Below are 60,948 nucleotides of genomic sequence, written 5' to 3' on the forward strand. Positions count from 1 at the left end.
GCACTTCACTACAAAATTCAACTATTTAGCACATCACTTGGCAATATCGTTTATTCATTGAGTTAAATTTTTTTAGATAAAAAATGACAAAAAGTAAAAAATGAAATAAATTAAATTAAATAGTTATATAAATTAATTAGCATAATCTTTGTCTATCAACTCCTCCCAAAACAATTTTTAACCTATGCATGGTGTGCATTTTGTGACATGTTCAAGTCTTGAAGTTGGTTGAGAACCATCCTCTCAAACTGAGAATATGCAGGTCCAGTGTTCTTAGAAGGTTGATAGATCTCAATGGCCATGGGTTATGGATCAAAGGCATCATCTTCTTCTTGGTTTGCTCTACTAGTTTCAGCCTCATGATCATTGGCTCCAACTTCAATGTTTGTAGCTTCTTCTCCTTCAACCAGCCATGTGTTACGTATTTTTGTGAAACCCATCTTGTGCATATTGAGTGTGGAAACATGGTTCAACAATCGACTCCTCAATCTTTCCTTCCACATCAACACCAAAATGTTCAATGAACTTGGAGATGAGAACCACATATGGTAACTTGAAATTAGTGAGTGTCTTTGCTTTCAACATGTGACCACGAATGGTGTATGTCCAATCAACCATTTTGGATGCAATACATCACCACCAAGTCATATTCATTCAAGGTTGAATGATTGCTCCCCCAAGGCATGATAATTTTAGTCACCACCATGGCTAGCAACCTTTCCTCCAAGCGAAGCCTTCCCACATGAAAATTACGAGTTTGATCACCTTGATTGTGCACACATTAGTTGAAATATTGGACTTTGTTGAATTCATCCATAGTAGTTATTTCACCCTTGTGAACTTGCACAGCTATTTGCCTTAGGCAAGCAACATCTTTCAATGTTTACCTAGTGATCTCCATGTCAACACCCTTAACCATTGATTTCAGGATGCCATTGCTAAACTTGAGGTTCACATAGAAGACCTTTGCCAAGTCCGAATAGATCTAGCCTAAAAGTTCAACAAAAGCCTTAATTTTTTAGACTTGAAGTGTTGTTCTAGAGTCCCAAAGTTCTTTACCCTCAACCATGATAGACACAACACCTTAGGAATGATCATTTGCTTCCTAGTGATCTTAATCAAGAAGGTTTGGATCCTATCTTCATGCCCTTTGAACCAAACTTCAAGCCTTTCATGATTCAAGGCAATGAGAAAGGATAAAGTAGGTGGGATGGAGTTTTCTTCATCTAACGGGGTTGTTCTTTGTCTATGAGACATGGTAAATTTAGGTTTGGCTCTTACTAGCAGATATGAGTGCAATGCATGATGTTTTTGCATGTATTTATAGAATCAACGTGTGGATTATTAAAATCAGTCAATTAATTTGCACAAATATTGTGGATTCAATGTAGTACAAGGAATCACAACCAATTAAATGTACTGAAATCAATATCAGAGCATAAAGTAAGATGCTTCCCATGCATTTTATGTGCTATCAACTCAAAACAGTTCACAATAGATGCATGCACATTGGCAATCATGTAATTAAAGTTCTTTATGGTCAATTCAATATTAAATATAGGTTTTTAGTTCATGCACTAGTTGTTATTGCAGCTACTATAGTCCAAACAATGTCATATGATGAGTAATTTTACTGGGTCTATCAATTGAATGCAGTTCGAGCAAATCCACATCAACATAAGTGAAATCAACACATAAAAATTTAGAGTCAGTTGAGTAAAAATGCACCAGGTCATATAATTTGAGTGCAGTGACAATTTTAAGTGAAATTTATGTGTTATTTTTGCAAATTTAATAGACTAAAAATTTCTGATCACATGAAATTCATGTTGTGACAGTTTACGTGAAATCTATGTGTTGTTTTGTGAAAAATAATAGATTAAAAACATGTCAGATCACACATTATGCAGATTTTGACAGATTAAGTGAAATCTATGTGTTGTTTTTGTAAACTCAATATACTGAAATACAAACAGTTCACATATTACACAGAATTTATCACTTTAAATGCAACACCTAATTCAGTTCTAAGCTTATTGAATCTATCATGTACAAGTGGTTTAGTGAACAAGTCAACCAATTGGTTTTCAGTTTTCACAAACTTGATTTCAATTTCACCTTTTTGAACATGGTCCTTTATGAAATGATGCATGATTTCAATGTGTTTAGTTTTAGAATGTTGAATTGGATTCTTAGTTAGGTTTACTGCACTACTATTATCACAATACAAAGGTACCTTCTCTAGCTTTACATTATAATCCATGAGTTGATTCTTTAGCCAAATTATTTGCACACATCCATGTCCAACTGCTATGTACTCAGCTTCAACAGTACAAAGTGCTACACATTCTTACTTCTTGCTATTCCATGAGATTATGCTTGATCTAAGTAGATTGCATGTACCATTTGTGCTTTTCCTATCCAATTTGCACCTTGCATAGTCAGAATCTGAAAAACCACTAAGAACAATGTTAGAATGACTAGGATACCATAATCCAACATTAGTTTTCTCTTTCAGATACTTGAGAATCCTTTTTGCACCTTAAACTGAATGTCTGACCTACTTGTTGTAAGATAAAGCAAAGAACCAATCAACCCTCTATATTTGGTTGAATCAACTTGTTGTCCAGTCTCGTCTGCATCTATAAGACAATTTATGGTAGTTGGAGTGGTAGCCTCTTTGCAATCCTCTAATTTGAACTTTTTCAGTAGGTCTAAATAGAATTTTAACTGGCTTTAAAATGTCCCATACTACTTAGTAGGTTAGCTCACCTATCATAGACATTTCAAATTCACCCTGCATAGTTGCAACAAACTCTTCACACCTGGAGTTATTATTTGATCCAAAGATTATATCCTCAACATACACTTGAACAAATATAACATCACTTGCATGTTTTCTAATAAAGAGTGTTTTATCAATAACACCTCTACAATAACCTTTTTATAAAATAAAATTGCTTACCCTCTCATACCACTATTGTGGTGCTTGTTTCAAACCATACAAAGCCTTTTTCAATTTGAAAACATGATTAGGATAGAGGGATCTTCAAAGTTAGGAGATTGTGACACATACACTTCTTCATTTAAGAAACCATTCAAGAATTCACTTTTCACATCCATTTGAGAAAGTTTGAAATTACACATGAAACATATACCAATAATAATATCACAACTTCTAACCTAGCTACAAGTGCATATGTTTCATCAAACTAAATAACTTTCTCTTGATTATACCCTTTAGAAACTAGCCTATCTTTGTTCCTAAATATGTTACCATCTTCATCCATTTTATTTCTAAACACCCATTTAGTTCTTTTCCAAGGTGTGGAATGTCTCATTTATAGTAAAGAACACCTCCTAAAATGAAAATGAAATGTAAGACTAAAAGGAATGCAAATGTAAGGTGGCCATGTGAAACACATGTGTCTAGATCTATATATAGATCTAAGATTCATAAAAAGTGGATCACATGCCATGTGGCATATCACACATTCCTTATTTAACACATGTGCTAAATGTGCAACTCATGGCTAAGGCTATATGCAAACTTGGTCTAGACTTTTGTAATTGGGCTTGAATGAACCCAATTGCAAAAGCTAGATGTATTATGACCCAAAGCTACTAGTAATTTTCAATTTATTTTCAAAGCATGGCCTAAACAATTGGCCCAAATATAAATCTATTTTAATGGACTTTTGGGAAGTTTGATCTCTTCCTTGGCCCATGGGAGAAGCATTTGGAGTTCTTTAGGCCCATTGTGGTCTTGAAGCTATTAGGCCCAAGAAAGAAGCATCATGATTGGCCTTTGATTGGGCCTATCGCTAGGCCCAAGTCATCACAAACCTAGCTCTCTCCTTTTTCCACAAACAAATTGAACCCGAGAGAAACACAACGGACATCTGACCTAGTTGGGATCCTTGCTACATGCATACCATCAAGCCACTTTTCACTCTCCTCTTTGTGGTCTAGCAACCTCGTGCCTTAATCATGCATAACTTGCCCTATTCTCGCGAACCATCGTGTGGCCTTCATCACACACCAGTTTTGCCCTCTTCTCAAACCATGTTCAACAATTATGTAATTCCCTTCAAGAAAGTTTAGCTATGTCACAACGAGCTATGTTCCCAATTTTGCCCGTAACACTTAAGTGAAACCATGTATTTTGACCACCAACAATTGAGTTCACTAGGGACACCTCTCCAATAAAAGAGAAGTTAGATCAAGGGGTTAAATCTAATTAAGCACAATTAAAAGGTTTCTTGGCAAAGCTACTTTCTTAAAAGAGAAGACTTTAAAAGAACACAATTTTATTTGCAACAAAAGACTACTAAAAGAAATATTTTTACCACATTTTTAAGAAAACTCTATTTTTCTACACAAAGAATAAAAACTATTTAATTCAAGACAAACAAATATTTATTTAAAATTAAAACTATTTTTAGAAAGGAAAATAAAAAAAAAGGGAGTTGTCCCATAACAAGTTTTCTCCAACACTTGCCCAATTGCATTAAACACACCATCCAATGTCAAATTATCACCTCCAAGAAACAATGTAACACTAGTACAGGGAAGAATTTCAATCGTAGTTATTTTGACCTTTTGTTTCGGTTTTACACCCGAACCATAGGCTATTGAGGTAAAAAAAGAGAGTTGTTTATACCTTGGTTATAAATAAAAAAAATGAAATGTACTTTTTGTCTTGGGTCTACTCCAACCGAGGCAAAAATGGAAGTGTATTGCCTTAGTTATGATCCAATCGAGGCATAATATGTATTAAAAATAAAACAAAATTAAATCTGAAATAACCTTTTGTCTTGATTTTGGTTACAACCAAGGCATAAATGTGTCATTTTTTTTAAACACACATTTTGTTCTTTTCATATCGAACATATTAAATCCGCAAATATTCAACCAGAAAACCAGAACAAACTAAAAACAGAACATTATACTATTCAAACAAAACATTTGGCAAAATAATTAAATATTATTCATATTAATGTACTAATCATTACAAGAGCATATCCTACACTAAATAGATGTACTAAATACTATTGTACATTTAGATAATGTACTTTGCACAAGTTATCCTTAAATATGTAATGGACTTGGTGGAGATTGGTGTAGTGGTATAGAATTTCCACACACAAGACAATAATTTCAATTAGTATATCAACTAAGAAAATATTGTAGATAATTATTTGATATAGTGAAGTTATTATTGTTTCCCAATTACATGTGATACGTGCACAAACAATAGTTGACATCCATTGCATTACATAGTGACCACATTCATATGATTTAGATTGTAAATTACACTACAATGAATGCACAAGTTTATAAATAACCGAGAAATATAATAAATCGAACATTTACAATATTGTAGACCAAAATATCAGACCCGGAGGGCCAACCATCCTAGCCTTTTTTTCTTAGCAGTTGATTTCCCTAACAACATACTATGTCCAGCAATTGAACTATGAAAAAAAGGTCATGTTCTAAGATACAATTATATAAGAAAGAAAGTTCATAAAATTGAGATTCTTACCAATTTATTACTTGTTAGAGATGGTCAGGGGGAGGCCTATGCAAGGAACAAAGCCACACATCACTATTTTCCTTCATGGAAACCACAAGTAGCTACCAACGATGCCTGAATTCAAAACAAAATTCATTGTTGTACCTCGTCCAAAGCATTGGGTGACGTATGCTTGAATGTCATCAAACTTATTGCCTTCATGAGTGGGTTGGGGGTCTATGAACCCATATACATCACTCAACCCCATATTGTTACTAACACCAAACATATACATGGACAAAAGCATTTATTTAATATAAGTAACTATACAAATCAGTTAAACATAAAGAATGGTTTAGATGCTTACATAATTCATAACTAAATAAATTTAATATTCAGTTCTTCTCTCCTTGACACAAGCTCTAAGACATCTTGCTTATGAAGGTACAATGGGATGCCACTATCTCTCCCAAATACATCAGAATCCCATTGGAAATACCATCGCCTTATCACTTATGATGTCAGCAACCTGGTGTAATGCACCAGAGGATCGTCCAAAGATAATGGAATCTTTATAGGTTCAGGACTTTCCACTTCATCCGATTGTTATTACATTGGAAAAAACAATTTCATTGTGAACATAAATAATACGTAAACTTAAAAACTAAGTATTGTAAGTTGGGTTTAGGAGTTCGTATTGGGGGGTTGAAAGTAGAACCAATAAAATCTTTAGACTAGGCAGGAAAGACTAAAATGCTTATGCCATAATATATACCTCATTTGTTAGCACAAGAACTAAAGCATTTGGTACAAGAACTTCTTCTACCGTGACCTTAACCTCATATATATAAAAAATTTATTCAAAAATTTTGAAGACAGTAAATCATTTTTGTATTGAATCTTAAACAAGAAACTAGGGCTAACTCAAAGCAATAATAATTTCAAATCAAACAAAATAAATCAATATAAAAAATTACTTAACAAACATACAAAAAATAATTATATCATTCAAAATAAATTTTAAAGATAAAAATAGGAACTTGGGAGCATGAAACACGAGCAACAACAGAGAATGCAATCATAGGTACTTTGAAAAACTACACAATCTCAACCCATGCAATCTCAGCCAATGCAACAATACCTAGATATCGATGCAACAATACCCTATATCAATGGCAACAAAAATATCCAAATTTTAACAATAACAACAAGGAACCCAAGGAAAGAGAAACTCAATCAAAATCGCAACAAAAAAAATTAATTATAAACACTAATTGAAATCCTAACAATAAGGGAACATGAGAAACTCATCCAAAATCAAGAAATGCAAAAAAAACACTAAGAAATGGTGGTTTCGTGCAAAACTACACAGCCTCCCTCCTCCCACCACACTAACAGTAGCGACAAAGGTGGAGACGTGATGAATGGCAACAACGGTGGTGGTGGACGCGCACAACAACTAGGGATGGCAACGGGGCGGGACGGGTTTCGCTGTCTTATACCCATCCCCGTAAAAAAATTTTATCCCCATAACCATACCCAAACCCAATGGGTAACAGGTATAATCTCGTACCTATACCCGTACCCATTTCCTTAATACTTTATATTAATTTTAATTATTTTTTATAAAATAATAAAAAATTACGATAAAGAAAACATAAAGGAATCAAATATTCAATATTATGAGGATGATTATTTCTTCGATGTCAAATATTTTGAAATAAATTATAATTGTTTACATTTTAGATTAGAATACCAAATAAAATTTCATGAGAACCAAAACATGATTAAATTTGCAAACATTGGTAAAACCTAGTTGGTAAAGTTTAAAAATATTTTTAAAAAAATATAAAAGGAAAAAAAATTCAAATTAAAATATATTTTAAATGTTTGTTTACTTCAATTTTTTAAATTATAATGAATCTTTTTTTTATACAATAATAAAAGTTATAATACATCACTTGATCAAAATGACGCAAAAAACAAATAATAAATATAATAATAAAATTTTAACATAGATCTTGTATCTTTTGAACTCCAATATACGTTGAATGGTGATAAAAAAACATATTCATGACAATTACATTAAATTTTTATATTGTAGTAAATAAAAATTATTTATACAATTATAGTAAAAAAATTAAAGTATTATTGTCATGAGTTAGAAAATAAAAAATAATTAGATAACATTTATTGAAATAGTATTCTACACGATGAAAATAAACAAAAATACAAATATTAAAAACACAACAAATATGTCTCTTATAAACAATTTGGAGACTATTGAAAGGACTCGCACAAAAGGAAAACAAATGTATAATTAAGGGTATGATAACATGAAAAATATCTTAGAGATCTAAGAAAACTTTTCAAATATCAACATATATACTCAATGGTTGAGAAATAACAAAAATTGTTTTAGCGAAACAAAAAAGTTCTTCAAATGAAACAAAAAATAATAATAATAAGTAAATAAGTTTTTTTTTTATATTACCTAGTAAATGAAAGGTTTATGCTATTAAACACTTAAATTGAGAGTATTAAACATTCTCATGTGAAAGGAAAATATACAATAAATAAAAATTAAAAAATAATAGAAATATTCAAATGTTAGACATAAATTTTTTTTAATCGACATACATCATTTTAACATAATTACATAAAGGTCATGATAAGATAAAAAATAAATTAGAGATGCGAATGAGTTTCATGACAAACCAAATAATTAGAAGAAATAAAAAATAGAAAGTATATATATATATATATATATATATATATATATATATGGTTACTTAATTAATTGTGAATATTTTAATAGTTTAAACAAGGATGGAGATATGGTGGGGACATGTATTATGGCGGGGATATGTATATCTTCATCCTCATCCCCATCCCCACACCTAATTGAAAAAATAGGGGATTCCTCATACCCAATCAATGCGAGGATTCTCCGTCAAAACAGAGACAGGTTTGAGCAATATCCACGGAAGCGGGTTTATTTGTCATCTCTAACAATAACGATGGCAACAAGAGCAATGTGGCTCGCGAAAAGGTCAGAATAACAGTGTGCAGAGGTGGGGGAATGGCTCGTGGAAAAACATGAAAAAGATTATCTATTTTTCCAAGTTTAAGCCCTAGACAAACTCTTTTGCCTCGGTTCGATCAAAACCCGAGTTATTAAACAAACATTATGGCTCACTTGAAAAAGGAATCGGGGCATAAAACCCCCTTTTAATATTCTGCCTCAGGTGAATAGCCAATTGAGGCATAAACAAGCACAAAATTGATTATTCATTTTTAATTTTATGATTTAAATGACTATATTTGCTTCAGGTACGTTTTAACTGAAGCCATAAGCCTCTTTGTTCAGCTTAAGAACGTTAACAGAATGGGAAATTTGATATTTTGAATAGACATTATAGTTCGGTTGGCCTTGAATCGAGATATATAAGTTCGTTTGAATTTAAAAAATGTCACCACACTTTTATATGTCTTATTTCCATAGGAACCGAGACATAATGGTGAGTTAAAAAGGAAAGTTTGCAATAGTGAAACTTCATTGTTTGGAATATGAATAAAAATAATTAAATTATTTAATTTATGAGTAAAACTTTAATTAACAACGGAAACAATATATATAGAATTATAAGTTTATATATTAAAACAATTGCATCCATGTTCCATAAAAATATTAGATATAATTCGTTTTATATAATGCACAAATTTGACATGTCTTTTGTTATTTATAGATATATTTATCTATTTATAAAAGGAGAGAAATGAAAAATAAATGTCGTCGAATCTAATTAATGATGTGATAATTTTTTTATGAAAACTTATTTTATAATTAAAGATATTAACTTCTTTATAAAATTATATATAAAATAAAATATGCAAATGAATAATATATATATATATATATATATATGAAAGCAAATGATTTAAAATAATATTGATATTTATTTTCTATTTTTATTTTAATAGTTTTTTCTGAAAAAAGTGTATTAAATATTTAATAACAAATCAAATTTCAGAACATGTTATATAATTTAAATTATATATTTTAAAAAGGTAGTTTATAAAAAATTATTTAGAAAAAATAATAATTATAAAATATCATTTATAATATAATACAAATAGATTTTTAATAATTATTAAAATTAGTCTAAATTTAATTTCTTTATTTAAATTAATTATATTATTGTGTAAAAAAGTATATTTTATTAAAAAGTATAAATATAAATAATTTAAATACAAATCAAAACTAAAAGTAATAAAATATTATTATTTAATTTTACAACATAAAATATTAATATTATTTTTTATTATATTTTAATAAATATAATAATCTACTATCTATCTATCTATATATATATATATATATATATATATATATATATATATATATATATATATATATATATATATTGAAATTATAATAAGCCACTCAGCACATATTTTTATAATTTGATTATTATTGAAATTATAATTATTAGTAAAATTATAAAACTAATATATAATATATAACATAATATATATATATATATATATATTTCAAACTTATTATATTTAATTAATTCTTAAATTTATTCATCATACTAATAAACAAAAAAAATAAATTTATGAGATAAAGAATATTATTCATTAAACTAATATTTCACTGGTGAGACAAAAGAGAATTACTCTTCTATCTTCAATAATGAAATCAAATACATGAGAAATATAAAAAGAATGAGCTTGTGTCCAACTTCCTATTTTCTCCATAAACAAACATGTGAGGGTGAGGATATGTGTGAGAATATGTTAATATTACTCATGTATTTATATCTATATGTATATCTGTTTAAAAGAATTCAACATCAGTTTCATGTTCTATTTATTCTGTACATAATATACATACATTTTACTCTAACAACTACTCATACACATCTCATTTTAATATAATATATAACTCAAAATTCATTGAAAATTTTAATCATACAACATCATTACTCAATTAATGTCAAAATTATAATTTAAAATAAATCATATATAAATATTATTTTTTAATCTTATTATTATTATGATAGATATTATTGTAATTGCTATTATTTTAGTAATACAATCAATTATTATTATTAGTAATGCAATAATATTTATTTTTAATTATTTTTTATAAAAAATAATGATAATTAGTTATTTTATATTTTTATATTATCAAATTTATTATTTAAATATTATGTGTAATTTTACATTATTATAATCTTAAAATATAATTATATAAATAAATTATTTATTTAAATATAATAATTTTATATTTATTATTTTAAACAAATTAAAATAAATAAATAAAATGATTTGTCCGTGGATCTAAAATTAGTTTACTTTCAAAATATATATTTCTTTTAAAATGATGCGGTGCATCTCACGTGATAAAGCAGTGTTGTCCATTTCACTTTCAAATATTTAAAGTTTGACTTTGTAATCCTACAATAAGATTGCATCTAGTGTTCACTTGTGTACAAAATGAACAATGATTAGGTGTCACCAAGTGCTTAATTTTCTCTATATTTTGCTATTACGCAAATAATTTATTATTCTGAGTATTTGGTGACAGAAGTGATTGATAAGTTATATCTGTTTTGAAAGACATGTCAAGTTCCACATACTTACCTGGATGGGATCGATGATGCTCATAGTTTAGGGTTGTGTGATTATGCAATATATTTACCTGAATTCATCAAATGATATGATTATGCAACATACTTATCTAGGCTCAATGGAAGATTAAGAAGGTGATGCAATATCAGGAAACCTAAGTTGTGTTTCTTTGTGTTATGTGTTTTTCAATTTAACTGTGTACATATTTGTATTTAAACTTGACAGCATCTTCAAAACAATGTATAGTCTCGAACTGCCAAACTATCAAATGATACATATGTTTCTATTCACACTGTTATGTTCAGACGGACAAACAACTTTTCTACAGTCAAACTTTCCTTGGATCACAGAATACATCATAATTGTTGCGCCACACATAAAACTGAAAGACAAATTTAAAAGAATGAGACTACATTCTAAACAAAAACTTTAACTTCGTTGCGCGTGATTTTTATTCAACTTATGAGGCTTTTAGATAGCGACTCACCGTAAAATAACTATTTTGTGCGTGAATATCGCTGCAATACTTCGGCGATTTAAAATAAAACAAATCTGATTTTAAATTTGTTTTAATCTATCAAAATAAAGTGCAACTAACTAAAAAAAATAATTGTCCTATTATATTGCAAATAAAAATAATTTACTAATTAAAGATTATTTAACAAAATTCCATAAACTTTAAACTTTTCCTTCTCTGATGCCGAACAATTTTCTGAATTCCTAAAACGATGTTATAGGTGATGGTTTTGTAAACATATTAGTCATATGCTCTTCGATTCTTACGTACTTGAGCTTCACATTTTCTTCTTTTACTCTTTTCCTAATGAGAATTGGGTCCATCATTCTTCTGCTCTAATTCTCCCAAACTAGAGGCGTACTCAATCTGTCCAGTCTTTGAACTATTTCGAGCATCTTCATGTTCACATTCCTTCACATCCGTAGTACTTGAGACGCCACCACATCAACTAGAATCCCATTCCTCTCAATGAATTTTCCCACATCATGATTTTTGTTAGTTACAATGTCCTTCTCGGCCGAGACATTTGCACTAACAACATTTTCATTTTGCTCACTTTTATCCACATCTTTATCAGAGATAGACTCATTTTTACTCTACACGTCATTTCCTTTGTTTGTATCAGCAACAATAGTCACTTGCTCCTCAGCTTCGTCCACCACTGCCACATCATTGTGAACTTCAACACATTTGAAGTCACGATTACCTTAATTCATGTCAGTATCTCCCTTTGCGAAATTCACAACAACATTGTTTTCATCTCTAGAAACCTTCGCACGATCTAAAAATTCGCATTCCTCAACTTCATTCACGTTCCCATTCGCATCACTAACAATCTCGCCCTCCGCAGCGACATTGTGTTGAACATCCGAGGCACCGTCAACAACATATTCCTCGTGATCCACAACTAGTCCATCCACAACAACAACATGAGTCTCATTCTCCACCACATTGTTCTGAACGGGTCATGCGTCGCCTTCACTATCCACACGTTTCAACACTTATTCTGCAGATGCTCAATTCCAATTTGTACATCCAATTTTTCTTCATTTCTATACGGGCTGCTAGCCGTCTGTGTTTATCCTTCAAGTACACTACCCGATCCTTTATCAGAACTGAGTTTCCTTTCTCCATCATCTGACTGATGCTTGAAATATTACTCTTCAGCTCGGGAACATAATAGAATTCACTTATTTCTCCAACCTGTCCATTCTTCTACATGTGTCGGATTCTTCCACGTCCTTTTACCGTTACCTTGAAATCATCTCACATAACACTTATCTAACCTCTATCTTGGTGACTTCGTTGAAGAAACTCTTATCTCCATACATGTGATTGTTCGCTCCAAAGTCCAAATACCAGACCGAGTTGTTTAAACAACTTGGACTAACCTCGTCACTTGATCTCCTTTCCTTCACACAGCCAAACACCACTCGGCTTCCAATTTACAGCTCTTGAGTTCGGCATCCAAGTTTTGCATCATCATTAAAATCCATATCTTCTCCTCGTCGTCTTCCTCTATTTGAAGATTTTTCTCCATTTCTTCAGTTCGATAAAACTTTGCTATATGACCAGCCTTGCCATAGTTTGTCGATCTGCATTCTCTTGCGTAGTGGTTATGCTTGCCACACCTGAAGTATTTCACTTTTGACTTGGACTAACCTCCTTGGCCCCTTTCTTGACCACGACCATGCCAATTATGCAGCTTGGTCTGATTTGTGTTGTCTTCAACATCACCTCAGTCACGTCCACCTCGTCCTTGGCCACCTCGTTCTCTACCTCAAGGACCTCAACCCTGAGTGTTCCGAGTTCCATCTAAATCAAGCTCTGCCTGTAGTGCATGGTCAAGTAGTTCCTTCTTCTTCCTTCTCCTTTGATCGTGGGCCTCAAGTGATCCCATAAGTTCTTCCACTAAGAGAATTGACAAGTCCTTTGACTCCTCGATGGCACATACGATGCTTTCAAAATAATCTATTAGTGATCTCAAGATTTCCTCCACAACCCGGCTTGTTAGTATTGGATCTCCATTCCTACCGAGTTGGATGGCCACATTCTCTACTCGAGTTATGTACTCGGTTACCTACTCTTTATCCTCCATCTTCAGGTCTTCAAATTATCATCTGAGAGCTTGTAGTCGGACTTGTCTAACGTGATCGTTCCCACTGTATACAACCTCTATAATATCACATGCTTCTTTTGTAGATGCAACATTTACAATTTTCTCAAAACCTTACTCATCCACCGTTAGAGGTGTCAATTTGTAGCCCATCAGCCTGGCCCACTCTTCATTAAGCCCCTGTTTAGGAGGCCCATAAATGAGGGGCCAAACAAAAGCCCCCTCTCTAGTGGGTTAGGGATAGGGCTAAGGTGGGTTAGGCCGCCCTAAAAAATACTATATCAGGCTAGAGTCAAAGATCAAGTCAAGTGATCCAAACGAGTTCGAAGACCCAGACAAGCCCAACGAACCCGATGGGCCAGATCACCTAGACAAGTTCGAAGAGCCAAATGGGCCCAACGACCTGGACGAGCCCAACAACCTAGACGGATAAGACGAATCGGACGGGCTTAACGACCCGACCTCTTGAATGGTCAGACAACCCGGATGGGCCCGAAGACCCATTCGTTTCGGGCCCATTCGCCTCGTCGAGCTCGTTCGGTTCATTAGGACTGTCTTGGTCATCGGGCTCGTCCTGGTTGTCGAATTGATCGAGTCATGGGGTCCGTCCGGATCGTCGGGCCCGTCGAGGTCGTCGAGCCTATTCTGCTCATCTGGATCATCTGAGTCGTTGGACCCTTCCGGATCGTCGAGCCTGTGTTAGTCTCTAGGCCCATTCAGTTTGGTTGGCCCATTTGGGTAGTCAAGCCCGTTTAAGGCATCAGACTTGTTTGGGTTGTTGGGCTTATTTAAGTTGTCTGGTTCATTCGGGACGTCGGGCTCGTTGGGATCGTCTGGCACGTTGAACCTGTTCGGGTCGTTGGGCTCGTTCTGGTGGTGGGGCCCGTGTGGATCGTTGGGCCCGCCCGACCCGTCCGTGTTGTTGGATTTTCTTAGCGAATCCAGGTCGTCGGGCATGTCTAGGTTGTTGGAAAGTTTAGTAATATATTTTAAAAGATAATATATTTTTCATGTTGAAGAAGAAAGCCCATGGGATAGCACTAACCCACAAGGCTTTTGTGGGGTTTTTGGCCTTGTGGGCTTCTTTGATGGGGTCTTTTTTTCAATGTGGGCTTTTTTTGCCTCACCCACATGGACCAGGGCCAAACTCTATGGGTTGGACCAAATTGGCACCTTTATCCATCACATTGTACAAGAAGTACTAGGTCGATTTATCTTTCACTCGTTTCTTCTTCAATGTGGTAATCTAGGCCATCGTTTGATTTGCATCCTCCATCGATTCTTGGTACCCACTCTCTTGTATATCCCATGTGTCTTGGATTCTCAAAAGAGTCTTGATTTATAAACACCAATTATCATAATTGGTTTTCTTCGGCAATTGTTGAACAATCATACCATTAATAACTTTTGTCATCTCCCTTCCTTTTTAAAAAGACTCAAACGCACATTTTTTTTCACATTGTTTCACTCTCTCTTTTTCTCTCACTCGACACTCAGACCATAAGAGCTCTGATACCATTTTGTTGAAGTAAACCCTCACGCACACTAGAAAAATAGTAAGACGAGACGTGACGTGCACCATATAAAATGAAAGGCAATAATTTACTGTATAAAAAATATGGTAAAAATAATCTACTAATTAAAGATTATCTAACAATAATCATATTAGTTTTGAACTCTCTGATATTAGACACCTAAATAATAATGTTAAGGACAGGTGTGAAGAAGACATTGAAACATAAAAAATTTTCTACATTATAGTTAGTGCAGTTTGTAGGTGCAACAACACTTGGAATGCGTAATGGGCGAGCAACGAATGATAAGTGATGTTACTTCTTCCTCTAACTCATCTAAAAGACATGACATTTTTCTAAGCTTTCGAGGTAAAGACACTCGTAGGAACTTCTCTAGCCATTGTTATGAAGCTTTGATGAAAAAGAAAGTTGAAACTACATTGATGAACATCTTGAAAAGGGAGATGAAATAATCTTACCAGTACTTGTAACATCCCTAACCGGGTCTTACAGTACTCATCAAAACCATTGAAGATTCTCATGTTTCTATTGTTGTCTTCTCATAAAACTATGCTTCCTCAAAGTGGTGGTTGCGAGAACTCATCAAGATTATGGAATGCAAGAAAGACAAAAGGCAGATTGAGTGATTGTTACAACTAGAAATAAGTATTTCTTACCTTCCAAAATCTAACTTGTTTAGTTTCATTTACTGTATCATTCTTTCTATAGGATTATATCTTCTTGACAATGAGGTTTCATTTTCTGTCTATAGATGGTATAAAGGTGGGTTGGAGTTGCAAGAAGATAGTTTTCATAAATTTAATTTAAGATCATGTGTTATTTTGGCATCATGACATCAGAAAATTTCACAAAAATAAGTTAAAAGTATGATGATTTCAAGAACATAACTGTCAACACCCAATTTTGTCCGGGTGAATAAATTTATTTCAAAAAATAAAAATAAAAAAAATATGAAACAAAACTTTATTCAAAGATTTTCAAATATAATTTTTGAAAAAAAAAGAAAAAAAGAGAGGTGGAAAAAAGAAAAAAAGGAAAAGAAGGAAGAGTTAAATTTGTTATTAATTATCACACTCCTTTTCATGAGCCCAACAACTCAACATTTATTCCTGATAGAGAAAGTATTGGTATGGTTCTAATAATTAAAAGAAATATTTTCTTCAAATGGTTATAATCAATATTACTAATTGGGATTGATTATATGCTCTGATTTGTTAATGGTTAGAATCAACATTACCGATCTCGATTGATATTATGCTCTCATTTGCTATGACTCTCATAATGTGTTACTATCATGACAAATTTCTTCCTTATATTGTTCATAACAATTAAGGCTAGGATTGTATTGATATTGCAATTTGTGATTATAAATAGACAGTTTGTTCCATGAAAAGAGAAGAAAAAAAATATTCTCTACACTTCTCTAATTCTTTTCCATCACCACTCCCACTTACACACACATCCTTTTTTATCTCTCTTTCAACATATTGAAGGAGGTAGGAAATCAAAAGAAAATATTTGCTACACTTCCTCTTTCTCTTCCATTACCACCCACATAAATACACCTCCTTTTTACCTTTGTAGGGAAAACGAGAGGGTGAAATTGATATAGAAGAGAACATATATCGAAAAATTTTGAAGGTACGTCATTGCCAATTTCTAATTAATTTTATTTATTATTTTCATTTTTCATTATATATTTTTTAATCATAAAAAACTATTTTTCTTCAATTCTTTTAGTGTCCGTCTGACTGCTCGTGCCGTAGAACACCAATTTTTAAATTTATTTTTCTAGAAAATATATCAAAATAAATATAAAGAACTAAAGATAAAAAAAATGTTTCGTGTCGTCTGACACTCAATTTCAAATAATTAAAAATACCAAAAAACATAAAAATGTTTTCAAAATTATTAAAAAATAAAAAATATCAAATCAAGAATTTCTAAAAGATTCTAAAGAACTACGTGATCCTGATTCCCTATTCACATGGAAATACGTAGGAGCGAGGATTAATCCTCGTCGAGCCCAAAAAACAAAAAAAAAATTGTTTCTTTTGTACATCCTTTTATTGGTACTTTTAGGAAAAATTAAATATTTTGAAAACCACATCTTTTTGCATATTTAATTAAAGATACCGTCTTACCACGGACGCTGTGAGGTAATAATACCTTCCCCGCACGTAACCGACTTCTAGACCCAAAATCTGGTTTTTAAGCAGACTTTTTCTTATCTTTTTTGTTTTTCCGTAGTTTTCCAAAATGAACTATGGTGGCGACTCCAAACTTTTTTTTATATTTGGTTCATCGTCTTATCGGGATTTCGGTTGCGACAGATGGCAACTCCACTGGGATGTGCAAAATTGATGTGGTTTTTCTTCATATTTTTTCTACCCCCCCCCCCCCCCCTTTATATCTTTTTATCTCTTTTTGATATGTGGAATAGTTGTATTGTATGTTCTTCTTTATACTGGTATTTAGAATAATTGTCAGATGGGGGCTTGAGTATACATTGTATTATCCCTTCACACACACATTTTGTTCATTACATGAGTGAGGCCCCATACCCGGGTCTGAGTTGCTTAGAAATAGAGGGGATTGTGTAGCAGTGTCACAGTGGATGTACTTCCCAAGTGGTCATTGTGAGAATCATAGCTAGAGTTTGTTTGCTTCATTGGTACTCCCACTTCTTTTTGTTTACCAACTGTTGTGGGAAATGCGATGAAGTGGGCCATAACTCTAGTGACCTTGATCTTTAGGTAGTAGGGAACTATCCTTATGAACACATATACTTTGCCTTAGAACTTTAAGCGTCAGACCTATGTTAAATTAAGACACAAAAGGGAGAATATTTTTGTCCTTTACCCTCACCTTCGCTTGTATATAGTAATAAGTCCATCACAATTTTTATCATCATACCATTATTAAAAAAAATAAAAAAAATACCTCCTTAGGCATAAGCATACATTTCATTAGCATATCACATGAATAACTGCTCAGTGAGGCACAACCGTGCATTGCATTCTCATTATGTGGTCATTCACAGTCCTTTGTCCATAACTTCAAACACATAGCATGCATATGCATAATTTAAAAAAAAAATCTAAACAGTTTGCACTGCAATAAATTCAATTTGTTTCCCATTTTCTTATCACTAAATTCTTGGAATCTTTCTTATGAAAAATGAGAAAATAATAAAACATTCTTTGGTTATCAGTGGATTGAATAAAGAAATAAAATTTTGTTTGTTATCAATTCTTTTGAAGCATCCATCTAGTCTTGCATACATGAAATTGCTCAAATTCATCTCCCTTTCCATCTCTCTTCCACTATAAACCTTATTTTCATTTCCATAGAGGATTACCATAAAGGGGACACATACCTTAAAATGATTACAATAAACTCCATGAACACAAAAAAAAAAACAAAAAAAAATGAAGAATAGTCAGCTAGGTTGAAAACTCTAATGGACAGTCTAGGCAAAAATAAGACAAAATAAGTGAAAAAAAGAACAAAACAAGGGATATCCTGTCATATGAACTAAATTGTTTTCATCTAAATTAAAGTTTTTGTTAAGAAAAACAACCATTATTTGAAATGATGTGTGGCCATGTTTCTTTATCCAAAAATAAAAATAAAAGTAATTATCTTTTGCTTTCCAATTTGAGCCTTCGAAAAACTTTCTTTCAAATTACCCTAAACAACAGTCACCCTCACACTAAGGATTGACATAATGTTTGCATTTGTTTCATTTGAATGGTAGTTCACTAATACAAAAATATATATAAAAAAAGGAAATAAAGAAATTGTTATATCAAGAAAAGAAAGGCAAAAAGAGAAGCAAAAGGTGAACAAGAAGAAGTCAAACAAATTTTGAATGAAACATTATTCAAAGATCCTTATTTGAAACAACCCTCACATCACTTGTTTAGGCCTTTACTATCATTTACTTCCATACCCCTAGCCTTGGCCACGATACAAGCCTAATAAAGTCCACATAGATCAAAGGTTGGTTGTTATCTTTCGAAGGTTTTAATTTAGAGGATTTTTTTTTGATTTGCTAACAAGTTTGTTCTAAAAAAATAAAAAGATTGAAAAAATGTGTTCAGAGATTTGTTTTTAAACAATGGGGCAGTTTATTTTTTGGTGACATATTTTTGAAGCTTCAAAATTAGCACGGACAATTAGGAAATTAAGCTAAATTTGGATTGTCCCCTTTCAATTCATTCTTCATAAAACTCTATCTTTGCTCCTACAATATCCCCGCTCTAAGCCTAAACCGTAACCAACCTTAAAATAGTCTATCTTTATCAATCCCAAACCCAAACTAGGGCAGTCACTTTGTTTGTAATTCATATATTCCCATCATTCATTCTGAATTGGGGCATTTATTTATATCAAAGATCGTGACCACATTAGGGGCAACTTGTGAAGACCTCATAATTTTTCAATCTCTTCAATTAGGAAAAGTCAAACACGCTTTTGCACCCTAAGACCATCCTAGGCTATCACACCAAGGGCATTTTTTTAAGTCCCCATCATTTTCTTCATACCATCAATAACTGGGGAAAGCCAAAACACATTTTATGCCCTGAGACCAATTCAAATTGGGGCAACTCCCGAGTTAATCTTCATCACTTCTTCCAAACCTTTTCAAGTCCTTGGCAATTTCATGCATGTCATTCAAATATTGTTTTAAAAGAAATGATTAAAAAAATGATTTGTTAGTAAACTGATTAAACCAAAGAAATCATTTTGAAAAGTAAAAAAAAATAATGATTCCATGAATTCGAAATAACAATGAAATGGGAATCAATTCAAATTTGTTTTCAAAAAAATGCAAAAGAAAAATTCATACATCATACCAAGTCATGCATACATGAGTCATCCATCTTTTTGAATAAAATATTTTCCACCTTTTTAATCAAAATCCTCTTCACTCATATGAATAGTTATCGAATCCTTTCATTTTAGAAGGAAGAAAATTAAAAAAAAAAATACCCAAATTTGTTTCTATGATGTTTCTCAAATTTATGGTCCTCTTCATTCATATGAATGACCAATATACCCTTAGCCTAGTTTCCACATTGGCCCCTAAGCCTGGTTTCCACACTAGTCTTCAAGCATAGTTCCCATACTGGCCCCTAAGCCTAGTTTTCACACTAGCCCCCAATCTCAGTTTTCACACTGGCCCCCAATCCAGTTTCCACACTAGCCCCCAAGCCTAGTTTCCACACTAGCCCCTAAACCCAGTTTTTTCTAGCCTCTAAGCCTAGTTTTTCTTACTCTCAAATTAAAATAAAGGAAAAATAAAAAATGAAAAAAAAAATCCACTCATGGATCCACACATCCATGTAAGCATATGATATAGTTTCAAAAAGAAAATCATAACATGTCATGCATCATCACATCATGTCATCAATCATACTCCACAAAATCATTGAAAATCATTTCCAAAAAAAAATAAAGAAATTTGAAAAAAAGAAGAAGTCAACAATGACATTTTTTTGTGTAAGTCTCACAAATGTTAAGCATTCACGCGGTGTTTGTCGACACTTCAAGAGAAAAATTCAGGTTCTCCTTTTATACATCAAGACCCTTTGCGAAGCAATGGTCATTGATTCCCTTATGTTTATATCATGACCCTCTGTAAGACAATGGTCATTGATTTCCTTATGTTCACATCAAGACGCTCTATGAAGCAATGGTCATTGATTTCCTTAAGTTTACATCAAGACTCTCTACGAGGCAATGGTCATTGATTTCCTTATGTTTGCATCAAGACCCTCTACGAGGCAATGGTTATTGATTTCCTTATGTTCACATCAAGACCCTCTACGAAGCAATGGTCATTGATTTCTTAATGTTCACATCAAGGCTCTCTATGAGGCAATGGTCCTTGATTTCCTTTGTCACATCAATACCTTCTGCAAGGCAATGGTCATTGATTTCCTTATATTTATATCAGGACCCTCTGCAAGGCAATGATCATTGATTTCTTTATGTTTACATCAAGACCCTCTACGAGGCAATGGTCATTGATTACCTTATGCTTACATCATGATCCTCTATGAGACAATGGTCATTGATTTCCTCATGTTCACATCAAGACCCTCTTCAAAGCAATGGTCATGGTTTTTCTTTACATTGAGGCCCTCTACGAGACAATGGTCATCAATTTCTTTACATCAAGGCCCTCTGCAAGACAATGGTCATTGATTTCTTTGTCAGATCGGGACCCTCTACATGATAATGTTCACCTAATGTTTCAAATATAGACCTTCTCCTTGGAATTGATCAAATTTCTTTTTCAAAAAGTCAAAGTTACAAAAAGAATATATTTTTCAAATTGGGACCCTCTACATGGTAATGGTCATCGAATCCTTTAGATATAGACCCTCTCCTTAGGATTGGTCTAATCTCTTTTTCAAATAGTCAAATTTACAAAAAGAATGTGGATTTTGAAATCGGGCCCTCTACATTGTAATGGTCACTAAATCTTTTGGATAAAGACTATCTCCTCAGGATTGGTCTAATCTTTTCTAAAAAGTCAAAAAAAGAAAAATTTTGGATCAAAACCCTCTACATGATAATGGTCACCGAATCTTTTGAATAGACCCTCTCCACGGGATGGGTCTAATTTGGTTTCTTCAAAAAGTAAAAAAAATGGTGTGTCGGATGGAGACCCTCTACTTGGTAATGATCACCTAGTTCTTTTCTTTCAAATACAGACCATTTCCTCTAGAATGGTCAAGTTTGTATTCAAATTTGTCTTCTTTTGAAAGTCGAACGAAATTAGTGTCTCTATCTTTACTTATCTTTTACTACCATAATATGAAAAAATAAAATTTTTATATTATCTAATAAAATCTAAGTAAAGAAGGACAACTGTCAACACCCAATTTCATCCGGGTGAATAAATTTATTTAAAAAAAATAAAAAAAATGTGAAACAACATTTTCTTCAAAGATTTTCAAACTTTAATTTTTGAAAAAAAAAAGAGAGAGATGGAAAAAAGAAAAAAAGGAAAAAAGAAGGAAGAACCCAATTTGTTATTATTATCACACTCCTTTTCATGATCCCAATAACTCAACATTATTTTCTACCCTTTGCTCTTGATAGAGAAAGTAGTGATATTGTTATAATAATTAAAAGAAATATTTTCTTCAAATGGTTATAATCAATATTACTAATTGGGATTGATTTTGTGCTATGATTTGTTAATGGTTATAGAATCAATATTACCGATCTTATTTGATATTGTGCTCTGATTTGCTACGATTCTCATAACGTGCTACTATCATGACCAATTTCTTTTTTATATTGTTCAGTACAATTAAGGCTAGGATTGTATTGATATTGCAATTTGTGATTATAAATAAACAGTTTGTTCCATGAAAAGAGAAGAAAAAAATATATTATCTACACTTCTCTAATTCTTTCCCATCACCACTCCCACTTACACACCTCCTTTTTTTATCTCTTTTTCAACATATTGAAAGAGGTAGGAAATCAAAAGAAAATATTTGCTACACTTCCTCTTTCTCTTCCATTACCACCCACATAAATACACCTCCTTTTTACCTTTGTTGGGAAAACAAGAGGGTGAAATTGATATAGAAGAGAACATATATCGAAAACTTTTAAAGGTACGTCATTGCCAATTTCTAATTATTTTTATTTATTATTTTTATTTTTCATTATATATTTTTTAATCATAAAAAAATATTTTTCTTCATTTCTTTTAGTGTCCGTCTGACCGCTCGTGACACGAATTTTTAAATTTATTTTTCTAGAAAATATATCAAAAGAAATATAAAGAACTAAAGATAAAAGAAATTGTTTTCTTTGTTTAATCTTAGTGTCTGTTTGGCCGCTCGCGTCGTGTAACACTCAATTTCAAATAATTAAAAATACCAAAAAACATAAAAATGTTTTCAAAATTATTAAAAAATAAAAAATATCAAATCAAGAATTTCTAAAAGATTCTAAAGAACTACGTGACCCTGATTCCCTATTCACATGGAGATACGTAGGAGCGAGGATTAATCCTCGTCGGGCCCAAATAACAAAAAAAAATATTTTTGTTTCCCTTGTACATCCTTTTATTGTTACTTTTGGGGAAAATTAAATATTTTGAAAACCACGTCTTTTTGCATATTTAATTAAAGGTTTCGTCTTATGACGAACGCTGTGGGTGCTAATATCTTCTCCACGCGTAACTGACTTCCGGACCTAAAATCTATTTTTTTAGCAGACTTTGTGTTATCTTTTTAGTTTTTCCGTAATTTTCTAGAATAAACTATGGTGATGACTCCAAACCTCTTTTCTTTATATTTTAATTTTTAGTTCGCCGTTTTGTCGCGATTTTGTGTTTTAACGTGAATTTGGCACCAAAGGATGATGAAAGAGTGTGAGGTGTTTCCAAATATGCCACAACAACAGGGTTGAAGCTTATTAGTAGCAATGGCAAAGAAATTTTTGAATGGGAATGCAGAGAAATCAGAGTTAAAGGCTCTAAAAATGAAAATGAAAGACGGGGAACAACTTCTCTCTACAACCAAAGAGATGAGAACTTCACCATAAGTGATAACCTTGTGAACCTCAAGATTGAACCAACACTTGCATCAAGAACCACATTTTCAATACTCCAAGTGGAAAACAAATATTCTATAGGGCATGTAATACAATTTTATCATGGTTAGAAACTGCTTTTCATGCACAGTTTTTTACTACAAATACGGTCTTCTATTGATGGTTGTACAACTTTAACACACAGCACACTATATGGGATATCTTTCATGTTTTCACTACATGGGTATATTAATTGATTAATTTACAACAACTTCAGTCATTTTTCTTTCAAATATTTAAGTTTTTGAGTTTGTAATCCTACTATAGGACTGCACTTTGATGATGATGTGTCTTGAATTAACAATCATTCTGTGCTAGCCATTATAGTTCATTTTCTCTGTATGTTGCTATTATAAGTTGGTATTTTCAAATAATTTATTATTCTGAGCTGAAAGCATAGTATGCTAATGTAATTGGTGTCAGAAGTGATTAAGTTATCGAGGTTTGTTTTCAAAGATATTTCAAGTTTCACATGGGTGAAAGAGTAGTGAGTAGTGTGGAAGTTGTGCTACAAAACAAAAGTGTGTATGGATACGTAACATACTTGCTTGGACAAGATCAATGGGTAATCAAGAAGGTCCATGATTAGGACAGTGGGGTCCTACATTCCGATTTTAATTTGTTTGTCTGTATAGTTCTTGTTCAAGTGTAACTCTTATGGTATTGTTATATTGTATAATTTAAGTTTGATTGCAGCCCATAATTGCACAATCATGTTTTCTTTGTGTAAGTTTAAGGTTTTATATGTTGTTTCCATTCTACTTTTTATGATGTTTATTTTTTATTGTTCTATGCTCTTGTATTTGGAATTCTCATGTTTCTTTTGGTGTGACTTCACATTGAGTGTTTTTATAGTTTTTATTTAGTTTCTATAATTTATTTGGTAAAATTTGTTCAATTATTAAAATCCAAAACTTATTAAACCTTACAATAATGTTGGATGTGAGGATTGCAAAAAATTTCTACAAGGGAAAGAAATTGATGTGAGACAGTATTTTAGGAAGAAAATACAAATGTATTGAATGTCTTGGAAGGGAAAAGTTGAAGCTCGTCTACTTTGTTACATACATTAAAAGTAATACACGTTAAAGTGGTCCAATACTGTACCAAAAAATCATTTTACTTTAGACTGAAAAAAAAAAGAAAAAAGAAATTTTACTTTTGAATTGATTTTATAATAGAGTGTAATACTCACCATAATGTAAAATTCCACAGGTACAACCACAAGTAATATAATATCCTTTCCACACAATATATTCTTCAACATATGGTATTGTTTTTGCTTACAAGTACGTAATGATCCTATCTAATTCTGAGTTTAGAACCAGAATGTATATCTTTCACCAGTACAAGAAAAATAAAATAGAATTTATCGGACGACATACTCACAATTTTCAGTTTCAAGGCAATACCAATGGTTCTTTTGGTACAATGACAGCAAAGAGGAGATTGATCAGTTAAATGCAACAGCATGTTGAAAATTCTGAAAAAGAAGATGAATATTTTTTTTTTACCTTTTTAGTTGACAAGATATTTGTTATGTAGTTTAATTTAAGAAACTAAATACCTTAATGAATATTAGATATAATTAAATACTTGTGTAAAATTAATTATTATTTAAGAAGGGGTTTCTCAGCGTTAATAACAAGTTCGAGCTGTATAATAAAATTAAAAGGAGTTTATTAAAGTAGATTGAATATTTGTACTGTTGTATAATATTTGTTAAAAACATATCAATATTTAATTATTACATTAGATAATTTAATGTGATCAAATAAATAAAAATAATTTAGATAAAATATTAGTACATTATTAGTTAGAATTAATATATTATCTTGTATTTCTTTATATAATTTAGATATAAAATAACTCTACATTAAACAATCCTAAATTTTATTCACAGAAGGAATATAGAATACTCTGTGCCGGGTCAAAAAGTGAAGAGACATGAAACACTTTTTCAAAGGCATGTTGGACCAATGGATCCCACTTGGAACCCTTTTATGATACTTCTCAGAAATTTGCATCACATGGTCACTGTATTTACATTCATTTTTCTAGTTCTTCTTTAATGCTTGTAAAAGAGTCTAGTTATTCTCTGTTGCATCTCAGAAGTTCTTGTGCTCAAGTAAAGAATCTTTGTTTCATTCTCTCCTGATGGTCTTTTCTCTGTTTTCAATTTTACCTCTGAATAGAACAAAGTGAAATATAAAAACATTTGTTATCTCTTCAATTGTACTATTATACTAATTGCAGGTGCGAGATGGTTGAGCAGAAAATTATGAGTGTTGTTCCTTCTTCCTCTGAGTCTAGTACAAAAGAATGTGATGTTTTTATAAGCTATCAAGGTAAAGACACACGCAGGAACTTCAGCAGCCATCTTTATGAGGCTTTGATGCAAAAGCAAGTGGAAACCTGTGAAGATGAAGATATTGAAAAGTGTGATGAAATCTCAGCAGCACTCATGAAAGCCATCGAATTCTCGTGCATCTATTGTTGTGTTTTCAAAGAATTGTGGTTCCTCAAAGTGGTGCTTGAGTGAACTCATAAAGATTATGGATTGCAAGAAATTAGTTACTAATAATTTTTAATTTATAAATTAGAATTTAAATTAATTATTACGATGAGCATTGAATTCTTAAATAAAATCAATTCAAAAGTAAAATTTCTTTTTTCTTTTTTGGGAATCGAAAGTAAAATGATTTTTTGTACAATATTGGAGCATTTTAATGTGTATTACTTCTGATGTGTATAAGAAAGTAACTATTACGAAAAAAAAAATAGTTCTTTTAATGTTTATTACTTTTAATCTTATATATTTTCAAAATTTTCTAGTATCAGTTTGAGTATTTTCTTAACGTAACAAAACAAAACATAAACTACACTAGCCTCAAAGCTGTACCAAAACGAAACATAAACTTCAACTTTTCCCAAGACACTCAAGACAGTTGTATGTTCTACCTAAAATATTTGTCTGGCATCATTTTTCTTCGTTGTAGAAAGATTTTGCACAGTTAAATTAGAAAATACTGTCAAAAGTCATAATTGGCAACTACAGGAACAATAAGCAACCAAGAAGTAACAATAAAAACAAAAAACTAGAACTTAAGACTGTAATACAAGGACAACGTCTAAACATGAATTTCACATTTCACAGACAAAACAAAACTCAAGACTGAAATATAAGGGCTGCGTTCTGTAATAGACCATAGGACCTCATGACTTGACATTTTGTTTAAAACTTGTACGTGCCCTATATAAAGTCTTTGGTTCTCCACCCAATCAAACCAGAAATAAATTGTACCAATTAACATAGAGTAAAAGAAAGACTCTTCACAACTCTTGCTTACCATAGACTAAACACCTTCCTTAAACAAACCCCAATTAATGACATCCTCACTACAGACTACATTGGTCTAACTAGTAAACATGTGTATGTTGTCGTAGGGGTGGCAAAGCAGGACGGGTTAGGTGGGCAGACCACAAGCCTATAGTGAGAAGCATTGGATGGGTTTAGATTTTGAGCTTGCAAACACGCCAAAGCTGCGCTCATAAATAACCCTACTGATCACCCTTGTCAAACACCTTTGGGCCAATCATCGTGACCGATCACCTTGGCCGAACACACTTGGGGCATCACCTTGGTTGATCACCCTAGTTGAACACCCTTGGATCGATCATCCTGATCGATCACCCTAGTTGAACATCCTTAGGCTGATCACCCTGACTGAACTGAACACCATGACCGATCACCCTAGTTGAACATCCTTGGGCTGATCACCTTTACCGAACACCATGACCAATCACTCTGGCCGAACACCCTTGGGCCAATCATGAGTTTTAAAGAAAATGTCAAATCCAGAAGTTACGAAGATATTAAAGTATTATATTTATGTGTTTTCATTATTTAGCTTTGAGCTTTGAAATACTTCTTATTCTTCAAAATTAGTCTAGTTTAACGTGGAAAAAGTGTTTTGTTTATCTCATGTAGCTCATGGAAATCTAATTTTTTTGAACCAAATCTGAATTAGTTATTCTGAATTTAATTAAAAATTTAACCTTCGGATACAGGAAAAAGAAGAAAGACATTGCACTTTGTTTGTTGTCTATGTTGGTTTCATATTCTCATTTCACATAGTGTTGTGTTAAGTAATTAATTGTTTTACAACAAAGTGAGGGATTTCTCTTTCAAATATTGAAGTTTTTAAGTGTGTAATCCCACGATAAGATTTCACTTTGCACCTGATGTATCCTAAATGAATAATCATTCTATGTTACCAAGTGCAAGGTTAATTTTTTCTATATTTATTATTCCGATTAGAAAGCAACTTATGTTAATGTATTTGGTGGCAGAGGTTAAGTTATCAGAGACGTCTGTTTTCAAAGATATATAAGCCCCACATCTTTAAAAGAGTAGTTAGAAATGTGGAAGTTGTGGTACAAAATAAAAGTGTGACAGTTATAAAACATACTTACCTGAACAGGATCACTAGATGATCAAGAAGGCTTATGGTTTAGGACAGTGACTTTCATTGCACTTGAGGAGGTGCTGTTCTGAGGTCTGCCCAAGTGGCAGAGCCTACGTCATAATTTGTGGCAGAGGAAGCTGCGTTTGCGCGGCCCTTGCATTTCAGTCCTAAGTTTTGCTTTTGTCAGTCATTTGGGCTTTGTAGCCTATGCGTTTTTCCATTTATTTGAGATTATTTAGGTTTAGCAGAAGTTTCTGTTTAGGTACTTGTGATGTTAATTTATCTGGTTGGCAATTTTATTTTGCTGTATGCTTTTCCAATAGGGATGTTTTTGTAGTTGCCACTTTAAATTCATACCATAATTTGTTGAGATTAATATTGTAAAAGAATCGATTTTTACGAAAAAACATATCCAACGGGATAAAAAAAAGCATATACCCTAACCTTTTGCATGGTGAAAAGTTCGACAAGCATAGTTACATGAAACTTGGATCACACTATCTAGGAAAACGTGTGAATTTCTGAAGACAAAAAACAGGAACACTACAATGGTTGTATAACTATTCTGTTTTGTGAAGTAAAGAATCATTGTCTTCCTTTGTTTCCCTTTTAATATGGTAGGACCGATCCTGAATTGCTTAGGGACATAACATTTGTGTTTGAACATGAATGCACTTTTGGCACCGAAAGGATGATAAAAGAGGGTGGGTGTGTTTCCACTATATTATGCCACAACACAACAACAACATGGTTGAAGGTGATTAATAGTAGTAGCAAAGAAATTGTTGAATGGGAATGTAAAGAAATCAGAGGCTTTGAAAGAGAGAGGGAACAACTTCTTTCTGCAACCAAAGAGATGAGAACTTCACCATAAGTGATAATGTTGTCGTGAACCTCGTGATTAAACCAAGATTTGCATCAAGAAGAACATTTTTTATGCTCCAAGTGTAGAAACAAATAGTGTAGTGCATGTAATACAATTTTATTGATGGTTAGGAACTGCTTTTCATGCACATTGTTTTAGTGCAACTACTGTCTTTTTTTTACGGTTGTACAACTCTACATAAAGCATAGTTATTGTTGGCTTTCTTGTACGAAGCAAACGGAAGAGATAAAGATAATGAAAAACAAGTATTTTATAATTTTAGTTCAATTTGTTCATGATTCTAAGATTATCATAAATTGAATAATAAGGAAATAAATCAATATTAATTGATTTCATTTGTTAATGTTACCTTGTATTATCAATGCAAAACATTTTACCGACTAAGAAGGCGTTTCACAGCGTTAATAACAAGTTTGAGCTCTATAATAAAATTAAGAGGAGTTTATTAGAGTAGAATGAATGAATTAAGAAAAATATTTACTGTTGTATAATTTTTGTTAAAAAAGTTAACATTTAATTATTACATTAGATATTTAATGTGATTAAATAAATAAATAAATAATTTAGATAAAATATTACTATACTATTTGTTAGAATAAATGTATCATCTTGTATTTTTTATATATAATTTAGATATAAATAGCTCTTCGTATAAACAGTCCTAAATTTTATTCACAGCAGGAATATTGCATACTCAAGCTTGTGCTGGTCAAAAGTGAAGAGACATGAAACACTTTCTCAAAGCAATGTTGAACCAATGGACCCCACTTGGAACCCTTTTACGGTACTTCTTAGAAATTTGCATCACATGGACATTTTATTTACATTCATTTTTCTAGTTCTTTAATTGTTGTAAAAGAGTCTAGTTATTCTCTCTTGCATCTCAAAATTTCTTGTGCTCAGGTAAATAATCTTTGTTTCATTCTCTCCCATAAGAACTGTGATCTGTTTTCAATTTTACCTCTGAATAGAAATAATGGATATGGTTAATTTGGTATCTTCTGGTTTTCTCTTCTATCTATGCTCATGTTGAGGAGAAGTGTCAAGAACAAAGGGAAATATAAAAACATTTTCTATCTCTTCAATTGTAGTGTTATACTCATTGCAGGTGCAAGATGGTTGAGCAGAGAATTATGAGTGTTGTTTCTTCTTCCTCTAACTCTTGTACAAAAAAATATGATGTTTTTATAAGCTATCGAGGTAAAGACAAACGCAGGAACTTCAGCACCCATCTTTATGAGGCTTTGGTGCAAAAGAAAGTGGAAACCTATGTAGATGAAGATATTGAAAAGGGTGATGAAATCTCAGCAGCACTGATGAAAGCCATTGAAGATTCTCGTGTATCTATTGTTGTGTTTTCAGAGAATTTTGCTTCCTCAAAGTGGTGCTTGAATGAACTCATAAAGATTATGGATTACAAGAAAGAGTTGGGACAGATTGTAATACCAGTGTTCTACAACACAGATCCATCCCATGTCAGGAACCAAACTGGGAGGTTTATGGAGAGCTTTGTAAAACATGAAGGAGAACCCAACTGCATAAAATGGAAAACTGCTCTCACTCAAGCAGCCAACTTAGCTGGATGGAGCTCTCAAAATTATAGGTAACAAAATGAATTGAGAGTGTGCAAATTAGTCGGACATTATTTTGTGTTGGATTATGTTTACCTAATTCCTTTCTAGATTAAGCATATTGTTGTGGTGCAACACCTTTCATGATAGTTGTGTAGTTATGTTTTCATGATGTAATTCTTTGTTTTCCTTTTTCATATGCTAGGACTGACTCTGAATTACTTAAGGACATTGTTGAAGATGTTTTGGAAAAATTGCCTCCTAGATGCAGAAACCAATGTAAAGGATGGGTAAGAATCGAGGAACACCATAAACAGATTGATGAAATCTCGTGTTCATTCATTTGTAGTGAGGCTGGTGAATTTTTTGTCTCCCTTCAGGTGGAAAACCTTACACGGAAAGCCCAACTTCAAGCAATTGCAATTGAAGAAAGTGCCAAATGCAAAGCAGTAGAGAAAGTGATCAAGTCACTTACTTCTCAGGTAGAAACTATATTCCTACAAGAGCTACAATCTCTCACGTACACAGATAGAGGATTGGTAACATTTATTTTTGTTTTTTCATTTAAAATAACCTAACTATATCTAGAGAAAACCCTTATTCAAGTACATTTTATCCCTAGTGATGCTTTCTTTAGTTATTTCTTGAGTATATAGTGTGGATGTATGAGAACTGGTCTGGCTAATCTTACATGTCTTTGTTTCTTGCACTGAATAGTTGAAGGATATGGCCATGAGGTTACATGTTCTTGGTTCCGATGAGACTGAATGGATTGAGCAAGATGAACCTGGTGTACATATTTATCTGACCTCCCTAGTAGGTCTAATCTATCTTAAAAGACTATGCTTCAGGTATAGAATGCTCTATTATATTTTTACATTTTTTTTGAGCAAGGGAATGCTAGGAATGCACTTTCCAATGCCTCTTTTCCATCAGATTCTCTATTTTAGTTGGAATTAATGGGGTCTCACCATTGTAGAAATAGAACTACTAGTGGAAATAGTTTGTAGTTGTTCAAACTTTGTTCTTGGTAGCACTTTCATAAATATTTCTGCAACTTGATCTTCTGTTGTGCAATACTAGAGTTGAATTTGTTGAGTTGCCTCTTCATCTCGAATGAAGGGATATTTAATGGTTATGTGTTTGTTTTTTGATAATGGATTGAATTTTTAGCTATTGCTATTGTCATTTGTTGTTGCAATAGATAATAGTCGGTCCATCTTGTGGTTCACCCATTTCTTCAAGTATTCTTCGTAACCATATTGCTTGACTCGTGGTTTCAGTAGCTATTACATACTTACTCTGCTTCTGTTGTTGATTGTGCCACAATTACTTGCTTCTTTAATGCTCGATATTGGCGTAGCCGATCATTCTTGAGTTAGTCATAGTTTTGTATCATATACCAAACTACTTTGTGCCTTACAGATATCTTAAACTTCTATTTCCTACTCCTAATGAATCTGACTTGGCTTTTGCATGAATCTTGACAGAGTTGTAGCATACATAATTTTTGGCCATGTGGCTGAGATATAGGAGACTTCCAATTAAACTCATGTAGTGTGATGCATCTGCTTCTTGTGCTACATCATCTTTGTGTAGCTTTTCATTTACTATCAATGGTGTAGTGTCAGGTTTACACAATCATACATCTTGAACTTTTTCAATAGAGCTTCAATATATTTCTTTTGAGAGATAAATATATCTTCTTTTTGTTGCTTCACCTCTATACTGAGGAAATAGTTTATCATGCTAAGGTCGGTCATCTCAAATGTCTTCACCATGTCTTCTTTAAACTCGTTCATCATTTCCTTTGTTGATGAAGCCTTGTGGTCGTTCAACATAAATCTCTTCTTCGAGCACTCCATTTAGAAAGACTGATTTGACATCCAGTTCATGTTCATCCTTTTTGTGTTATAAGAGCTATTAAAACTCTAATTGTATCTAAGCGAGAAATTAAAGAAAATGTCTCATTGTAGTCGATTTTTGGTTGTTATAACGATTAATCTTTCCTTGTTCTTTTGTATAGGTCCATCAAGATTGAACATTTTTTTTCATATATCCATTTCACTCCAATAATGTCTTTTCCATGAGGACAATTTACGAACTCCTAAGTGTTATTCTTCTCAATTATTTTAATCTCTTATTCCATATCCTTAACCCATACATCTTGCTTTGATGCTATTTCACAGCAGTTAGGTTTAATCATTACTATATTGCAAGTTTCGTATATGCCTACCAAAGATCTTAGAAGTCTTGGAGTGGACTCTAGTGAAGAATCTTGTTGTTGTTGTTGTTGTTATGGAGGTGGAGAAAGTGTACCTAAATATTTAGTCTCTTCTTGAGTTTTTTTTTCTTAAGATTGTTGTACTCAAACTAAAATGTTGCTTTTAACAATTTTTTCTTCTTCTAATTCCAAGAAGCATTTTCATGAACCTCAACATCTCGACTAACCTTTTGACTGTGTACTATATTCCAAGAACATTCTTCATATAGTCTTAATTGTCTTCAAGCTTGTGCCTTCTTTAATTAGGAACATGTATGTAGCAAATTTTCTCCATCAGTTAGCCAATGCTAAGAGATTTTCTTTAAGCTTGGGTACTAGTATGACATCATTGATGAGTCTCGTTCCTTCCTTAGTCTCCACCATGATAGTGCCTTTGCCTTTTGACTCCACCATCGTGCCATTCCCCAATCGTACTTGAACTCTGATAGAGTTATTAATTTCTTTATAGATGCCTGGATCATTAATCATGTGATTACTGCACCCACTATTCAAGAACCATCTCCCTTTTGATTGTTAGAGTATCGTGCATAAAAAAGATATTGTTATTTATCTTCTTATTTAGAAAAAATTGCTTGTTGATTTTTGTTGCAACAAATTTTCTCCATGTGTCCAAATTTCTTGTAGTGTTGACATTGAGGTGTCGACCATTTTTCCAAGTGACCTGTCTTTTGACAAATTCCACGTGGAGGATATTTTCCTTGATGGGTCATAGATAAGCTTCTAGAATTTTCTTTATTTCTAGAAATTTCTCCTCTAATTTTATTTCCTTCATTTTTTTTTTCCGAGACGATAATTTTAGTTTTGATTGAAGGCATTTTCGGCTAAGTCTTCTTCACAAATTTTCAATCTTTGTTCATAAGTTTCAAGATAGCCCATAAGTTGTGTTACTAACAGTGTAGCCAAATCTTCTTTTTGTTCAATTGCGGTTGCGGTTGCATTATATTTCTAGGAAATAGAAATTAAAATTTTCTTAACGATCTTTTTGTCAAGAATATTTTCTCCATAGGCTCTTATCTAACTACCTAGAATAGTAGTCTTTAATGGTCTAATATTCTTTCATTGCTATTAATTAAAACTCTTCTCTTATGAAGTTTAACATTATATATCTCATCACTACCTTGAAACTCCTCTTGTAGTGTATTCGAAGCTTATTTTGCATTTGTGGCATTTTGAAAGATTGTGTCATCAACTGCTTGTTGAAGAGCAAATTAAGCACTTGATTCCTTCTATTTGTTTTCCTTCAACCCCTTCTTGTGAGCTATAGTAAGAGTTCTAGAATAATGAATCTCTCTTTTATAATGTCCCATAAATCTTGAGAGCAAAAGAATGTCATCGTTTTGACACACTAAAAATCATAATGGAAGTGGCCATGTGTAGAGAAAATATTTTGTAAATGGTGTAGAATAAAATTATAGGTTTTTTTTTAAGTAGTTGAAAAGTTTATCTGCGTGCAATAGATGACCAAACATAGCTGTGATTGATAGTTTTTAGAAGAAAATTATAATGTGGTCGAATTAGTTGAAAAATATTTAAGTAAAGAAAGAAAGAGAATATAGGAAGGGAACAAGTTAAGGATTTCTAGTAAGGTGAAATATAGCAAGGTGAAATATAGCAAGCTTTATATTGTAAATTGCAGAGGTTTGTCACAATGTATGAGTGAATTGCATTTTTATAGGCATGCCAGTAGGTGAAGTGAGTTTTCTAGAATGAAAATTCTAGAATTATAACATTTAATAATGCTATGTAGTCTTGTACTGTACCTAGCCAAGCCCAATCAAGTAAATAAGTACACACGTTGAAACCACATACCATCCAGCACCCGGACACAACCAGCACTAGCCATCTAGACAGGTAGCCGGCCAAAACCGACTACTTGCCTAGAAGGCTAACCCACTTCAATACACCTCTGGAAACTACTTTAGGACCAGGCCCACTCATGGCCCAAGCTGGGGCCCAAGCTAGAGCCCAAGCCAAGGCCCGGCCCATGAAAAGGTCAAACGTCATTAATGTCTATAAATACACGTGGACCCCATCATTTAAAGGTACGCATTCATTAATTGCTGATTTGACTCTTGAGAGCTTTGACTTACTTGAGCTTCGGAGATTCTTCTGTAGGTAACCCCTCCTGGGTTCAAGCCGGCATGTATCGAATGGGAAGAGGCCAACTAAGGAGATAGCGGACTACATAGTAAGGTGACGCTCGTGCCTAATTTATCTTATTTGTCCCTCTGCAGGAACAATTGGCGCCCACCGTGGGGCCCGAGACGAACACCCTTAGTACCCGCTTTTCTCTGAAGATGGTTTCTACCCGCAGCAAAGCTGGAGCTAGCAAGCAAGTTGACGCTGGTCCCTCTGGACCCTCTGGCGTCACCCCTGATTTGGCCGCCATCTTAGACGGCCAGATGAAGATGCAAGAGGAACTTGCAAACCTCAAGAAACGCAACGCTGAAGAGATGGAAGCGCTCAGACAAGAGAACTCCCGCCTCAGGAGGAAGATCGAGAAAGATGCCGACCTGAAAGGAAAAGCCAAAGAGACCTCTGAAGCTGTGAAGTCTCCGGCTTTCCAACCTACAGAGGAAGAAAGTGAATACAACCCCACCCCCCACACCTTCACCTCCACCCAACAAACCCCTCCCACTACCACACACCCCCAACACTTCCCACCAGGTCACCCGGGACCTACCGCACCCTCAACAACCCACGTTCCCCACAACATACCCACTACGCTTCACACCGCGTATATCCCACCCTACAACCCCCCATATCTTCCCACAACCCACATCCCCCCTCATAACATTACCTCCACCTTCCCTACCATGATCAACCACCCACTCCCATCCCACATTCTCCCCTCCCACCAGCCCAGACGCCGCCACCCATTCACAGACTTTATCGCTAACACCCTCTCCCAACCCAGTGGGAACCATTCAACCTCGACCGCTACACTGGCAAAACCGACCCCGATGAACACCTGAAAGTTTACATCACACATGTTGCTCTGTATACGTCCCACGACGCAGTCTTCTGCAAAGCCTTCCCCACAACACTAAAAGGCCCCGCCCTAGAGTGGTTCACTACCCTCCCACCCTACTCCATTGATAATTTCGACACCCTTTCCCACATGTTTTCCACACATTTCGCCGGCAGCCGCCCCCACCAAACCACCACCATGTCCTTACTGGGCATCAGACAGGAGCCTAATGAACCTCTCAGAACATTCATCGACCGCTTCAGTAAAGCAGCCCTTCGCACACCACACCTCAACCAGGAAATGATACTCCAATGCATGACCCTCACCCTGCAACCTGGACCCTTCGCAAACAACGTCTACCTTCACCCACCCACCTCCATGCACGAACTCAAGTTGCGTGCCGCTGACTACGTTCGCATGGAAGAAATGCAAACCCTTCACACTAAATTCTGCAACGACTATGCCGCCAACACCACCACTCCCAATCCCAACCCCGTACCCAATCCCACCCCACACCCTCACCCGCGCCCCGATACCCGTCCACGTGAACCCCGCCAACCACGTTTTACCAGATACGCCCCACTCACAGTAGCCCGCTCCCGCATCCTTGACGAAGCCCTCCAAGCTGACCTCCTCCCCCCACCACGCAAAACAACCACCCCTCCTAACGCAGACATGACCAAGTACTGTCGATACCACCGCAATCACGGTCATACTACAGAAGAGTGCAAAGCGCTACAGGATAAGATCGAAGAACTGGTACGCGCCGGCCACTTTCGCCGCTTCATCCGCAGAGATGACCACACCTCCTCTCGAACCCACCACCCCCCACGACACGACCACAGACGACAACCAAGCGACGCTAACCACAATATATAGATTTATTTTTCTATTTCTTACAACTCCGGTGATATTTTCTAGAAATTTGTACCAATTTCAAGCATATTCAGATAATTGTTTTTTCATTCCAAATTTTAGCCATATGATATATAACTTGGGTTTAACCTTGCAACGGTAAATGCAGTCAGGAATTGTTTAGCGAGAAACAAGCACAACAATGGTGGGACGAGAATTTTGAAAGAGTATGTGCTCAGTACAATGTGGTCGAACAACGCGACTATTTTTTAGAAATTTCATATATCTCCTAGTTTCAATTCTATTTATTAAGATATAACATATTTTATTCTTTATTATTATTATTATTATTATTATTATTATTATTATCATTAAATATTATGTATTATGATGATATCTTAAGTTTTAGTTTTTCCTTTATACAATGGGATATTGTATTTTATATATTGAACAAATTTCTAATATATCAATATGAAAAATAAGAAAGCTCTGTGACTTACTTTTCGTCAAACACCTCTTGTACATATTTTTCCTTCTCATGACTTATACATATCTAATTATTGTTTAGCTGAAAAAAAGAAGAAAAAAGAAGTTGTTTTGATTGTTATCATAGCAATATAAAAAGCATCATAGAAGAGTAGGGATTTCATTGTGGTTTTGAATTCCATGTCTTTAATTTTTTTTGTTTTACAATTTCATTACACTTTTTGTTCTTGTAAAAAAGGTGTGAAATAACCCTAGACCGAAGACAAAATAGAAAGAAATATTTTAACCTTAGCTAATGATTCACTTAGGCCAAAATCATTCCTGTCCTTGATCTTGGGAGCAACATTCTTATTTATAAGCAAGTCTAGTACAATTTTTGTAGATATACATAATCATATATTGTAAAATAATCACTCTAGAAGATAATCAATAAATAATAACTAAAATATCCTCTTAAAATAACAACTAAAATATTCTCTAAAATAATAACTAAAATGTCTTCTAAAATAACAACTAAAATATCCTCGAAAATAATTAATTTCACATAATCCCAATATTCTCAAACATTTTCTGCCACATCTTAGCATCCTAGAAGGAGGGTCAGTCATAGAGCGACATCCTTCTCAAGCGCATCAGCCCTAGAGAGACATCCTTGTAGGTCTTGAACTATAAATTAGCTTTCCTTGAGTGCGTCGGTCCTAGGGAGACATCCTTGTAGGTCTTGAGCTATCAACTAGATTTCCTTGAGCACGTCAGTCCTAGGGAGACATCCTTGTAGATCTTGAACTATCAACTAGCTTTCCTTGAGCGCGTCGGTCCTAGGGAGACATCCTTGCATAATACCTCGGCACATTGTCGAAGTGTTGGATTTAGAAAGGTATATAACTCTCCAACTTTTGAGTTTCCTCTTCTTGAGATGAGGAAACTCAGAAGTTGTCCTTTAAGTAACTGTTGCTCACCACTTTCTATGCGCCATCATGACTTCTCAACTACCCCTTGCCACGTGTTCCACATCTAATGGGCTATTTTCAAACCACGACAGATGTAATCTTCCTCCCATTACAAGAAATATGATTATTATATACGCTTAGAATCCGTAGGTAATGGACAATCTTCGTAGGTAATTTGATATTATCTACGAATTATTTACGAAACATATTTTGTAGGTATTCAGCTGGTAGGTAACTTTATCTACGAAATGTGCATCGTAGGTAACTTACCCCTACGAAGTTTACCTACGAAATATTACATAGGTAACTAACCTACGAAAATCTTCGTAGATAATTTACCTATGAAGGTTTTCATAAATAAGTTACTTACGAAATATTTCCTAGATAAATTACCTACGAAGTATTTCGTAGATAATTGAAATATATATAAAAAAAATATTTTTGTAACAATCCTTATGCCTTCTTTTGAATCAATAATTAAGATTCACAATAAAGAACATAATTTAAACCAAACTTATATGAGAATCTCAATTTCTGTTCAAACAAATAAAAGTACAAACTTTTTAAAAGAAAACACACACACACACACACACACACACACATATATATATATATATATATATATATATATATATATATAAAGAGAATAAATTTACATCTTTAATAGTGTTTTCCCGAAGAAAAATTTAATTATGTATAGAAAGAAAATTCAAAAACAATTTAAAAGTACACGCTTAAAAAAGAATTGGTGTCAACATAACTTCAACAAACCCAACTTGGAGATTTGTGTAGTCAAAGATGGTGTGATATTCCACCAGGAAAACATCCCCAAGAATCTTGCATACACATACACACTACAAGCTTGTTTAAAAATATTTCTACAAATATTTAATAAAAATGTCAATTTTAGTAAGAATGTCATCATAAGATTTATACAAAAAGTAAATTGAGTGTCAATTTATGGAGAGACAATATTGCTTCATTTTTACAAAAATTGGAACTAAATTGAAACTAAAAACAAATATAGGGACCAAATTGAATCATTTTGACATGTGACACAACTGTGAAGTGACACGTGTAAAAACTAAAAAATAAAAAAAAATCAAAAAATTAAAAAGAAACAGAAATTGACATTTGGCATTGACTTTAATACCGTTTGGTCAAAATTAACGGCAACGACCAAATTGAATCATTTTTACAAAAAAAAGGACTAAATTGAGACAATAAAAAATTGAAGGACCAATTTGACATTACTTGACAAATACAAGGACTAAAAGAGTAATTTTACCATTTATTTTAGACAGGTGTTAGTTTTGCGGATTTTGAAAACCATGCCAGAAAAAATGGAATTGTTTGGAAGATCGTTTCCTGCTTATGGAACTTCAATGAGGTGTACAAACTAATTAATAAGAAGGTATATAATAAAGGTGTTGTTTGTTGCTCCATAGAAGGCTAAAAAGATTATGGACTAATGGATTTTTTTTGTATTTAATGATGGTAAATTGCCACCATTGAATCTCAAATATAATTTCTAGTCCTTATGGTAATCATATGTTACTTACCCTTTTATCTAGAAGTAATGCATCCATTAATGAAGCTATTAGCTTTTTTCCAATACAAAACTAAGAGACAAGATAAAATTAAGGAGATTTTTATTTTTTATTTACATATTTTTCTTTAAATTTTGTATTCTTGGTAGATGTAAATCATAAGCATGACTTTAGGTAAATTTTATATTTTATTTTCTTTTAAACATAATAAAATAATTTGCACTTACTTTATTAAGGAAGAAAATGAAAAGATTATGAATAAATTAGACCACGTGATATTAAATGGAACAAGTTTGTCACAATGGTGCAATTTAAATGAGATATTATCCAAATGGGCAAGTGTTGAAAAAATTATGTACATGACTTAGTCCTGCTTACATGGCAAGACTTATGACTCCCCAAAGTGAAGTTGTGTTTAGTCAAACACAACTCCCATATGTTGTCACCGTGTTCACGACAACACATTGAGAAAGACATCTTTTAAAAAGAGAATGGAGTTGTGACAATAATTTATCAAGAAAAACTACCAAAAACACTACATAGGAAGTGGTATGCGAAATTAGATTTAGGTTTGTTCTAAGATGGTCCCTTTTAATTAAACTTGCAAAATTAATTTAGTTGTTAAAATATTTTTTTCTCCAAAAATCAACAAATTTTTTTTATATTTTTTATTAAAAAAATATTTATGTGGATCCAACAATGATTGACCTTGCTCCAACGTAATCTCATTAACAATACGAAATCAAGATTATGTAATTCTTTATTAAAAAAACTATTTGATGGTTGTTGATATTTTTCAAATTTGAAGTCTTTTTTATAATTGACGCCATTTAGAGTATAACGTAGTGTGAACGACTATGCTTGATACTTTTACGAAATTCACAATATGAGATGATAATGTAAACAATATATCAATACTAGTGCATTAATTTTATTTCAGTGTAAAAGAATTATTTTATAAAATTATAAAATCTTAAAACCATAAATGTAACACCTAGTTTAATAGAATCACTGTATTATATTAAAGTTTTTGAAATTTTATATATAAGCGAAACAACTATATAGTATATGAATTGTGTATTATCGTACTCCTCACAAGTTACACAATCATACAATCGGTCTAAATAACAAAATAATTTACACTTAATTTATTAAGGCAGAAAGCAAAGAGATTATGAATAAATTAGACTAGGTGATAGTAAATGGGATAAGTTTGTCATAGTGGTACAATTTTAATGGGATATTATCCAAATGGGCCAGTTTTGAAAACATTATGTACATGAGTAAGTTGTTGTTGCATGACACGACTTATGACTCCCTAAGGTGAAGTTGTGTTTAGTCAACACAACTCCAGTGTGTCATCATTGTGTTCATGACAAGACACTAAGAAATACAACTTTTGAAAAAAAAAAAAGAATAAAGGAATTGTCATCATAATTTATCAAGAAAAGTTATGAAAAAACTAAATAAGAAATGTTCTATGAAACTAGATTTAGTTTTGTTTTAATATGACCCCTTTAATTAAACCTGCAAGATTAATTTAATTTTTAAAATATTTAATTTTCTACAAAATTCAAACAAGCAATATAATTCAATGTGTTTTCATTCAATCGGAAATTAGGATTATGTAGTTATTTATTAAAAAAAAGGTTATTTGTATGTAGATATTTTTAAAATTTGAAGTCCTTTTTATTTTTTAAGATTTTAGTATTTTTTTTATAACTCATGCCATTTAGAATATAACGATGTGCGAGTGACTAGATGGATAGTTTTACAAAATGCACAAAATGAGATGATAATGTAAACATATATCAATATTATTGCGTTAATTTAATTTTCTGAGAAAAACATTTGTTTTATACATCTTATCATATATAAAATTAGTTTTATTAAAATAATTTTGAAAAAACAAGAGAAGACTATCAATACAAAAAACAAATGAAATTTTTTATGGTTAAAATAAAAGTTATCCATCACAGTTACAAAAATAAAAAATAGTTTATGACAAAAATATTCTAACTACGGGTATTGTTGTCAGAAAAGGAAAAAAAATAACAGCGGTTAAAAATTGCTACAAAATGTAGTCTAATTTGAATATATTTTATCATATTTTAACGGTTAAAAACCGCCACAAAATATATCATATTTTAAAGGTTAAAAATCGACAAAAAATATATCATATTTTGATAATAAAAAGCCACCACAAAATATGTCATATTTTTACGGTTAAAAACCTACATATAAAATGTCATATTTTTACTGTTAAAAATGGCCACAAAATATATCATATTTTCATAATTAAAAACCGCCAAAAATTATTTGAAATGTTATTTTAAATTTTTAAAATTCTAAAAAATATTTATTAATTATTCGACTAACTCCAGAATTCACTTTTTTCTTTTCTATAACATTATTAGAAAAAAATCAAGTTTTAAATAGTTATCTCCTACATTTGCACCTCTAATATACCATAATTGTAGGATTATATAAATAAATCATAAATAAGCCAATTATGATATAATGACAAATTTAACATGTCTCTCACATCCACCCTTGTGTTTCAAGAAATAACTAAAAAGGTAAGAATTCTTTATGCCACATGTTTATACATGAGTGTAATATATATATAATGCTTGTCTGGCATAGTTTTTTTTGTTGTAGAAAGATTATGCACTTCCTCGTATGCAGTATGATTGTAAGGTTTAATGATTTTGGATTTTAATAATTGAACAAAACTTACCTAATAAAATATAGAAACTATAAAAAAATAAAAAATAATAACTCAATGTGAATACTACAATAAATTAACCTACAACCTTTAATATGAATAGTTAAATCGGATAGTACTATCTAATGAAATAATTGGCGACTACAGGAACATAAGAATCCCACTTAGAAGAGCATATAAGCAACCAAAAACAAGATAAAAAACAACATACACAGAGTGAACCAACACAAACAGAGATTTATGCTAAAATAGAGAAGAACTTAAAGACCGTGGGAAAACGTGAACTACACAAACAACACAACACTTAAGATCATAGATAAACTGCAATAAACCTAAATTTTACAAACAAAACAAAACTTATGACTGGAATGTAGGGGTCGCGCGAACGCAGACCCCCTCTACCACAAATTATGACGTAGGCTCTGCCATTTGAGCAGACCTTAGAGCAGCACCCTTCCCAAGTGCAATGGAAGTTACTGTCCTAGACCATGGACCTTCTTGATCACCCATTGATCTCGTCCAGGTAAGTATGTTGTATAACCATTCACACTTTTCTTTTGTACCACAAGTTCCACACTTCTCACTACTCTTTTAGTGATGTGGGACTCCAAATATCTTTGAAAACAAACCTCTCATTAACTTAATCACCTCTGCCACCAAATACATTAACATACCTTACTTCCTTCTCAAGATAATAAACTATTTGAAAACACCAACTTGTAACAACAAAATATAGAGAAAATTGACCTTGCACTTGTACCATAGAATGATTAAATGATTCTTCATTTATGATACATCAGCTGCAAAGTTCAATCTTATCGTGGGATTACAAACTTAAATATCTCAAAGAGAAATGACTGAATTTGTTGTAAAATAATTAATTACTTAACATGGCACTCTATGAAATGAGAATTTGAAACCAACATAGACAACAAACAAAGTGCATGTCTTTCTTCTTTTCCTGCTTTTGAAGGTTATTTTTTTAATTAAATTCATAATAACGATTTTAGATTTGATTAAAAAAAAGATTTTCATGATCTACATGAGAAAAAGAAAACACATTTTCCACGTTAAATGCAATCATTGTGTATAAACTAGACTAATTTTGAAGAATAAGAAATATTTCAGAGCTAAAAGCTAAATAATGAAACCACATAAATATACAAATTTTAAATCTTTATAACCTGTGGATTTCAACTCATGATTTGACATTTTGTTGCAAAACTTATAAGTGTCCTATATAAAATTTTCGGTATTCCACCAATCAAACCAAAAACAACATGTACCGAGTATAACATATAGACACAAGATCAAAAGGCTAAATAAACAATAAGAGAAGAATATATCAATTGTAGATAATATAATGTGATAAAAAAAAGTGATATCATGAGTTAGATATGTAAAAATAATGAATATATCCCAAAAATATATTAATGTTCTTTTTGCTCTTCTACGTACCATTAAACAAATTCATAGGACTACTTCGGTAACTAACTTCAAAAAGTTAAGTGTACTTTATTCAACCTGAACCTAAATTTTAATGATGTTATCTATATTGATTACTTGCATAAAATAAACTCGAAACTGAGAGGTCAACAAAAATTTATATATAAAATCAGTAATAAATGAATAAAAATCTATGTTATTAAAAGATAATCACTTAGTAGTATATTAATTATACATTTATTCCAATTTATACTTCCATTTCACTCTAATATATTAGAAGATAAAACATTTATTTGAAATTCACACACTATATTTTATTTTATGTATTCATTGTGGCCAAAGTTCTTTTGAAATAGATAATACATAATATTTAGACATTATAATGTCAATTAAAGTGCATAGTAATCTCACTTGCTTTTGCTTTTGTAGAAAATGTTGAGCTACAATGAAGGAGTTGCGCAAATGCAAACTCCACTTCCACAAATTATGATGTAGGTTCTACCATTTTAGAAGACTTTAAGGGAATATACCTTAAGAATGCAATGAAAGTCACTACCTTAGTCCAAGTAAGTATGTTGGACCTATGTACACACTTCTGTTTTTATATCTCTTGATTTTCATTACTTTATATACCTTAAACAATGTGGGACTTTACACACTTGTATACTCTCCACTTGTACCAACTTGACCATTTTTTTATACATATGTTACTTTGCACGAGTATAAAACTCCTTCGATTTTTATAAATAATTACAATTACAACCAAAATACATCAAGAAATTGTTATTGCCAAAAAAATAATGAATGTTGAGTTGGTGAGAAATAATAAGTGAATACTACATTATTCATAAGATGTAGGAGGAAACAAGGTATTTTGATGCCTGCATGGTTTCACATATTTTTAAAAATCATAACTTTTTGAGAGGTTAAAACCAAGGTACTAGTAGTGACTAGTTTCATAGTCGTAAAGTTCTTTTGATAAGAATTGTGGTATCTTCAAAACTTTTACTCGCTTTCTACTTGTAGAAAAATGGATCTAGATACTCTAAAATGATTCGTTCAACTTAGAGAGAAAAATCAATAATGTTAATAGTTGATACTGCATTCATATTCATATACATAAATTTCTCATTAGTGATTGAAATGGCTTATACCATTTTACTCACTTTAGATGAATTAGATCCTAGTAAAATATTTTGATACACTGAAACTAATGTAGTAATAAGTGGAATTCATTCTCATTCTAGTCCCATGGGTTGTCTCCAATGTGTTGTATACATTATTATTTTTGTTGGATTTGTCAAATGCATGCATTATCCTTATTCATGAAAAACTCTGCCAAGGATAAATATTCTTAACAAGGGGAAGGGAAAAAAACACATTTTCTTTTTCTTTTCTAAGCACTTATTTCACATCAATTTATTTTAGAATGATGTTAGTTTTGTGCAATTTGAAAATGATGTCAGAAAAAATGGAATTGTTTGGAAGATCGTTTCCTACTCATGGAACTTCAGTTAGGTGTAAAAACTAATTAATAGTATATAACGAAGGTGTTGTTTGTTGCCCCATAGAAGGCTAAAAAGATTATGGACTAATGGATTTTTTATTTCTTTAATGATGATAAATTGCCACCCTTGAATGTCAAATATAATTCCTAGTCCTTATGATAATCATGTTACTTACCCTTTTATTTAGAAGTAATGCATCCATTAATGAAGCTATTATACTTTTTCCAATACAAAACTAAGAGACAAGATAAATTAAGGTGATTTTTATTTTTTATTTATATTAAATATTTTTCTTTGCATTTTGTATTATTGGTAGATGTAAATTAGATTACATGATATTAAATAGGACAAGTTTTTCGCAGTGGTGCAATTTAAGTGAGATATTATCCAAATTGGCAAGTTTTGAAAAAAATTATGTACATGATTGAGTCCTGCTTGCATGGCATGACTTATAGATTTAGGTTTGTTCTAAGATGGGCCCTTTTAGTTGTTAAAATATTTTTTTCTCCAAAAATCAAACAATTTTTTTTTATATTTTTTATTAAAAAAAATATTTATGTGGATCTGACAAGGATTGAATTTGCTCCAACTTAGTCTTGTTCACAATAAGAAATAGGAGTTATGTAGTTCTTTATTAAAAAACAACTATTTTGTGGTTATTGATATTTTTAAAATTTGAAGCCTTTTCTATTTTTTGAAATTTTAATATTTTTTTATAATTCGCGTTGTAATACCCCTTTCGAGTTGTCACGTGTAGAGATGGCAAATAAACCCGTCCCCGTGGGTATTGTCCGAACCCGTCCCCGTTTTGACGGAAAATCCTTTGACTGGGTATGGGTATAGGTATGGGTATGGGGAATCCCCGACTTTTTAATTGGGTATGGGGATGGGTATGGGGATGTATATATCCCCGCCATAATACCCGTCCCCGCCATATCTCCGTCTCCGTTTAAATTATTAAAATATTCATAATTAATTAAGTAACCATATATATATATTTGTATATATATATATATATATATATATATATATATATATATATATATATATATATATATATATATATATATATATATATATATATATATATATATATATATATATACTTTCTATTTTTTATTTTTTCTAATTATTTGGTTTGTCATGAAACTTATTCGCATCTCCCATACATTTTTCGTTATTGCTCAAACATTAAGTATGTATGTTGATATTTGAAAACTTTTCTTAGATCTCTAAGGTTTTTTTTTATCTTACCATACCCTTAATTGTACATTCATTTTCTTTTTTGTGATTTCTTTCAATAGTCTCTCAAATTATTTCTAAGACACACATTTGATAATTTTTTAATATTTTTATTTGTTGTTTATTTTCACCATGTACAATATCATTTCAATATATTTTATCTAATTATTTTTTATTTTTTAACTCATTATCAATCATACTGTAATTTTTCACTATAATTGTATAAATAACTTTTATTTACTACAATATAAAAATTTAATGTAATTGTCATGAATATTATTTTATCACCATCCAACATACATTGAAGTTCAAAAGATACAAGATCTATGTCAAAATTTTATTATTATGTTTATTATTTGTTCTTTGCATCATTTTGATCAAGATATGTATTATAACTTTTATTAGTGTATAAAAAATAGATTCATTAGAATTTTTATCAATTGAAGTAAACAAAAATTTAAAATATATTTTAATTTAAATATATGTTTTCCTTTTATATTTTTAAATTTTATCAACTTTGTTTCATTAATGTTTGTAGTTTGCAAATTTAATAAATGTTTTGATCCTCGTGAAATTTTATTTGATACTCTAATATAAAATGTAAACAATTATAATTTATTTAAAAGTATTTGATATTGAAGAAACAATCATCCTCTAATATTGAATATTTGATAATATTATTTTTCCATTACCATAATTTTTTATTATTTTATAAAAATTAATTAAAATTAATATTGGAGTAGCAAGAAAACGGGTACGAGTATGGGTACGAGATTTTACCCGTTACCCGGTGGGGATGGGGATAGGACAAAAGTTTGATACCCGTTGGGTTTGGGGATTGGGATGGATATGAATGTTTTCTACGGGGATAGGTATGAGATAGCGAAACTCGTCCCTGCCCCGCCCTGTTGTCATCCCTAGTCAAGTGTAAATTATTTTCTGCTTTCAAACCAACGAAAATACTATGATACCATTCTATAAATAGGAATTTCATAAATACTTGTCCAAGTTCATTCAAATAAAACCTCACAAATACCAAAAAAGTCTATAAAGGTTCCTATTACAATTCTTTTAAAACACAAAAATTCAAAGGAAAATTCAACATAAAAGAAATCCAATTTTTTTTCAAAAGCTTTCAGAAAATCCCAAAGTGCTCCTCAACACGTCTCCTCACACCTATACATTTGCACCAACATCTATGACAACATTTTCTCCTGTATAACACTCACATTATACGATCATCGCACAAACACAACAATGTAATGCAACTCACGTCATGATCACAAATGTGTTACATAAATTTAACCAAGTCATATTACTACCAAGTAATATCAATCAAATCATATTACCACCCACTAGTATCAATCTAGTATGTCATTCTCTTATATCTATCCACTATCGCAACGGTGGATTTTTGATGGATTTCTTATGAGGCATATTGTTTAAAAGTTTCACTTAGTAAAAAGTTAATACTTTCACAAGTTTCTCAAAAAGAAACAACACACATCAAATTGGTTCAGAAACATCTTCCTGTTTTTCGCAGAGCCATTGCGATCCAGTGCAACGCACAACGTTGGCCACCATAAACACCACCTACATGGAGAGCACAACAGTTCCACACCATTCCTACAACCTCACGGACCAACAATCACCATTGCAGTAGCAGCGCCTCCACACATCTGCATTTCAAAACTCCTTTCGCGTTCACAACACACCAACTAGCCGTAGCAGCCATTGCAGCAGCGGATGCATTATCTTTTCCATCGTAGCAACCATGGATGCAGTTTCGTTAAACACCAGTGCAACACTCCAAAACGTAAATTGTAACATCCTAGTCGGATATTACTAATTTAAGTAATAAAAATTAAGAAATATGATGAAAACATCATTTATTATACTTCGCTTCCCAAAAACGCGGGAAATTTTAAAACATTTATTAATCAGATGTTATCCAAAAATCCATAATTTATGAAACTCCAATACAGTATCCAAATTCACAAATCAGTAAGACACTATTTATAAATTTCATAAAAACAATAACGGTAAAACTCCAGTAAAAGCTTTTCCCAGTTAACCCTTTCTCCGATGCTATGCCTCATCAGCACCACCTGCAACATCATCTGCTCCCGTGTAACGCATTACACGATCATCGCCAAACACAAGCAGATAGGGTGAGCTCATAAATAATTAACATATAAGTTAATAAAAAAAGTCAAGATTATTTTATTCTAGTTAATTCTTGGCCCAAACCTTAATCCCCAAGGCTTTTCAACCTTCACAACACATAAATAATTAGCCTCGGATTCAGGGTTTATGATGCTCACACGAACCTGCCCGCTCGTGGTCCTACCTCTACGAACCTCCCTGCTCGTAGTCATGCTCTACGGACCTACCCGCCCGTAGTCCAACACACGTGATCCACTAGCTACGTACCTCCCCGCACGCAGCATCTCTCAAGTGTGAGCACGGAACATACGAACCTACCTCGCTCGTATCCCCACACGAGAGTAACATGATATGAACCTCCCCGCTCATATCATCACGTGTTCACCACCATCCATGAACCTACCCGCTCATGGCACAGCATCCCCTGATCCAAGTTTCACAACACAACATGATAAAGAAAACAAGCAAAGCACACCACCCTACACAAGGTATATACTCAAGCTGGTCTTAGGGATTCCAATGCTTCCACAAACATGCCCGCTCGTGGTCCAACTCTACGAACCTCCCCGCTCGTAGTCTAACACGCGTGATCCACCAGCTACGTACCTCCCCGCACGCAGTATCTCTCAAGTGTGAGCACGGAACATACGAACCTACCTTGCTCGTATCCCCACACGAGAGTAATAGAATATGAACCTCCCCGCTCATATCTTCACGTGTTCATCACCAGTCATGAACCTACCCGCTCATGACAACATCAGGCATATCCTAGATCAGGACCCACACCACAAACCATGCAAAACATATCACAATGCACCCTACCACTACACCATCGCCTAGCGTAGCCTAAGCGCCGCTAGGCGAAATGGCAGTACAGACCGCCTGGCGGTTCCACATCACCGTCGGGCGCCACAACTGATAAGACACCACTAGGCGCTACACCAGTAATGTGACACTACTGGTTTTAGGTACTCTAATTCATTTCCTAGAATTCAACCATTTAATTCTCAAACATCCAGAAATCAACATACACATTCATATATTCCAAATTACAACATCACAACATATATGCATCTTTCAAGTATAAGCACACATTCCTCTCTTTTATAATTCATATATACTTACCTCTTAAACCAATTCCAACACACACTTTATTTCCCCCTTCTCATTTTTCCCAACCCTTTGCATGCTTACAATTCCATTACATTTAAAGTATGATTATCATGTTCCCATAATTTTCCAAAACCCGTCATGATCATGCAACACTCGGTCATAGTGATATCATCAATTGTGGCCTTATTCCCACACTTATAACATCTTACGTTCGAGCTAACATATATAGGTTCATATATTCAACATGTCTCAACAAGCACTACCAAAAACATACTCATCAATCATGCATCAATATATTTATATATATATATATATATATATATATATATATATATATATACATTCACCAATCAAGGCCATACCAGCACTTGATCACACTTAATCATCCATTAGTAATCATACTATTAGGGAATTCAACAACCAATCATGAGTGACGTATATCTCCCTCTTCAGGCATCCAATTTGAATCTCCACCGTTCAAAGTGAAGAACAACATGTTGTGAAACACCTTACAAAATTTCACCCAAATCGGACGGTTAACGAAGCGGGAAAAGCAGTTTTACGAAAACTGCGCAGACTAGAAAAATCGGTGGCGCCTGGCGGCATGAACTAGTGCCGGGCGGTTCCTGTTCCATGAAAAGTACGAAAAACAGCGTTTTTCATGAATCAGACACCACGCTTCACTGATATGGCGCCTGGCGGTAACCAACATGCCGCCAGGCGGTTCCTGCTGTTCTAGGAACCCCAACATTTTTCTTTGCACCTACGAATCTCAACCCTTTCAAAACAACTCTGAGTTCAACCAATTTATGACTCTATAGGATACGATTCCATCTCTTAGGATTACAATTCATTCTCTAACACTTCCCATACCCGAATTCATTCACCCTTTCCATTTAGATTAGTGTCCTTTTTGAAATCCCCAATTCATCAACCCTAAGATAACCTTCATGCAATCTTCTTCTCAATTAAACACCAATTCCACGAATTTCCAATGAAATACTATGTTTAATCATTCATAAATATTAGAAAGCAATTTCTCCTTGATTACAAACCTCCCAGAACCTGTGAAACATCAAAATCGAGCCAAAAGTGGCTCGCGTCGCCTAGCGGGTATTCGTCACCGCTAGGCCCTTCATAAAACCCAGAAAATTGGGTACTCTAACATGCACCGCCTGGCGATTAAGCCCGTGCCGTCAGGCGGTTCCGTCTCTAGAACCCCCAATTACCCAGAAATAAGATGAGTCGCCTGGCGGTGATTCATCACCCACCAGGCGATTTCTGGAAAATTGCAGAAAATACGAAAATACATGAAATAGTAGAGTACATGCATTCAAATTCTCATACATTTATACAAATAAAAACAAGAAATAAAGGATTCAGTTCCAGCTCCCCTAACCTCTGATCATCGCTCCAAACACGGATTGCACGTGACTTTTAATTCAAACTCACCCTTGCTCTTGCCTCACTCTTCCACAATGGTTTCCCACTCCAATTCTCCTCTATAATTCGTGCCAATCGCCCAGAAGTCTGTGATTCCGTATGCACTCCCCTGTCTCAGACCCTTAATCCCTTAATTATCCTCTCTCACTCTAATTCATTCCACCCTTAATTTCACTTAACCTTTTAAAACGAAAATTACAATAAAAGTGTGTGTTAATGTCTACTCAATATCCCTCACAGTGTATTTTTCCAGGACTCACGGCTGCTTTCTTGGCTACTAGGTTTTCCAAACCTTTTCACATTCATGCCAAAGGAAAAATTGGCAAAAAGAAATTATTTAGTTCTCAACAAGGTTTGAACCCACATCCATGCACATACCAAAACCAAGGCCAAACCATTCAACCAATCCAGATTTCATTATAACTCCTACAATTCTAGGAATTTATCATCACCCCATGCATTCAATATATAAAAACACAAAAACGCATAATTTAAATAACACCCAAGTGGCATACATAGGACTCAAACCCAAGTCCTCACACACAATAAAGTACTCTCAACCACTTGAGCTAGTACTTTTCCATGTCATAGTTCCTCACATTAATTACTTAAATGTTTCTAATACCCGCCATAATTAAATAATTATTTAAATAACTATTTAATTTTCTCGGCTCTTACATAAATCCAGTTTCGGTAACAACGACCATGATAGCCGTCGTCGACCTCCATTGATGAACCTTCGACAAAAACCCTAACTGACGAAATTGCATCTGCAGAAATAGCAACAGTCTATGAGCCGACCACCATCGGATATGCAACAGCTAGCAACACTGCTCTCTACTCCACCATCACGACCATGCACACCTTCGTTGGAGTAGAAAACGCGAAACCTGCACGAGCGCCTAGACCAGCACGCGAACACGAGATTAACACACGGAAATCGCGCTGCAATAAACTGTGTAGTCCAAATTAGATCTGGAAAACGTGAACCAAGCTTCACGCACCTGCACCAGCGTTTTTGCATCGTTCCTCCAGTGCCTCCAAGCATGAACAATAACGACCATAATTCATTTTGCGGTAGAAACCCTAAGGGAGGAGAGAGAAAGCTTCATTTGAGAGAAAGAGAGGAATGCCACATGTCAGCTTCTCAATGGACAGTCAAAGAGTTAAATATGGTCAAACAGTCAACTTTGGGCAAATTCTGGTCAAAGTTCATCAAACAAGAGGGGTTTAATTACAAATGTTGATATTTTTGGATGTCTCTACAAATTTGGACTATCAAATCTCAAAATGGCTGATTTAGAAAACTAATACAAATATTAGTTGGTGATAATTTATCATATATCTTTAAGCAATTAATTTATTTAATTATATTAGATATTAATATCATCAACCAACTATATTTGTAAAATAGTCTATATCTCTCCATATATCTTTGAATATTTATCTTTATCTTTATTTTAAAATATATTTGAGAGATTTTAGCAACAGAAAAGCCCAGTCCAAGTCCTATATAAAGAGACCAAGGGGGAAGCAGAGAAAAAAAGCTCGGGACTTCGGAGTTTAGGAACCCTTAGGGGGGCCTAATTTCGTTTCCTTTCTCTCTTTTTCTCTCCATTCTTCTTCTATTTTTATTTTACTTTTGCATTCCATGGAAGGCTAAACTTCTTGGGTTGATTCCATTGTAATTTCTTAATTGGATTCTGAGGTTAGATCAATTAATTTGTTTGTTCTTTTGATTCTTGTTGAGATTTATTTTCATCTATGTCTTTTGGTTCTTAATTTAGTAAAAGTAATGAATTTTACATTGTAGCAAGTTAGCATGGTGTTAAATCTACATAACATAACAATCGTATGAGTACAAGGGTTTTTAAATTTTAATTGAGAATTTACTTTTATTAAAGGTGAAAACTTAGATTAGATATAAGAGGTAAAAGAATGGACATGATTAGGATTAGTAATATTTAATTGAGAAGTTACTTTGGTTAAATTTACTAAGATTAATCTACAAAGTTCTTGCTTTTGATTGAGAAGTTACTTTTGTTGAAAGTAAGGACGCCAACAAATTAATTGAGAAGTTACATTGATTAATGTGAAGTTTCCAACAAGAAATTAATAACAATAATCTTTAGGAAACCAGTGATGAATGCTATTTTGAAAAAGTAGTGGAATCAACCTATTTTTCTTTTCTATTATTTTCATCTTATTTTATCTTTTTATCTTTATCTCTCATATTTTTATTATTTTATTTGACTAACTCTTTTGTATAGTTTTATAAGAATTGATTTGTTAAAAATCAATTCTGTGTTCGTTGGGAGACGACTTTAGGTTACTTTACCCTTTCTATTTTGTTGACTACTTTCTTAACAATACTGAAGTTGTTATAGATAAGTAGTACTAATTTGATCGTTTGACGACTGCATTATCAGTTGGGTGCATATTGGGTTCAGATTTTTAGTTCCTTACAACATGAATGGTTCGTATTAAACCAAGTATTGGCAGGATATAAATGCATGAATCCTTGTGTAAAAATATATGTGCTTGATTCTTATGACTTGTGGAATGTGCATGGAGTTTTGGTATATGTATCAACATGTTGTTGGTGTTCTAGATTGTGTGTAAGGTGAGTAGGTTCATTAAAACCTATTCTGAAGTGCCAAGAACCAATAGCATTGACACTATTGGTGTGGCACTTGGCGGCACAGGGTAAGTCGCTAGGCGATAGTGGGTGCAAGTAAGCTTTGGGAGAAACACAACGCCAGGCGGTCTGGGACCAATTTTTGCCTAACGGCGCGAGTGATGTGCCAAGCAGTTTTGGGTGGAGAGTTGGATTGTGAGGAGGATTCTACACAAATTTAAATGGAGGTCTTGATGTGATGCTTTGTTGGGGGCCTAGTTACGAGTGCAACTTCTATTGGGGTAACATGTGGCCACTCAAGGTTGTAGCCTGGTCGTTTTGGAAGTCCAATGGAGTGTGCGAGATTGTGGCTCGTACGGATGGGTTCCGGAAGATTGTCCTCCTTAGTGTTAGCTGACAAGTTGGTAGTCATGGGACAAATACAAATTGTGGTTCGTATTGGGGAACTCCACTTCGTGTCGTGGATCGTGGTCGTGGCAAATTTATTCCCGCGTGTGGACTATTAGGTGGTGGTTTGTAGTCAGAGGGACGAGTAGACACTCGTGGCAGCAAAGATCGATCAATGTAATCATCAAAGGGTGTAGAATCAAGATGCGTCCGGGGGAAGTTTTTGAAGTCGAGGATTAAGGATTGTGGCTTGTGAGTCTTAGGAAAAGCAACACTCTTACCAGGTTTTGTGTGAATAGGGAAGGGTTATGCTCTTGCTGGGTTTTGGTGACAGGCAAGGGCGGTTGCTTGTAAGTCCTAAGGAAAGTAATACTTTTACTAGGGTTTGTTGGTATCGCGTAGCGGAATGTTTGAGCGTGCGGACAAAAACAAGAGGGGGGGGGTGAATTGGTTTTTGAATACTAAATTAACACTTTAAAATTTTTTTCAAAATTTATCAAGTAGATCAATAAATAATTTCTTTATAACACAATAATGGATAAAATAAAGAGATAGAGAAGAAGATTGAACACAAGTATTTATACTGGTTCGGATCAAAAGACCCTACGTCCAGTTGTTAATCTTTCAAAAACGAGATTAACTAAATCACTAAAATAAACCAAACTTACAATCAATGATAAGAAAGATTAGGGTTTAGAAAACACCTCTCTTGAATCACACAAGAGATGAAGACACCTCCCTTGAAATCCACAAGGGATGAAAACACCTTCCTTGAATCACACAAGGAATGAACACCTCCTTTGAATCCCACAAAGGATGATCGGTTTCTCCTAGCAACAGCAGCAGCACTCAATCACTCAAGATCCCACTTGATGAAAGTTATCGCTCTACCCACACTAGGTTTTTCAAAGCCTTTCCACAGAGAGTTCTCAAGTACTCAGACTTCTCTAAAAGGTTGTTAAGAAGTAACTCTAAAGTTCCTTAAATAGGGGTTCCAGAAATTAGGTCAAAAAGCTGAACAGTCGCGCCCAACAGACCAGGATAATCGATTATCACTAGTGATAATCGATTATTCCAGTGTGGTTTATGAAAAACAAATTTTTGAGCAGATAATCGATTATTAGAAGAAATAATCGATTATTCCAGTGTTTTCTTGAAAAAAATTGTTCAGCTCAGGATAATCGATTATTTCAAGTGATAATCGATTATCATTTTGATATTTCGAGAAATACTAGAATTTACTTGTACAATACTGCTTCTAACTTAATCTAATTACAATTTACAAGATAGCTTTAAACATTATAACATGTAGTCTTCAAATTGTCTTCCAGATGGCTTTCAGGCTTCATTTATCATCATCAAAATCTTGCTTCAGCATTTAGACTTGTATTGCTTTTGCCAACAATCTCCCCCTTTTTGATGATGATCAAAACAATATGTTTAAAGTATCTGCAATCAAAATATCTTACAAGGAGATTTGTTAGTAGTACTGTTTTTAAATGTTTAAACTTTTTCTCCCCCTGTTTTGATCATATGAAAAAGGTTAACAAAGAAGCTCCCCCTCAATTTGGCATAGGTAAAGAATAACAAGACAAATATACTTATATTTTAAAAATAAAACGGGAAAACATATTACAATTGCAAACAATGAGACCATGATGTAGACTGTTAAAAGTCTTGACTCATGTCATCATCGTCCTCATATTTATCAAATTTATGTTCTAAGTTAGAGATCCTAGAATCTAATCCTCTAATTAAGCCGGTGACTTCTTCATGTCTGTGAGTGGAGAGAAGAAAGAATTCTTCAAGCCTCTGATTGAGATTTAAAATGTGATCCTCCAAGGAAGAGGATGAGCCACCAACACCATTGGATGATCCAATATGTGTGTCAACAGGAGGAATAGGAGCAGTGGGAGGATTTTCTTCTTCTTCATTGTCCGAAGAAGGCATATCGTCCTTGTGAATGTAGGTATTCCCAAAAGGAATAAATTTCATCTGCTTCAAGGAGTTTTCTGCAATTTTGTATGCTGCAATTGTCTTATGAGACTGTTCATCAGAGACATTTACCCCTTTATACTCACAAATACGAGAGATGAGCAAAGAATACGGAAGAGGATATTGAGGCTTTTAGCATGGTGTCAAGAATGATGCTTGGCCAATAGATGGGGATGTGGTTGAGCATGGCATATATTATCATAAGATCGGCTTCACTGCACTGTGCGTGATTTGTACCACGTGGACATAAAATCCAAACAATGAGATAGTGAAGTAGACGCTCATTGATTTTGAGAGGTCCAGCTAGTAATTGACGGCCAATTTCTTGATCTGGACGTCGCATAAAGGATCTATATGCAAGAATTCTGTTGAATCCTTCTATGCCAGCTGTGAGAATGGGAGATGTGCCATCATGAATGGGAAATTGTGCAACATTTTCCCAAATATCATCATCTAAAATGATGTCGATACCTTTCACTTTTGTGAACCCAACTCCATCTCTGAATTTGTAGTTGAAATAAAAGGCTCGAACCAAATCTGGATAGTAAGTGCCTTGCATCTCTGTGAAGAATTTCACACCTTGTTCAGCCAGAAAGTTTTGAATGATGAAATGGCGATTTACAAACCATTGAGACTGGATGAATTTTGGAGTGATGAGGGGTTTGTCTTTCCATAGTGTGATGAATTCAGAACGTCTTTCTTCATCCGAAATCCATCCTTTAATGGAGGCTGTTCTTGGTGCAGTTGAGGGATTAGAGGCATGAGATGCAGTCCTTCTGCGTGTAGGAATTTTTCTGCGAGAGGATTCAGCCATGGTTTAGGTAAAAGAGAGGGAAGCCTTTGAGAGTTTTGTGAGAAAATGAGAAAAGGAGAGGGTCTTGAGTGTTGATGGAGAGAAAAGAGTGTTCTGGTGACAAAAATGGCTAATATTTATAGAGAGAAGACTCCAACGGCCATATACACGCGATTTGATGAAAATCTAGTCGTGGCAACGACTAGTTTTTGAAATTTGTTGGTCCAACGACGTGTAATAATCGATTATTGGTTCATAAACTGGGCAAAATATGAAGTCTGACGAGCTGATAATCGATTATCCTAAGTGATAATCGATTATTCCAGTGAGTTTCGATTTTTGGCTCAGAATTAAGGATAATCGATTATGGCCCTAAATAATCGATTATTTCAAAATGTTTTTGAATTTTTAGGAAGAGATTTTAAGGATAATCGATTATTACCCAAAATAATCGATTATTCCAGTATGTTTTACAATTTTTGAAGAGAGTTTGATAATCGATTATTAACACTTGTAATCGATTATTTACGCTATTTTTCGGATTTCTTAAGGATTGTGAATTTTTAGCATTAAGAGATCTCTAATATGCCTAAGTCTCTTCTTAGTTCATAAAATCTATCTTTAGCTAAAGGTTTTGTAAAGATATCAGCTAATTGATGCTTTGTATCTACATATTCTATTTCACAATTTCCTTTATTAATGTGATCTCTTAGGAAATGATGTCTTATTTCAATATGTTTTGTCCTAGAGTGCATTATGGGATTTTTGGTTAAATTAATAGCACTAGTATTATCACATTTCAGAGGTATGTGATTTAAAAAGATATTATAGTCTTCTAGTTGTTGTTTCATCCAAAGAATTTGAGCACAACAATTTCCAGCTGCTATGTATTCAGCCTCTGTAGTTGATAAAGCCACACAAGCTTGTTTCTTTGAGTGCCAAGAGACTAATGAACTACCTAAGAGGTGACAAGTACCACTGGTACTTTTTCTATCTATTTTACAACCACCATAATCAGCATCTAAATAGCCTATCAAATTAGGAGATGCTCCTGAAGGATACCATAGTCCAAAACATGCAGTACCTTTTAAGTATTCTAAAATTCTTTTTACTGCAGTAAGATGTGATTCTTTTGGATTGGCTTGAAAACGAGCACACACACATACAGATTGCATAATGTCAGGCCTACTAGCAGTAAGATACAACAGAGAACCTATCATGCCTCTAAACATAGTTTGATTTACCTCTATTCCTGATTCATCTTTATCTAAGTAGCAGGAGGTTCCCATAGGAGTACTTGCTTCCTTAGCAGTATCCATTCCAAATTTCTTAAGTACTTCTTTGTAGTACTTAGATTGAGAAATGAAGGTTCCATTTTCCATTTGCTTAATTTGAAGACCCAAAAAGAATGTCAATTCTCCCATCATTGACATTTCAAACTCTCCCTGCATTATGCTTGCAAAGCCTTTACATAGTGAACTATCAGTAGACCCAAATATTATGTCATCTACATAAATCTGAACTAGCAAAATATGTTTATTTACTCTTTTGATAAATAGAGTTAAATCAATTTTACCTCTTTCAAAATCATTTTCTAACAAAAATGTACTTAACCGTTCATACCAAGATCTAGGTGCTTGTTTTAATCCATACAATGCTTTCTTTAATTTATAAATGTGATTAGGAAACTTATAGTCTTCAAAGCCAGGTGGTTGTTCAACATACACATTTTCTTTTATAAATCCATTTAAAAAAAGCACTTTTGACATCCATCTGATATAGTTTGAATTTCATGAGAGAAGCATAGGCAAGAAGTAAGCGTATAGCTTCTAACCTGGCAACTGGAGCATAAGTCTCATCATAGTCTATACCTTCTTCTTGTCTGTATCCCTTTGCTACAAGTCTGGCTTTGTTTTTAGTGATGTTTCCATCCTCATCCAGCTTGTTTCTGAACACCCATTTTGTTCCTATTACTTGGTGTGAATCATCCCTAGGAATGAGTTCCCAAACTTCATTCCTTTCAAATTGATTCAGCTCTTCTTGCATTGCAATGCACCATTGATCATCTTGAAGAGCTTCGTCTACACTTTTGGGTTCTATCTGTGAAACAAAAGCAACAGTCATACAGAAATTTGACATATTTCTAGTAACAACTCCCTTTGATATATCTCCAATGACATTTTCAAGAGATAATCCTCTAGGTGATTTCCAGCTTTTGGTAAGATCTTCAGGTTCAGTCAGTGGATTTTCATTTAGGTACATCTCATCAAGGGCTTCTTTGAAATATTCTTCATCACCTGCATTCGTTTTATTTGACTCAAGAGGGTTCTCCTCAAGGTCCACAATTTCATCAACGACAACATGCAAAGATTCTTCCATATTCAAGGTTCTTCTATTAAAAATCCTATAGGCTTTACTAGTTAATGAATAACCTAAGAAAATAGCTTCATCAGCTTTAGAATCAAATTTACCCAGATTTTCTTTTCCGTTATTCAGAACAAAGCATTTGCATCCAAATATTTTTAAATGTGCTACATTAGGCTTTCTTCCTTTAAACAATTCATAGGGGGTAACCTTTAAAATTGGTCTAATGAGCATTCTATTTAATACATAACAAGCAGTGCTCACAGCATCAGCCCAAAAATATTTAGGCACATCATATTCGTTCAACATGGTGCGAGCTAATTCTTCTAAAGATCTATTTTTCCTTTCTACAACTCCATTTTGTTGAGGAGTTCTAGGTGCAGAAAAATTATGCATAATTCCGTTTTCTTCACAAAAGTTTTCAAATAATTCATTTTGAAATTCTCCACCATGGTCGCTTCTTAAAACTTTAATTTTCAAATCTTTTTCATTTTGAACAGCTTTTGCAAATTTTTTAAAAGCTTTGAATGCCTCACTTTTTAGTGTAAGAAAGAAAGTCCATGTATATCGTGAGTAATCATCAACAATAACAAGAGCATAATAGTTTCCTCCAAGGCTTTTTGTCCTTGAAGGGCCAAATAAATCCATATGCAAAAGTTCTAATGGTTTTGATGTAGAAATTACATTTTTTGAATGAAATGAAGATTTTACTTGTTTTCCTTTTTGACATGCATCACATAGTTTATCTTTTTCAAACTTTATTCTTGGTAATCCAATTACTAATTCTTTGGAAATTAGTTTGTTTAATTGTTGCATGTTAATATGAGCAGCTCGTTTATGCCATAACCAAGGATTTTCTTCTTTAACAACCAAACAAGTTATATCATTAGATGATGCAGTATAAAGATCAATCAAGTAAATATTATTGTGTCTCATACCTTTTAATGCTACTTCTTTGGAGTTCTTTTGATGAATAGTGCAGTAGTCACTTTCAAATATTACTTTGAGTCCTTTATCACATAATTGGCTTATACTAAGAAGATTGTGTTTTAGTCCTTCCACATATAGTACATCCTTGATCTCCAAAGTATTTCCTCCACCTACATCACCCGTTCCAAGTATTTTTCCTTTGTTGTTATCCCCATA

General features: G+C 33.2%; 1 protein-coding gene, 2 non-coding genes and 1 pseudogene across 3 annotated transcripts; 2 read left to right on the forward strand and 2 right to left on the reverse strand.

Annotated features, from left to right (window-relative positions):
• The first annotated feature begins 28,425 nt into the window (after window positions 1-28,425).
• Window positions 28,426-28,584, forward strand: LOC114189369. The gene has a single exon (XR_003605672.1). It is a non-coding gene; the product is annotated as a U1 spliceosomal RNA (small nuclear RNA).
• Window positions 28,585-30,147: 1,563 nt separating this feature from the next.
• On the forward strand, window positions 30,148-37,286 carry LOC114188429 (TMV resistance protein N-like). Its single transcript, XM_028077012.1, has 6 exons — window positions 30,148-30,215; window positions 30,421-30,915; window positions 31,089-31,173; window positions 31,264-31,365; window positions 31,601-31,734; window positions 37,163-37,286. The coding sequence occupies exons 2-6, from the start codon at window positions 30,428-30,430 to the stop codon at window positions 37,284-37,286; spliced, it is 933 nt and encodes a 310-aa protein (XP_027932813.1). The 5' UTR covers window positions 30,148-30,215; window positions 30,421-30,427.
• A 5,791-nt stretch (window positions 37,287-43,077) lies between these two features.
• LOC114189336 lies at window positions 43,078-43,238 on the reverse strand. The gene has a single exon (XR_003605639.1). It is a non-coding gene; the product is annotated as a U1 spliceosomal RNA (small nuclear RNA).
• Window positions 43,239-44,600: 1,362 nt separating this feature from the next.
• On the reverse strand, window positions 44,601-44,727 carry LOC114189283 (annotated as a pseudogene).
• Window positions 44,728-60,948: the final 16,221 nt, after the last annotated feature.

Source organism: Vigna unguiculata, chromosome 6 (genome assembly GCF_004118075.2).
Source record: "Vigna unguiculata cultivar IT97K-499-35 chromosome 6, ASM411807v1, whole genome shotgun sequence".
NCBI lineage: Eukaryota > Viridiplantae > Streptophyta > Magnoliopsida > Fabales > Fabaceae > Vigna > Vigna unguiculata.

Excerpts from the sequence above, each read along its gene's own strand:
- LOC114188429 (XM_028077012.1), top strand. The coding sequence starts at position 30,428 with ATGGTTGAGCAGAGAATTATGAGTGTTGTTTCTTCTTCCTCTAACTCT. Across the intron at positions 30,916-31,088 it reads TGGAGCTCTCAAAATTATAG|GACTGACTCTGAATTACTTA; the intron begins GTAACAAAATGA and ends TTCATATGCTAG. Across the intron at positions 31,735-37,162 it reads CTTAAAAGACTATGCTTCAG|TCAGGAATTGTTTAGCGAGA; the intron begins GTATAGAATGCT and ends CGGTAAATGCAG.